The 72,089-nt window shown below is 34.0% G+C and overlaps 1 protein-coding gene across 2 annotated transcripts; it reads right to left on the reverse strand.

Annotated features, from left to right (window-relative positions):
• Nucleotides 1–5,177: 5,177 nt before the first annotated feature.
• On the reverse strand, nucleotides 5,178–57,792 carry LOC148949999 (uncharacterized). 2 transcript variants are annotated; one of them, XM_089091399.1, is made up of 3 exons: nucleotides 57,747–57,792; nucleotides 42,196–42,407; nucleotides 5,178–7,047 (listed from the first exon to the last, which is right to left on the reverse strand). In XM_089091399.1, coding segments are annotated over exons 1-3 (273 nt in total). In that variant the 5' UTR covers nucleotides 57,749–57,792; the 3' UTR covers nucleotides 5,178–6,988. The 2 variants fall into 2 exon arrangements, with proteins under 2 accessions (XP_088947525.1, XP_088947524.1); XM_089091398.1 differs by lacking the exon at nucleotides 57,747–57,792 and adding an exon at nucleotides 55,346–55,484.
• Between the last annotated feature and the right edge of the window lie 14,297 nt (nucleotides 57,793–72,089).

Below are 72,089 nucleotides of genomic sequence, written 5' to 3' on the forward strand. Positions count from 1 at the left end.
AGTTGTCGCAGAAACTTCAGAGAGATTTGAAATTGAAAGTTCTAGTGCCCTTTTAAAGAGCAAAAGTGATTGGAGTCCAGCACTCCTTTTTCGGCCCTTCTCCTAGAGACATCCAACCAATATTTTAAGATTTTGTTCAAAATAGTTAAAAAGTAAAAAAAAAAAAAACACCAAAAAAAAAACACATAGCATCAAACTAAACAAAAATAAAAACATGGTTGATGGTCAAGCAAACAATAAGCTAGAACATATGGCACCTAGCAGCATAAAACGGCATTGTACTCCTTTGAAAGTGTAAATGTCTTTCGAAATTAACAGATTAATAATGTTTGAGTTTCTACAGAGGAAAAGCATAATTAAACAAATCTGATTAATTTTATTTGTTGTTTTCACTGTTTAACGTGGCAACATCGACGAGAATGTGATGCTGCCCTGATAACTTCATAAAATGAAACAATCAAAAGAAAAAAAACCGTAGAAAAGCGTGGTTTTTCAGGATGAATAGAGCTAAGATGGCTCTAGGGGGCGAAGTTTTTTGTCTATTTTAATGTCTTCAGAGAAATAAGGTTTAGACATTATTTCACAGACCTCTTTAATAAGTGATGGATTGGTGACTTGAAGGATTCCATGCATCCTTCAAGGATGGATAGCCACTTCGTCAAGCGAAAATTACTGTTGTACTGGCTAAAATACGCGGCAAAGGAACTTCATGAAATTGCAAGCCTGTTAATTGTGAGGTCTTTATTTTATTACTAAACCAAATATGACATACCAAGACAGCTGGTCTATCTACCCAAAATTCTTTTGTTAATCCACATTTTTATCAAAAAGTTCGTGGTAACAAACTCTGAGTAAGAAGCAACTCGTGTTAATGGAAACCATAACTAAAAAAAGGAATCTCTAAAACAATATATACATCAGACGAATTTGCTTTTTGTAATGGTTCCAAATATTAAAATTCGTAGCATTCATAGTTACGACAATGAAATACTTTGTTTTTTTTCAGAAAGGAGTAAAACTCCCTCAAAAAGGGGACTGATCTTGGTAAATATTGCGCCCCTAAATTTCTCATATCAGAGAGCCCTACTACAGAGGTTTCAAACCCCTATACAAAAGTACAATTTTCTCCTGAAAGGGATGATCAAAGTCTGCTTAGTCACTTAGGAAAGACTTTAGAGAGTTGTATTTAGTCGCGGGAAAGGGCTCATTCAAATGGAAAGTTCTAGTGCCCTTATTAAGTAAAATAAAATATTGTACCACACAAAGTTGCGTTTTCCGTCATTTTGTGGCGTAAACCAACGATTTTGGCCAATAGAAGACACAAGATCCTATTCGTAAAAAATTATGAGACGGTCCATCTACTTAGCATTATCCATAAATTGTGTATTAAGGGCGTTCGATACCTTAGAGAATCGCCCTATCTTGTTTATTACAAACTTTTTTAGTATGTGTGGCCAAAGTATTCAGAATTGATTAGACGTTCTTGCCATAATTTGTATAGCTTAGATATGAGATCCAGATAAAAGACAGAAAACTGAAATCGAACGCCTACTTTCCCAGAAATCTTAGAAAAACCATTTAACTTCTCCAGTTTTGTGCCAGATATAGAGATGTTCAGAATTAATAAACTTACATCATTAGAAAGCGAAAATTTTGTTTTTTGGTTGAATGGAGCAGAATCTTCTTTTCAGAGTTCAGGAAAGGGCAGTTCCTGAAAATATTCAAGCATATTTGCTTGAATAACATTAAAAATCAACTCAAAAGAAGTCTCATTGAATAATTTGACAGCTTTTGAAGTTTCCCGTTGTGCTAACTGCCTTGATTGAAATCTTTGCGGACACAGGATACACATTATATATGCTGTATGTACATTGATTAGACAGCGTTTCGCTTAACAATTAGTCGGAGATTATAGGTTTCCTTGATTTTAACCTAGTCTTTCGTTAGCTCTCCGAAGTGTTGACAATCCCCTATCAATTTATACTAAAATGGCTTCGGAAGTTTCCCGTGGCGTTGAAAAAATTTGCTAAGGGGGCCCTTGTCTTTGAGACTGTCAGCCAACGCTGGGACTCTCAAAATGAAATATTTGGTATCGAACGTCCTTAAGCTTACCAGTTTCAGAGGTCCTAACACCGTTTGGTGTCACGTTCGTCACTAAAAGCGCAAACAGTCCGTATAAAATATAAGGTTGATATACACAAATATCTAAAACCTTCTTTTTTACAGGGGTGGATGAGGAAGCCTTCCAAATAGTCCACTTGGCAAAAACACACCGCAAACATATAAATAGTGGCCAAAACAAAATCTCTCCTTCAATTAGCCGACAGGATAAACTTACTATAGAAATGAGCAATAAAGAAACCCTGGAAAGTACCAACATCGCTCACTTGTTTCCAAGCCGTACAGAACACAAACCTCTGGTGTGTGATTAAATAAAAAAACAAGTTTTTTAAACTGAAAGTAAGGAGCGACATTAAAACGAACAGAAATTATTCCGCATATGAAAGGGGCTGTCCCCTCCTCAACGCCTCGCTCTTTACGCTAAAGTTTTTTATTGTTTTAAAAAATAAAGTTGTGAGACAGAGTCAAACTTTAGCGTAAAGAGCGAGGGGTTGAGGCGGGGACAGCCCCTGTCATATACGGAATATTTTCTGTTCATTTTAAGTTTTAATGTCGTTCCTTACTTTCAGTTTAAAAAATTTGTATTTTTTATTTAATTTCTGATCGTTTTTTAGTTAATGCAGCTTTTATTTTGGCTCACCGTCATTGAATAAGTAAACAAAATTTGCATAAAAATTTTACTTTTCTTTTGCTAAATGGATGTCTCTAAATTTGGCTCAGACGTAATTTACAAATTAACTTACGTAACGAACTACTATATTCGTATATTTTTCTTCTGGCAAAAAATACAAAGTTGCAGATTTTTGCAGATATGAGCTTGAAACCTATGTAATAGGGTTTTTTGATACGCAGAATCTGACGATGTGATTTTCATTAAAATTCTTTCACTTGTAGGGGATGTTTTTCCCCTCTTTAAAAAATCAGGTAAATTTTCTCAGGCTCGTAGCCTTTGATGAGTAATACTAAACATAAAGGCTGTTTAATTAGAATAGATAGCTCTTTTGAAAGCACTAAAAAAAACTGTAACGTAAAGAGTGAGGTATTGACTTGGGGGAGAACCCCCTCATATACGTAATAATTTCTGTTCGTTTTAAGTTCTAATGTTGCTTCTTACTTTCAGTTGAAAAAACTTATTTTTTTTAATTTAATTTCTGATCGTTTATTAAATAATGCTTGGAAATCTGGCACCCCCTTCATAGAAATGTCCCTTACCCCAAAGAAACATCCTCCACGGAAAGATTCTCCCGAGTAGCCCGCTCCTCCAGCCCCCCCCCCTCCCCACCAGAAAAAAATCCTTCCTGAAAATGTCTGTATACTTCCCAATAACCAATACAATATGTAAGCAATGGGCATAACTTGCAGCCCTTCCCCTGGGAACTGTGGGGGATTACGTCATCCTAAGACTTATTTATTAGATTTTCGACTATGCTGAACAAAATGGCTATCTCGAAATTTCAATGGGTTGACTTTGAGAAAAAAATGAGCGTGGGAGGGGGCCTAGTTGCCCTCCATTTTTTTTTTCACTTAAAAACGGCACTAGAACTTTTAATTTCCGTTCCAATGAGCCCTTCTACGATATTCTAGGACCACTGGGTCAATACGATTACCCCTGGAAAAAAAACAACAAATAAACACGCATCCGTGATCTTTCTTCTGGTAAAAAGTGGAAAAAAAAAATTCCCCATTTTTGTAGGCAGGAGCTTGACACCTCTTCATTAGGGTGCTCTGTTACGATGTATATGATGATGTGATTTTCATTAAGATGCTATAACTTTTAGGGGGTCTTTCTCCCTTTTTTCGAAAATCAGCTAAATTTTCTAAGGCGCGTTACTTTTGATGGGTAAGATTAAACTTGATGAAAGTTATATATTTGAAATCAGAATTAAAATCTGATTCTTTTGATGTATCTATTGGTATCAAAGTTCCGTTTTTTAGAGTTTCGGTTACCATTGAGCCGGGTCGCTCCTTACTTTACAGTTCGTTACCACGAATTGTTTGATGCATCGAAACAGAAAATGAATCTCCTCAAGATGTTACGATGCAACTTCACGATAACATATCCTAACTGGGATCTTTAGACATTCTTGCCGAAGATCCCATAAATAAAAAAAATTGTGGGCTTAACCGTACAAAATAGCTACCTTGCTTTGGAGAGGAGCTTTATATTTGGCCAGCCAAAGGCATATAAACACTACAAAAAGATGTTCCGGTGCGTTTTTGTTTCAAACTTGGCCACTCTTCCAAGTTCTTCATGGAAAAAGTGGAACAGTACAAAATATGCCTCTTGGAAGGCGAGAGCGAAACAACCTGCACACCAGAAATCAACTCTGCCAATTGCCAAGGAAACCCTGGATCAGAGGATAAAATACCGTGCCCAAAGTACAAGCAGCGAGCATGGGTAGCTTTGGGGATTTTCAATGAATATCCTAACCTCTAACAAAAGCCAACCGAACAGGCTGTCCAGATCAAAAACAATAAGCCACTAGGCCAACGTCCAAGCTTTTCCAGTATACCAGTAAAACCAATAGCTATCAGTTATCATGACACACCAACGCCGAACAGCCCCCTCCCCCCCTCACACAAGAAAAGACACACTGTTCACACCACTTAAGGCGTTAAGATCAACACGATTACTCAGAATCAAACCAGCCAGGGCTTTTTTGGCATAAGTTTGTCATGATACTGGCTTGCCTTGGGTTTATTTGGTGTACTGGAGACGCCTGGGTGTCGGCCTCAGGGCTTATTGTAGTTAAAAAATAAACGATCTAGAAAATGTCTAACTTATAGAGCGACTTTTCAACAAGAAAAATCAGGATTTCCCAGAACTTCTGGGCTTCTGCCAAACTGAATTTTATGCGGTTGATACCCAATAAAAATGTTAATATGTCGGAAAAGCGGGACGGAACAAAACAACAGACGCCAGACTTTTTGCCAAGCTGACTTTCGTACAACGGGCGTATGACAGAAAATGGGCTGTTTGGCTTGTGCCAAACCAAAATGAAAGAAACTGACTTTTTTCAGACTGACAGATCTGAACACCCAGCAAAAGTTTTATGTTCCAGATATAAATACGTTTATTAAGCAAATCCTATATCATATCACAAATAATACAAAATATCATCAAATAGGCACCATGGCATCAAGTAAATACTTCCTTTTACTGAAGGGGAAAATTAAGCAGACCACCAAGTCCGGATCTAGGGAATGATCAATGTCGAACAATATGGGACTAATTTTTGTGCAAGACAAGCATAGAAAAAAACTCAATCAAAATTCAGTCTTGGCTCCTAAGCTTTTTTTAAACAGGAGTCAAATTAAATAAAACTTTCTACTTTGGTGTTGTTTCAGCAAAGAACATATTTCTAAACCATAGATAAACTTATTTCTTTAAGCCGAGCGACAGAAACATACGACATTTTCCAGGTATTTCATTTAATTTTATTTCCTGTACAGTATAGGTCAGTATTAGCTTATCAAAGGTAAGCAGAATGCAAAATCCGAATTTCGAAAAACAAAACTGTAAAAACTGTATTGGTGTTCTTTGTCTCGATGCCATAATGAGCCTAGCAATGAGGTTAAAACAGTTTGATGCTTTTTGATGTTTGATATTTTTAACCGTTTGACGTTTTTGACGATGTTTGACATTTTTCACGTTTTCAGAGATAAAACCAAATCTTACATATATTATCAAGCAAGTTGATTAGTTTCAGAACTAATAACCCTCAACTAAATTAGATTTCTGTCACTAAAATCTGATTTCAAGTTTAAAAAACTTGGAATAGATAGAAATTAAAAAATTTCGATCCTTTACTATTTTATCATTCTACATTCACCATTTTTGTAATAAAATAGATGCGTTTTTGTTATAGGTAGGATTTACTACTAAAACAGAAAAGATCTAAAAATAACTTATGAGACATAGCCTCTCAGGGTAACCAAATAGTCTTGACTGATTAATAGGTATTTATATTTAGATAAGTCAAAATATCATTATGACAATAGCCTAATGATATAATCATTATGACAGTTTTACGGTAGAAATTAGAAAAAAAATATATCAAAATCAGATTTGCTTTGCAGCTACTCTGAAAGGAAAAGCAGTATTTTTGAAGCTCATCAGGAACTCCTGAAATATTTTAGTCGATTTATGAATTAGAGATTACATCTTGAATGCACTGAAAAATTATAAATATCAGTTACTTTAGGATGTCTGCGGAAGAATATAGTGATTCAACTTATAAGTGACCTAGTGATAAAGTGATCATTTTAGGATATAGTGATATAGATCACACAAGGATATAGTGATCAACTTTAACACTGAGCCTACTTCCAACATATACAGCATGCTTTCAATATATTCTTACTATAAATAATGCCTGAGAGTTTAAATTCTAATGAAATCCGTTTTTAAGAATATATATCTTTTTAAGCTTATTAAAAAAAAGATCAAAATTTCCTTACGGTCTATATATGATTTATCAATATATTCGAATAAATTTCAAATTAAAAAGCAACAAAAGAATTTTAGAGGCAAAATTTCAGGCGCAAAAATGGGAATCATTTAAGTGCAAAAGAGACAAGTGATCACTGGTAGAAAGGGCAGTTGTAAAATTTTTACCTTCTTTCAAGTTAAAAAAGAAGGGATTTCTTGAAAATGCATTTGAGTTGATTACAATTCAAACTGACAATTATCATTTCCAATATATTATTATGTTCTATCTATGATTTATCAATATATCCTAGTAAGTTTAAAAATTAGAAAATATCAACAGAACTTTGGAGCTAAGACTTAAGGCACGAACAAAAAAAAAAGCGAAACAAATAAGGTTGTTTCACTTTGTAATTCGTTTCACTGTTTCAATTTGTTTCACTGTAAAAGAGACACGTCATCACTTGTAATCTTGGCAGCTGCATTTTCTTCATTTTCTGTAAGAAAATATTATATAATATTATTTTTATTTCATACATTAACCTATTATTCTTGAACTATGTCAACCTATCTCTTCAAAGCCCCCCGTCAACCGTTTGGTTTTGGGGGAATCATATTGATTTTGTATTTAAATTTTTGTTAAAGTTATTTAATTAAATATTATTAAATTAAACAAAAAAAAAATAAAAAAGCATAAAGCAAAAGCACCTAATTTTTTTTTTTTTTTTGATGGTAAGTACACTAAATGCGCAAAACCACAAATCATTTATACACTACTATTACTACAAAGAAAAACATCTTGTTACAGCCTTAGAGTACCAGAGGTTGACAAACAGTCAAGGAGATTGACTTTCTCGACCATTCCCAGTTCTCAATTATGAGTATTTTAAGGAGCTACTTACCTTTTATTATTGTTTGGTCTTGAGGTGCTTGGTAAAGGGGAAAAAATAATAATAAATCATGCCCTTCTATTATTACTACCACAAACAGGGGCGTAGCTCCAGCATTTTTATTGAGGGGGCAAAAAAGTTCCACATCCAGAGAGTCAAGGGGCATGGGCTATATAATAGCTTTTTTCCAATTTATTGTGGGGGCAATTGGCCCCCCTGGACACCCCCAAACGACGCCACTGACCACAAAGTATCTCATTACAGCTTTTGAACGCCTGATTTTGACACAATGGTTGCCTTATTATTTTGGTTTCCTCATCTCTTACTAAATCACCAAAGACCTTAGTTTTTTGTATTTACTGACTTTTGTCCATTTTTTGACCATTCTCAGTGCTTCATTAGGGGCATTTTAGGGAATCCCTTACTTTTTTTAGGGGGAAGGGGGTGATGCTGCAGAGTTACCATAAAAAGGACTTAAAAATTAGATTCTATTATTACTGCTACCACAAAATATCTGGCTACAGCATTAAGGTACCAGAAACTGACATAGGGTCAAGAATATGGGGTTTCTTGATCCTTCTCAGTTATTTAAAATAAAAATTTCCAGGAACTGTTTACTTTTTATATTTCCTTGATTTTTGAGTTCTTAGTTCATTAATCACGAAAGCAAGAGTAAACTACTTTTACTATCAACACAATTTATCATGCATTTAGGCACCAGATTTTGGCATACACTGACTTGTTTAAACATTTCACTTTGGTCGCCTCCTCCCAAATAGACCTTCAGCTTTTTTATATTAAATTTATGACATTTTGACATTTTCTTGACCATTCTCACCACTTCAAAAGATGAATTTCAGGAAACTATTTAATTTTCTTTAGTTTTTTTTTTATTTTAGCGTCTTTTGCACGGCAATCACAAAAGCACAAATAAACTACACTCTACTAAATACAACGCCACAAGATATCTTGTCACACCATTAAGATATTAGCGGGTGAGATCTGCTCAAGAATATGCGCTTTCATACGTCTTTTCAGGTGAAAAAACGTAGGAAGAGGCATCTCGAAATTTAGCACCACATTCTGCTGACTTCAAAAGTTTTTACCCCCCCCCCCTCCCCCTACTCACCGATCCATATTCCTCCCCAAATGTCATCTGCTGAATTTATGATGGTACCTCAATAACTCAAAAATGGACAATAAGAAGGAACTGACTGATCTTCTACGAATTTAATTAAATCAATTATGCCTAGTATAGTAAATTTTCTTGCGCATATAATTGATCTTTGTTTCAAGAATGGTGTCATCCCTTCTAGCATGAAGTCCACCCGTGTCATTGCACTGCATAAAGGGGGAGATGTGAGTGACCCGTCTACCTATAGGCCTATGTCTATACTATCTGCTTTTGGAAAGATTATTGAACGTTGTTTTTATGTAAGAATTGTTTATTTCCTTGAAGAGAAGTTTTTTTAGTATGCCCCAATTCGGGTTTCGCAATTCCATTCCACATAAAATGCTATTTTGGCAGTAACCCCGTTTATACATGCTGCCTTGGATAAGGATGAAATTCCAGCTACTATATTTGTGGACATTCGGAAAGCGTTTGATACTATAAGCCATTTTATTTTAAATTAAAGATTGTGGCATACGAGGTCAGGCTAATGTGTTAGTAATATCAAATTTGAAAGATAGAGTTCAGTGTATTGACGGGGTCGATGTTAAATCATTGTCTTCAAACGAGTCAAATAATTTTGGGGTACCTCAGGGTTCAATTCCTGGCCCTCCGTTGTTTCTAATTTATGTTAATGATACTAGTCATTAAAATGCAGACCTGGGGTTGACCGCACAATTCGCTGATGACACAGCCTGTACTGTTTCTGGAGTTGATGAAGATAGTGTAAAACATAATTTAACTCTTGCATTTGATAGACTAGTAGCATAGTTTACGGCAAATAGGCTAGCTTTGAATATATCAAAACTAAATTTATAGTATATTCACGTATATCACAAGCCCTTCCAGGTCTTAAGCTGATTAAGTCTTCAGTGTCAAGTAGAGAGATATCGCGTGTTGATATTTTTTATTACCTAAGTATGCTAGTTGACTTGAACTCAAATTAAAAGTTACATATTAATAATTTAAGATTCAACCATGAAAGGAAAATAGGTAATGCGCATTCTCTGAAATTCCTTTTGCTTCTAGAAAATAAGCGTTCTATTTATTTTGCTCTTCTTCATTCTTAACTAAATTACTATCCACTTGTTTACTTGAATACTTTCAGATCCCGTTTTATTCCACTAAAAAAAAAAAAAAAATAAGACGCTTCGTATTTTAAAAGGTTTTCTTCCTTCCCCAGCGTCTCTTCCAAACAAGTCCTCTAAGAGTTTATATTCTCTATTGAATATTCTTTCAGATGAACTGACAGTTCCTTTTCATTCGTTATTATACAAAGTTAAGCATAATCTCCTGACAGGTTTTGCGTCTCGAAGATATGCGTTGTATTTATTTTGCTCTTGTTCATTCTTACCTAAATTACTGTCCACTTATTTACTTGAATACTTTCAGATCCCATTTTATCAAACAGTTCGTGGTAACGAACTGTAAGTAAGGAGCGACCCGGCTCAATGGTAACCGAAACTCTAAAAACCGGAATTTTGGTACCAATAGATACATCAAAAGAATCAGATTTTAATTTTGATTTCAAATATATAAGTTTCATCAAGTTTAATCTTACCCATCAAAAGTTACGCGCCTGAGAAAATTTGGCTGAGTTATGAAAAAAGGGGGAAAGACCCCTTAAAAAATATAGAACCTTAATGAAATTCACACCATCATATTCAGCGTATCAGAGAACCCTACTGTAGAGATTTCAAGCTCCTATCTACAAAAATGTGGAATTTTGCATTTTTTGCCAGAAGAAAGATCACGGGTGCGTGTTTATTTGTTTGTTTACTTGTTTGTTTTTTTCCCCCAAGGGTAATCGTATTGACCCAGTGGTTCTAGAACATCGTAAGAGGGCTCATTGGAACGGAAATTAAAAGTTCTAATGCTCTTTTTAAGTGACCAAAAAAAATGGAGGGCAACTAGGCCCCTTCCCACGCTCATGTTTTTCTCAAAGTCACCCAATTAAAATTTTGAGATAGCCATTTTGTTTAGCATAGTCGAAAATCTGATAAATATGTCTTTTACGATGACTTAATCCCCCAAAGTTCCCAGGGGAAGGGCTGCAAGTTATGAACTTTGCCCATTGCTTGCATATTGTATTGGTTATTGGGAAGTATACAGACATTTTCAGAAAGAATTTTTTTTTGTGGGGGGGAGGGGGCTTGAGGAGGGGGTTACTCGGAATAATCTTTCCGTGGAAGATGTTTCTTTGGGGTAAGGGACATTTCTATGAAGGGGGCGCCGGATTTCCAAGAATTATTTAAAAAACGATCAGAAATTAAATTTAAAAAAACAAGTTTTTTCAACTGAAAGTAAGAAGCAACATTAGAACTTAAAATGAACAGAAATTATTACGTATATGAGGGGTTTCTCCCCCAAGTTAATACCTCGCTCTTTACGCAACAGTTTTTTTTAGTGCTTTCAAAAGAGCTATCTATTCTAATTAAACTGCCTTTGTGATTCAGGGGTGTGTGAATTAAAATTTTTTATTAATTTTAACGTAAAGAGCGTGGTATTGAATAAGGGGAGAACCCCAGCATATACGTAATAAAATATAAGTAATAAAAAAAAAAACAATAAAAAAAACAAGCGATACGGCTCAATAGTAAGCGAAACTTTTAAAAACGGAACTTTGATGTCAATAAATGTATCAAAAGAATGGGCTTATAATGCTGATTCTAAATATACAAATTTTGTTAAGTTTAGTATTACTCATCAAAGGCTACGAGCCTGAGAAAACTTACCTGATTTTTTAAAGAGGGGGGAAACATCCCCTAAATGTGAAAAATTTTTAATGAAAATCACTGTCAGATTCAGCGTATCAGAAAACCCTATAACATAGGTTTCAAGCTCATATCTGCAAAAATCTACATCTTTGTATTTTTTTTCCAGAAGAAAAATATACAACTATAGAAGTTCGTTACGTAAGTTAATTTGTAAATTACGTCAGAACCAAATTTAGAGACAGCCATTTAGCAAAAGAAAAGGAAAATTTTTATGCAAATTTTGTTTACTTATTCAATGACGGCGAGCCAAAATAAAAGCTGCATTAACTAAAAAACGATCAGAAATTAAATTAAAAAAACAAGTTTTTTCAACTAAAAGTAAGGAGTGACATTAAAACTTAAAACGAACAGAAATTATTCCGTATATGAAAGGAGCTTTCCCCTCCTCAACGTCTCGCTCTTTACGCTAAAGTTTGACTCTGTCTCACAACTTTATTTTTTAAAACAATAAAAAACTTTAGCGTAAAGAGCGAGGCGTTGAGGAGGGGACAGCCCCTTTCATATACGGAATAATTTCTGTTCGTTTTAAGTTTTAATGTCGCTCCTTACTTTCAGTTTAAAAAACTTGTTTTTTTTATTTAATTCCAATAAAAAAAAAAAAAAATAAGACGCTTCGTATTTTAAAAGGCTTTCTTCCTTCCCCAGCGTCTCTTCCAAACAAGTCCTCAACAAAGAGTTTATATTCTCTATTGAATATTCTTTTAGATGAACTGACAGTTACTTTTCATTCGTTATTATACAAAGTTAAGCATAATCTGCAGACAGGTTTTGCCTCTGGAAAATAAGCGTTGTATTTATTTTGTTCTTGTTCATTCTTACCTAAATTACTGTCCACTTATTTACTTGAATACTTTCAGATCCCATTTTATTCCACTCCAAAGAAAAAAAAATAAGGCGCTTCGTATTCTAAAAGATCTTCTTCCTTCCCCAGCGTCTCTTCCAAACAAGTCCTCTAAGAGTTTATTATTGTCTATTGAATATTCTTTCAGATCAACTGGCAGTTACTTTTCATCCGTTATTATACAAAGTTAAGCATAATCTGCTGACACTGCCTATCTATTTCTTTTCTTTTGATCTGTTCCCAATGGCTGTTCCATCTTTGAACCTAACTCGCAATACACGCAAACTACGCCAGCCATTGATAATTCCAGAGAAGTGCCGTTTTACTCTAAGAAATAATCTGGTTGCTGCATGGAACCAATACAAGTCTGCTTTTGATTTGTAGTTAGGGATTTAAAAAAACAATTTGAACAAGTTGAAGTCCCTCTTCTTGAATATTCAATAGTTATTCTACTTCTATATTTATTATTATTATTATTAATTCGATATTTTGTGTCCTTTTCTCGGGTCTTCATTTTCCTCTTGTTGTCCCATTGCTGGTTGAAAAAATTGATATTTTTTTTTGTTTATCGTCGGGTGGGATGTCTGCTGTGGTGTAGTGAGTAATTAATATTATGTCTATTTTTTTCTCTTTCTTCTTACTTTGATTAATAATTTCTTAGACCACACTGCTTTTCCATTTACGAAAAATTAAGCAAGAAAAACGGGTTTAATTTACGTTTATTAAAAAAAACACTATTAAATAAATTAAATAACACATATTAAATAAACACTTCCATGCACTGGCGTATAAACAAAATCAAATGTCTATAATGATTCAACTCGCCTCCTCACAGTATATAAATGGAAATATATTAAATAAACCCTTCCATGCACTGGCGTATAAACAAAATCGAATGTCTATAATGATTCAACTCACCTCTTCACAGTATATAAATCGAAATATATTAAATAAACACTTCCATGCACTGGCGTATAAACAAAATCGAATGTCTATAATCTATATATTATATTATTTAATATATTTCCATTTATATACTGTGAGGAGGCGAGTTGAATCATTATAGAGATTCAATTTTTTTTTATTACGCCAGTGCATGGAAGTGTTTATTTAATATGTGAGTTTTGATTCCTATTTATTTATATTTTTTGTCTTTTGTTTTTCCTTTCTCTTTATGTGTTTAGTATGTTTTATTTTGTCTTTTTTTTTAGTTGAGAAAGGCTCCCGGACATGGGGCTGAAACATTCGGAGTGTGTTTGTTTAATTAAGTGTTTATTTTTTTGTATTCACTGCTTTATAAAAATTAAAACCCTTTTTTCTTGCTTAATTTTTCGTACTTTGATTAATCGTTCATAGGTTTCGTTATTTGTTGCTTTAGTTGTTTTATCTGTGGAAAACGAGCTTGTCTCTCTGCCAGATATTGATATACTTAGTATGTTATGTATATACAATTCGAAAATAAATGAACCTTAACTTGAACATAACCATTCTCAGAACTCCACAAGGAAAATTTCAGGACCCTACTTTTATTTTCGTTTGGTTTTATGGTGCTTAGTCATACCAACGCAAATAATTTCGGTACAGCATTAGGGCACCGGAGGTTGTCAAATGGAGATAAATATTGACTTTATTTTTCCTTCTAAGCCCTCTGTAAGGAACGCTTCGGGGAACTACTTACTTTTTATTTCTATTTGGTTTGGGGCACTTAGGATAAAGGCTTGAAAAAGACTATAACTAACTAAAAACTAATTAACTAACAAAATCTCACCGCAGCACCAAGTCACCTGAGACTAATACAGCTACGCAGGCTTCTCCTCCATTCCAATCTATTCAAAACCTCCCTCTTACACCCTCCCACAAAGTTCCCATTTCATTTAAATCTTTCTTTATGACGCCCTCCCACCCCAAACGAGGACGACAGTATATACCAAGGTACCATTTTGCGCAGACCTCCGTACCAAACAGTTTTTTCTGGTAGGTAAACAGGTCATTACACTCGGTCATTACACTCTTTGTCAACGGGTAATTAAAGAATGAGATGCTTGCATCATCAATACAAAGAATAAGCTCAGATACTTAATAGATTTGACCTTTACAAGAGACATTCCTAGAAAGTATTCAATAGCTTATTTGAAAAGTAACGATAGAATGACATTGTGACTTGACCTAGCTTTACCTCGCCGATGTGATCTGTATAATACATAAGTAACGATTGAAAAATATTGTCAATTTAAAAAGAAAGGGCTGAAACGTGTTTTGCAGGGGCGGGGGTGCAGAGCGGGGGGCCGGGCACGCGGGGTCTGGGACCGAGGAGCCAGGGACCCGGAGGGTTGTAACTAGCCACGGTGACAGGTACAAGTAGAGGCAGGGTCACGGAGGTTATCCCTTTTTTTCGAAAATCGGGCTCCCTGTTTTCAAAATTCCTTTTTCTTCTGTGGCTTGGAGCATTTGTGTCAACAATACAAAGAATAAGCTCAGATACTTAATAGATTTGACGTTTACAAGAGACATTGCTAGAGAATATTCAATAGCTTAATTGAAAAGTAACGATAGAATGACATTGTGACTTGACCTAGCTTTACCTCGCCGATGTGATCTGTATAATACATAAGTAACGATTGAAAAATATTGAAAATTTAAAAATAAATTGCTTAAAATTTTTTTTAGGGTTTGTTTGCGCTGTGAGGGTTGTCTTTAACGAGGTTTGTGTTAAATGGTATACAGTTGCACGGGGGTTTTCGGTTATACACGGGTTCAGTTACAAGGGGATTCAGTTGCACGGGGGGTATCCCTTTTTTTCGAAAATCGGGCTCCCTGTTTTCAAAATCCCTTTTTCTTCTGAGGCTTGGAGCATTTGGTGGCTAGATACTAAACGTAATGAAATTTAGCACGGAGGTTCAGTTGTACAGGGTTTCAGTTATACAGGGGTTCAGTTGCATGGGGGTTCTTTGTGTTAAAAAAGTAGTTTTTGTATCTTTTAAAAGAACTTTACGGGGATTGAGAGACTCAGTTGCCTAATTCCGTGTGATTTTTCCTTACTTGATGGTCATTAAAAATGAAATTTTTGTGTTAAATAAGTAGTTTTTGTATCTTTTAAAAGAGCTTTACGGGGATTGAGAGACTCAACTGCCTAATTCAGTGTGTTTTTTATTTACTTGTTGGTCATTAAAAACGAAATTTTTGTGTTAAATAAGTAGTTTTTGTATCTTTTACAAGAGCTTTACGGGGATGGAGAGACTCAGTTGCCTAATTCCGTGTGATTTTTCTTTACTTGGTAGTCATTAAAAACGAAATTTTTGTGTTAAATAAATAGTGTTTGTATCTGTTAAAAGAGCTTTACGGGGATTGAGAGACTCAGGTGCCTAATTCCGTGTGATTTTTCTTTACTTGGTGGTCTGTAAAAACAAAATTTTAGTGTTAAATAAGTAGTTTTTCTATCTTTTAAAAGAGCTTTACGGGGATTGAGAGACTCAGTTGCCTAATTCCGTGTGATTTTTCTTTACTTGCTGGTCATTAAAAACGAAATTTTTGTGTTAAATAAGTAGTTTTTGTATCTTTTAAAAGAGCTTTACAGGGTTTGAGAGACTCAGTTGCCTAATTCCTTGGGTTTTTTCTTTACTTGTTGGTCATTAAAAAAGAAATTTTTGTGTTAAATAAGTAGTTTTTGTATCTTTTAAAAGAGCTTTACGGGGATTGAGAGACTCAGTTGCCTAATTCCTTGTGATTTTTCATTACTTGTTGGTCATTAAAAACGAAATTGTTGTGTTAAATAAGTAGTTTTTTTATCTTTTAAAAGAGCTTTACGGGGATTGAGAGACTCAACTGCCTAATTCCGTGTGATTTTTCTTTACTTGGTGGTCATTAAAAACTAAATTTTTGTGTTAAATAAGTAATTTTTTTATCTTTTAAAAGAGCTGTACTGGGATGGAGAGACTTAGTTGCCTAATTCCGTGTGATTTTTCTTTACTTGGTGGTCTTTAAAAACGAAATTTTTGTGTTAAATAAGTAGTTTTTGTATCTTTTAAAAGAGCTTTACGGGGATTGAGAGACTCAGTTGCATAATTATGTGTGATTTTTCTTTAATTGATGGTCATTAAAAAAGAAATTTTTGTGTTAAATAAGTAGTTTTTTTATCTTTTAAAAGAGCTTTACTGGGATTGAGAGACTCAGTTGCCTAATTCCGTGTGATTTTTCTTTACTTGGTGGTCATTAAAAACGAAATTTTGGTGTTAAATAAGTAGTTTTTGTATCTTTTCAAAGAGCTTTTCGGGGAGGGAGAGACTCAGGTGCCAAAGTGCGTGTTTTTTTTGTTTACTGGGTGTTAATCAAAAACTATAATATTGTGTTAAATAGTTTGTTTTTGTATCTTTTAAAAGAGCTTTACGGGGATGGAGAGACTCAGTTGCCTCATTTCGTGTGATTTTTCTTGACTTGCTCGTAATTAAAAATGAAAGTATTTTCTTAAATAAGTAGTTTTTGTATCTTTTAAAAGAGCTTTACGGGGATTGAGAGACTCAGTTGCCGGATTCCGTGTGATTTTTCTTCTTTTCAGTAAAGACATTCGATATCCTAAAAGTGTTTAATTCAAAATTTTTAAAACTTCGAAATTTTTCAACTTTATTTATTTTTTTTCTTTTTGTACATAACTTAAAATGTCAAAATATGCTTACAGTTCTAACAATTGCGCTCTGTGATTGGTCAGAGACACGATGTGAATTTCCCACTAGTATTCTATGATCGGTTATTGACACTACCTAATCTATTGCATGTATTAAATCAGTATTTTTTACGCAGTGGAACGATAAACACATAAGTCATATCTATAAAAAAAAAGTGAAGATGGAGCATTTTAATAAAGTGTGTTTACATAAAAATTTTATTGTATCATTTAATGCTGACAAATATAAGTATTTAAACTTTTAATCAATTAAATGTGGTATCACTATTGGAAATGTATGCATGAAGTTTCATGACAGTAAGTAATTAAATTTCTTTGGAATACCGAAAAAAATTCAACTCTTATGTTGGTGGTTATGCGAGATTGAGATCTCCAGAGATGATTGCACTCAAAGAGAATGCCAACATAAAAATAATCATTGATGATAGAGGATGACTCCTTGCTACTTTTGCAGGTAACACATTACCTACTGATATATCCAATAGTCACCTTTCGGGTATTAGCATTCAACGGAAGATCAATAAAAGAAAGGCATACTCTTCTACTAATATCGTAAACCATATCTTTTCTACGTGCCGAAACTGTTACCTGTGTAAAAATAATGTGATAATAGACAGTGAAACTGCCAGAAAAATAAAAAGGGCATTGTCAGAAAATATCACGATGGAATATAAAGATGAATCGATGAAAAACAAAGCACCAGCAAACGTTACTGTCATTGATCAAACAGTCATTGAACCAAATAATACCAAAGACGAAAAGTATATTGAGCCTGTTGATGAGACACCAGTAAAAATTCTCTATGACTCAAAATGGAATAATGATTATTCAACTGATTACGAACTAAGAGAAGACAATAGCTATAATATCAAGAGAGAACATGGTGAACTATTTTATGGAGCAGATTCAAAATGTCCAAAGTTAATCCTTGATATTAATAATGTATCATAATATATTTTTGTATTAATATTCTACATAGCAATATTTCATTAAAAATATATTATGCATTACATTGTTATGTGTTCATTATTTTTAGAGTAAGCTAGCATATCAAACGTTTAGAATGTCTAATAAAACGTCGGAGATGTAAGAAAAGGAATTTGTATACATCTATTGTCAGACACATGGGAACAAATTCTTTCTTTAATTCGCCTCCTGGATAAATAAAAAAGACATTTCATTCAAGAAATTATGACGAAACTCTAAGTAAGCAACAAACTCTTTCTTGAAGTTACCTCATGGATACACAATGCAGAAATTTCATTTAAGGAATTATCAAAAATTGTAAGTAAGTAGCAAATTCTTTCAAAAATATGTTAATACGTTTAAGCAATAAATATCTTTAAGCTTAATCCGTAATTATTCTTTAGAATAGTTTTATTTATTTCATTGAATTATGAAGAAATTGTAAGTAAGTAACAATATCTTTCTTGAATTCACTTCCTAGACACAAGACAGATATTACATTAAATAAATCATAATTAAATCACAATTAATTACTACGGTATTTATTTATTTCACCTATTGGATACACAATACTGAAATTTCATTCAAGAAATTATGATGGAATTGTAAATAGGTAGCGAAACAATTGTAAATACATGATACACAATGCAGATGAATCAGTTAGTTACTTAACAAAAATATTAAGTATGCACAACAGTAACTTGAATACAAAATATGGTAATTTCATTCAAGAAATTATGAAAATATTTTTAAGTAAGCAACAAATTCTTTGTTAATTTTACACCCTTGATATACAATACAGATACTTCATTCAAGAAATTATGAAAAAATCGCAAGTAAGTAACTTTTTTTTCTCTTTATGACAAACAATTTTCACTTAGCTAAATGATGTAGAAATTTAATTCAAGAAATTATTGAAAAAATTCTCAGTAAGCAATAATTTCTTTCTTGAAGTAAGGTATTGTATACGTTATATGTAAATTTCATTCAAGAATATATGAAAAAAATTGTAACTAAGTAGCAAATTCTTTCTTTAATTTACATGTTGAATAAACAAAAAAAAAACATATCGCTAACTACATTACGAGAAAATTAAAAGTAAGTAACAAACTCTTTATTGTTTTCACAAGTTAGATATACGACGTAGAAATTAAATTCAAGAAATTATGAAAAAATTCTCAGTCTAAGTAGCAAATTCTTTCTTGAATTCACCTGTTGGATAAACAAAAAAAAAACATTTCGTTCAAGAAATTATGAGAAAATTCTAAGTAATTAAAAAAATTTATTTTTTTTAAGATTTATATATACTACTTTGAAATTAAATTAAATAATTAATGAAAAATTATCATTATAAGTAGCAAATTCATTCTTTAATTCACCTTTTGTATAAACAAAAAAAAAACAAAAAAGACATTTCTTTCAAGAAATTATGACAAAATTCTTAGTAAGTAACAAACTTTATTTTTTTCAAGAGTTAGATATACGATGTAGAAATTAAATTCATGAAATTATGAAAAAATTCTCAGTAAGTAACCATTTCTTTCTTGAAGTCAACTCTTGGATACACAATACGGAAATTTCATTCAAGAAATTATGAAAATATTTGTATGTAAGTAACAAACTCTTTATTAGTTTCACCTCTTGGATATGCAGTACAGATACTTCATTCAAGAAATTATGAAAAAATCGCAAGTAAGTAGCTTTTTTTTCTCTTTATCACAAACAATTTTCACTTAGCTACGCGATATATAAATTTAATTCAAGAAATTCTGAAAAAATTCTCAGTAAGTAACCATTTCTTTCTTGAAGTCAACTCATGGATACACACAATAAGGAAATTTCATTCAAGAAATTAAAAAAAATATTTGTAAGTAAGTAACAAGCTCTTTATTGATTTCACCTCTTGAATATACAGTACAGATACTTCATTCAAGAAACGTGATTAAACACGTTTTGAAACTGCATGCTATTTGTATGCCTTTCCTGGCACCTTTCCAAACGAGCGGGGATTCCCCACTGGTTCCTACACATTGCAAAAAGTGAGCAGTACGAAAACTCCACGTTTTCAACCAGACTGGTTTTTAGGGACCAATCGGGAGAGATATGCAAAGTCGACATAGCTTTATTTCATTTTTTTAAGGTTCATTTAGACGTGGTTCCGTGGGCGCACGTGACCTCGGGGAACTGAACCGGAAAAAAATGAAAGAAAGCACTGTCGAAGTTACATATCTCTCATGATTGGTACCTAAAAAACCAGTCTGGTTGAAAAAGTGGAGTTTTCGTTCTGCTCACTTTTTACAATGTGTAGGAACCAGTGGGGAATCCCCGCTCGTTTGGAAAGGTGCCAAGGAAAGGCATACAAATAGCATGCAGTTTCAAAACGTGTTTAATCACGTTTCTTGAATGAAGTATCTGTACTGTATATCCAAGAGGTGAAACTAATAAATCAATAAAGAGCTTGTTACTTACTTACAAATATTTTTTATAATTTCTTGAATGAAATTTCATTATTGTGTGTATCCATGAGTTGACTTCAAGAAAGAAATTGTTACTTACTGAGAATTTTTTCATAATTTCTTGAATTAAATTTCTATATCGCGTAGATAAGTGAAAATAGTTTGTGATAAAGAGAAAAAAAGCTACTTACTTGCGATTTTTTCATAATTTCTTGAATGAAGTATCTGTACTGCATATCCAAGAGGTGAAACTAATAAAGAGTTTGCTACTTACATACAAATATTTTCATAATTTCTTGAATGAAATTTCCGTATTGTGTATCCAAGAGTTGACTTCAAGAAAGAAATGGTTACTTACTGAGAATTTTTTCATAATTTCATTAATTTAATTTCTAAATCGTATATATAACTCGTGAAAACAATAAATTTTTTTACTTACTAAGAATTTTGTCATAATTTCTTGAAAGAAATGTCTTTTTTGTTTTTTTTTGTTTATCCAACAGGTGAATTAAATAAGGAATTTGCTACTTAGAATGAGAATTTTTCATAATTTAATTAATTTAATTTCTACGTCTTATATCTAACTCGTGAAAACAATAAAGTTATTTAATTACTTAGAATTTTCTCATAATTTCTTGCACTAAATTTTTTTTTTTTGTTTATCCAACAGGTGAATTCAATAAAGAATTTGTTAATTATATTGATAATTTTTTCATAATTTCTTGAATTTAATTTCTACGTCGTATATCTAACTTGTGAAAACAATAAAGAGTTTGTTACTTACTTAGAATTTTGTCATAATTTCTTGAACGAAATGTCTTTTTTGTTTGTCCAACAGGTAAATTCAAGAAAGAATTTGCTACTTAGTTACAATTTTTTTCATAATTTCTTGAATGAAATTTCCGTATTGCGTATCCAAGAGTTGACTTCAAGAAAGAAATTGTTACTTACTGAGAATTTTTTCAATAATTTCTTGAATTAAATTTCTACATCATTTAGCTAAGTTAAAATTGTTTGTGATAAAGAGAAAAAAAAGTTACTTACTTGCAATTTTTTCATAATTTCTTGAATGAAGTATCTGTATTGTATATCCAAGAGGTGAAATCAATAAAGAGTTTGTTGCTTACTTACAAATATTTTCATAATTTCTTGAATGAAATTTCCATATTTTGTATCCAAGAGAATTTGCTACTTACTTAAAATTTTTGAAAATTCCTTAAATGAAATTTCTGCATTGTGTGTCCATGAGGTAACATGAGTGTGTTACCTATTTACAATTCCATCATAATTTCTTGAATGAAATTTCAATATTGTGTATCCAATAGGTGAAAACAATAAAGACTTTATTACTTACTTGCGATTTTATTATGATGTCTTGAATTAAATATCTGTATTGTGTCCAGGAAGCGAAGTCAAGAAAGCTATTGTTACTTACTTACAATTTCTTCATAATTTAATGAAATTAATAAAACAATTATGAAGAATAAAAACGGGTTAAGCATAAAGATATTTATTGCTTAAACGTATTAACATATTTTTGAAAGAATTTGCTACTTACTTACAATTTTTGATAATTCCTTAAATGAAATTTCTGCATTTTGTATCAACGAGGTAACTTCAAGAAAGAGTTTGTTGATTACTTAGAGTTTCGTCATAAATTTATTGAATGAAATGTCTTTTTTTATTTATCCAGGAGGCGAATTCAAGAAAGAATTTGTTCCCATGTGTCTGACAATAGATGTATACAAATTCCTTTTCTTACATCTCTGACGTTTGATTAGACATTCTAAGCGTTTGATATGCTAGCTTACTCTAAAAATAATGAACACATAACAATGTAATGCATAATATATTTTTAATGAAATATTGCTATGTAGAATATTAATACAAAAATATATTATGATACATTATTAATATCAATGATTAACTTTGGACATTTTGAATCTGCTCCATAAAAGAGTTCACCATGTTCTCTCTTGATATTATAGCTATTGTTTTATCTTAGTTCGTAATCAGTAGAATAATCATTATTCCATTTTGAGTCATAGACAATTTTTACTGGTGTCTCATCAACAGGCTGAATATACTTTTCGTCTTTGGTATTATTTGGTTCAATGACTGTTTGAGCAATGGCAGTAACGTTTGCTGATGCTTTGTTTTTCATCGATTCTTCTTTATATTATATCGTGATATTTTTTGACAATACCCTTTTTATTTTTCTGGCAGTTTCACTGTCTATTATCACCTTATTTTTACACAGGTAATAGTTTCGGCACTCAGACACGATATGGTTTACGATATTAGTAGAAGAGTAGGCCTTTCTTTTATTGATATTCCGTTGAATGCTAATACCCGAAAGGTGACGATTGGATGTATCAGTAGGTAATGTGTTACCTGCAACGGTAGCAAGGAGTTGTCCTCTATCATCAATGATTATTTTTATGTTGGCATTCTCTTTGAGTGCAATCATCTCTGGAGATCTCAATCTCGCATAACCACCAACATAAGAGTTAAATTTTTCGGTATTCCAAAGAAATTTAATTCCTTACTGTCATGACAATGCATGCATACATTTCCAATAGTGCTACCACCTGTACTTGTTTCAAAGTTTAAATACTTCTCTTTGTCAGCATTCAATGCTACAATAAGCTTGTTATGTAAACACACTTTATTAAAATGCTCCATCTTCACTTTTTTTTTTATAGATATGACTTATGTGTTTATCGTTCCACTGCGTAAAAAATACTGATTTAATACATGCAATAGATTAGGTAGTGTTAATAACCGATCATAGAATACCAGTGGGAAAGTTACATCCTGTCTCTGACCAATCAAAGAGTGCAATTGTTAGAACTGTAAGCATATTTCTACATTTTAAGTTATCTACAAAAAGAAAAAAAATAAATAAAGTTGAAAAATTTCGAAGTTTTAAAAAAGTTTAAATTAAAAAATTTTAGTATATAGAATGTCTTTACTTAAAAGAATAAAAATCACACGGAATAAGGCAACTGAGTCTCTCAATCCCCGTAAAGCTCTTTTAAAAGATAAAAAAACTACTTATTTAACACAAAAATTTCGTTTTTAATTACGAGCAATTAAAGAAAAATCACACGGAATTAGGCAACTGAGTCTCTCAATCCCCGTAAAGCTCTTTTAAAAGATACAAAAACTACCTATTTAACACAAAAATTTAGTTTTTAATGAGCACCACGTCAAGAAATAACACACATAATTAGGCAACTGAGTCTCTCAATGCCCGTAAAGCTCTTTTAAAAGATACAAAAACTACTTATTTAACACAAAAAATTAGTTTTAATGACCATCAAGTAAAGAAAAATCACACGGAATTAGTCAACTGAGTCTCTCCATCCCCGTAAAGCTCTTTTAAAAGATACAAAAACTACTTATTTAACACAAAAATTTCGTTTTTAATGACAATCAAGTAAAGAAAAATCACACGGAATTAGGCAACTGAGTCTCTCAATCCCCGTAAAGCTCTTTTAAAAGATACAAAAACTACTTAATAAACACAAAAATTTCGTTTTTAATGACTACCAAGTAAAGAAAAATCACACGGAATTAGGCAACTGAGTCTCTCCATCCCCGTAAAGCTCTTTTAAAAGATAAAAAAACTACTTATTTAACACAAAAATTACGTTTTTAATTACCACCAAGTAAAGAAAAATCACACGGAATTAGGCAGTTGAGTCTCTCAATCCCCGTAAATCTATTTTAAAATATACAAAATCTAATTATTTAACAAAAAAATTTCTTTTTTTATTACAAACAAGTAAGGAAAAACAAAACTGAATTAGTCAACTGAGTCTCACAATCACCGTAAATCTCTATTAAAATATAAAAAAACTACTTATTTAAAACAAAAATTTCGTTTTTAATGACCATCAATTAAAGAAAAAACCCATGGAATTAGGCAACTGAGTCCCTCAAACGCCGTACATCTCTATTTTTAGATACAAAAACTAAATTTTTTGTACGCATTATTCGTTTTTAACTACTCTCAACTAACCAAAAATCATACAGAATTAGACAACTGAGTCTCTCAATCCAAGGACGGCTCTTTAAAAATATACAAAAACAAATTCATAAAAACAAAAATTTATTTGTTAATGAACAACAAGTAAAGAAAAATCACACGGAATTAGGCAAGTGAGTCTCTCAATCCCCGTAAAGCTATTTTAAAATATACACAAACGTCTGTTATAAAAATTAAATTTCTAGTTTTATGAATCAAATGTTTAGAAAAAATCAAACGTAATTATTACACAGAGTATCTAAATACACGTTAATAAATTTTAAAATATACAAAAAACTACTTATTAAACACCAAAATAACGTTTGAATTGAACACACCGTCCAGTACAATAACTAGGCCTAATGCAGTAGTTACTAAAACCCTACGTCATAATAATTTAATATATACTAAGACTAATTAAGAAAAACAAACAGTTAGTTTTTAATGACCACCAAGTAAAGAAAAATCACACTGAATTAGGCGACTGAGTCTCTCAATCCCCGTAAAGCTCTTTTAAAAGATACAAAAACTACTTTTTTAACACAAAGAACCCCCATGCAACTGAACCCCTGTATAACTGAAACCCTGTACAACTGAACCTCCGTGCTAAATTTCATTACGTTTAATATCTAGCCACCAAATGCTCCAAGCCTCAGAAGACAAAGTGATTTTGAAAACAGGGAGCCCGATTTTCGAAAAAAAGGGATACCACCCGGGCAACTGACTCCCCGTTTAAATGACCCCGTTGCTAACCAACACCCCCCGGGCCACTGTCTCCCCTTTAACTGAACACTAGTGAAATTCACACATATATTAAAACCAACAACCTAAATAAACTGTTCAGACATTTCTATTTAAATTTACAATATTTTTAAATCGTTACTTATGTATTATACAGATCACATCGGCGAGGTAAAGCTAGGTCAAGTCACAATGTCATTCTATCGTTACTTTTCAATTAAGCTATTGAATACTCTCTAGCAATGTCTCTTGTAAACGTCAAATCTATTAAGTATCTGAGCTTATTCTTTGTATTGTTGACACAAATGCTCCAAGCCTCAGAAGAAAAAGGGATTTTGAAAACAGGGAGCCCGATTTTCGAAAAAAGGGATACCCCCGTGCAACTGAATCCCCTTGTAACTGAACCCGTGTATAACCGAAACCCCCGTGCAACTGTATCCCCTTTAACTGAACCCTCGTGCAAGTCACCCCTCTATGCAACCCATCCCCCTCAAAACACTTGTCAGCCGTTTCTTTTTAAATTGACAATATTTTTCAAACGTTACTTATGTATTATACAGATCACATCGGCGAGGTAAAGCTAGGTTAAGTCACAATGTCATTCTATCGTTACTTTTCAATTAAGCTATTGAATACTTTCTAGCAATGTCTCTTGTAAACGTCAAATCTATTAAGTATCTGAGATTATTCTTTGTATTGTTGATGCAAGCATCTCATTCTTTAATTACCCGTTGACAAAGAGTGTAATGACCGAGTGTAATGACCTGTTTACCTACCAGAAAAAACTGTTTGGTACGGAGGTCTGCGCAAAATGGTACCTTGGTATATACTGACGACCTGCTTTAAGTTAAACCCTAGACGGTTAGACGAAAAAGAACAATCTTCGGCAATCTGTCATTCTTCATCCACACAACATGCCCTAGCCACATCAACCTTTCTTTCATTATCAAACAGTTCGTGGTAACGAACTGTAAGTAAGGAGCGCCCCGGCTCAATGGTAACCAGAACTCTAAAAAACGGAATTTTGATACCAATAGATATATCAAAAGAATCAGATTTTAATTTTGATTTCAAATATATAAGTTTCATCAAGTTTAATTTTATCTATCAAAAGTTACGCGCCTGAGAAAATTTGGCTGATTTTCGAAAAAAAGGAGGAAAGACCCCCTAAAACTTATAGAACCTTAATGAAAATCACACCATCATATTCAGCATATCAGAGAACCCTACTGTAGAGGTTTCAAGCTCCTATCTACAAAAATGTGGAATTTTCCATTTTTTGCCAGAAGAAAGTTCACGGATGCGTGTTCATTTGTTGTTGTTATTTCCAGGGGTGATCGTATCGACCCAGTGGTCCTAGAATATCGTGGAAGGGCTCATTGGAACGGAAATTACAAGTTCTAGTGCCCTTTTTAAGTGACCAAAAAAATGGAGGGCAACTAGGTCCACTCCCACGCTCATTTTTTTCCCAAAGTCACCCGATCAAAATTTTGAGATAGCCATTTTGTTCAGCATGGTAAAATATTATAACTATGTCTTTTAGGATGACTTAATCCCTCGAAGCCCCCAGAAGGAGGGCTGAAAGCTATGAACTTTACCCAATGTTAACATATAGTATTGGTTATTGGGACCCGGCTCAATGGTAACCGAAACTCTAGAAAACGGTATTTTGATACAAATAGATACATTAAAAGAATCGGATTTTAATGCTGATTTCAAATATATAAGTTTCATCAAGGTTAATCCTACCCATCAAAAGTTACGCACCTGAGAAAATTTGGCTGATTTTCGAAAAAAGGAGGAAAGACCCCCTAAAAGTTATAGAACCTAAATGAAAATCACACCATCATATTCCGCGTATCAGAAAACCCTTCTTTAGAGGTTTCAAGCTCCTATCTACAAAAATGTGGAATTTTGCATTTATTGTCAGAAGAAAGATCACGGGTGCGTGTTTATTTGTTTTTTTTTTTTTTTTTCCCCAGGGGTGATCGTATCGACCCAGTGGTCCTATAATATCGTGGGAGGGCTCATTGGAACGGAAATTAAAAGTTCTAGTGCCATTTTTAAGTGACCAAAAAAATGGAGGGCAATTAGGCCCCCTCCCAAAAAAAAGCTGTGACTTTCTCACAGCTCTATTTTTTTTAAACAATATAAAACATTGGCGTAAAGAGCGAGGCGTTGAGGAGGGGACAGCTCCTTTCATGTACGGAATAATTTCTGTTCGCTTTAAGTTTTAATGTCGCTCCTTACTTTCAGTTAAAAAAACTTGTTTTTTTTATTTAATAGCTCTATAGAGCGGTATTTAACCACATTTTTCGTACAGGCTATTGTTTGAAATACGGTCATTCAGCCGGGTACCTAGAAAAATCCTTCATCAATTTCTCTGGAAAACATCTAGCAAATCTTCATCCGCTTTTCGAAGCGCCCATGCTTCATAGCCATATTTGATAATATGGCTTCATAGCCATATTTGATAATATGGCTTCATAGCCATATTTGAAAGATATGATGTATAACTATTGTTGCATACTACTACTACTAACAACTCACCGCAGCACCAAGCCGTCTGAGGGCAACACAGCTACGCACGCTCCTCCGCCATCCCAATCTATTCAAAGCCTCCCTTTTTACACCCTCCCACAAAGTTCCCATATCATTTAAATCTTTCTTTATGACGCCCTCCCACCCCATACGAGGACGACCTGCTTTAAGTTAAACCCTAGACAGTTAGCCGAAAAAGAACAATCTTCGACAATCTGTCATCCTTCATCCGCACAACGTTCCCTGGCCACATCAACCTTTCTTTCATTATAGCTCTATAGAGCGGTATTTAACCACATTTTTCGTACAGGCTATTGTTTGAAATACGGTCATTCAGCCGGGTACCTAGAAAAATCCTTCATCAATTTCTCTGGAAAACATCTAGCAAATCTTCATCCGCTTTTCGAAGCGCCCATGCTTCATAGCCATATTTGACTACTGTCATCAATGTAGCTTCTAATATTCTAATCTTGGTTTGCAGACTTATCTTCCCATTCTTCCAAACTTTTTTAACTGTGAAAAAACACCCTGAGCCTTGGCTATTCTACTTTTGACATCTTTACTGCTCCCACCATCCTTACTAATAATACTACCAATGTAAGTGAAGCTGCCCATTTGATCAGTCTTTTCATTACCCAACGTCACCTTTTCATCTTCACTTATTCCTAGCCTTACTGACTTAAGTGATTTTTCTTAACAATAATTTTCAAACCTATTCTAGCACTCTGAACTCGCAAAACCTCTAAAAGTTCATTCATTTTGCTCACACTTTCCTCTAGGATGCTTAAATCATCAGCATAATGTAAGTCCAGGAGACTTTTTCCTCCCCATTTGATTCCGTGGTCTCCCATTGCCTTTCCTGTGCTCCTTAAGACAAAGTCCATCAAAAAACCCAAATAAAGAGGGATAGAACACAACTCCTGATTTAATACAAAACCAGCTGCTAACCACATTTCCTACCTTAACCGCAGCAGTGTTATTCTCGTACATAGCACTAATAACTTTAATGTATTTGTCTGGTATACCATACAAGGATAAAACCTTAACCAAAGCTTTTCTATCAACAGAATCGAACCCTTGCTCATAATCTATAAAACTGAGGACCAAAGGTGTTTGACAACTCAGGCATTACCTAAATTATCTTAATTATTAACCTAAGAGTAAAAATTTGGTCGACGCATCCTCTACCTTTTTTAAAACCGCACTGTTCTTCTCTTTAAACTTTGTCTACGGCATCTCTCAGTCTGAAAAGTATCATATTACTAAGTAATTTGATATCTACAGAGACCAGACTAATGTCTCGATCATTACCACCCTCACTTTTATCACATTTCCCACTAGTTCACAAAAGTGGATTATTTAAGGTTTTCCTAAAATCGTTAGGTACTTCCCCCTTTTCAAAAATCATATTCATAATTTTCAGTGACTTATTTCTAACCTCAGAGCCACCATATTTAAGAAACTCATTTACCACCCTATCAGCACCTGGAGCCTTATTATTTCCTAATCCTTTTAGTACTGTCGCTAATTCTTCCTCAAAAAAAAAAAAATATTCCTTCACATCCAAGGTATCACACACTTTTTCATTTTCCTCTATATCTTTTCCTGCAACTCTATCTCGGTTTAGCAAATTCTCAAAATGTTCTGCTCCTTAATGTCACTTCTTACTTTCAATTAAAAAAAAACTTGTTTTTTATTTAATTTTTGAACGTCTTTGAATTAATGCAGCTTTTGATTTTGGCCCACAGTACATGAAAAATTAAAACAAAATTTTCATATTAGTTTTACTTTTATTTGGTTAAATGGCTTTCTCGAAAATTGTTTAATTTTATTTACGAACGTTTTTATTAGTAATAAATATACGCAACTTACGACTTAACTTACGTAACGAACTTCTATATTCATTTATTTTTAACAAGTATATTAGGGAGTTCGACCCCTATTCAATACCTCGCTCTTTACGCTAAAGTTCAAATTGTTTTCTAATTCTTTAAAAATGACCCCTTAGTCACAAAGGCCGTTAATTAGAATAAATAGCTCTTATGAAAGTACTAAAAAAACTTTGGCTTAAAGAGCTAGGTATTGACTAGGGGGCATACCCAATCATATACTTAATAATTTTTGTTCGTTTTAGGTTTTGATGTTGCTCCTTTGTTTCAGTTGAAAAACTCGTTTCTTTTAAAATCAATTTCTGATCGTTTTCTTAAATAATGCTGGTAAATCTGGCACCCCCTTCATAGTAATGTCCCTTCCCCCATGAAAAGATCCTCCCACATAACCCCACGCCCCCCGCCCCTACCAGAAGAAATCCACCCTGAAAACCTCAGCAAACTTCCCAATAACCAATACAATATGTGAACATTGGGCAAAGTTAATAACTTTCAGCCCTCTTCCCGGGGACTTTGGGGGATTAAGTCATCCTAAAAGACATATTTATTATATTTTCAACCATGCTGAACAAAATGGCTATCTCAAGATTATGACTTTGGGAAAAAAATGAGCGTGGGACGGGGCTTAGTTGCCCTCCATTTTTTTTTTGTCACTTAAAAAGAGCACTAGAACTTTAAATTTCCGTTCGAATGAGCCCTCTCACGATATTCTAGGACCACTGGGTCAATATGATCACCCCTGGGAAAGCAAACAACAAAAAACAACAAAAACAAATAAAGACACGCATCCGTGACCTTTCTTCTGGCAAAAAAAAAATACGAAATTCCACATTTTTTCAAGTACGAGCTTGAAACCTCTAGAGAAAGGTTCTCTGTACGCTAAACCTGATGGTTTGATTTTCATTAAGGTTCTATAACTTTTAGTGAGTGTTTTTCCTTTTTTTCGAAAATCAGGCAAATTTTCTCAGGTGCGTAACTTTTGATGGGTACGACTAAACTTGATGAAATTTATATATTTGAAATCAGCATTGAAGTCTGATCAAGGAGGCACACTTGTGCCTCTATAAAGAGGCGACCCACCACAATGTTAAGCGATTTCCGGTCCTAGTGGTCGCAGAGAGACAGCGGTAATCGCATTTTGTAGCCCAAGCTCAAACTAAGAAACGTGCAAAATTTCACTTCCCTCCGACTTTATCTTCATTGGTAAAAGTGGGCCGGAAGTTTCGACCCTCCGACCACAGCCCCCCTTTAACGTTGTCCGATCGGATTGAAATTTAGAAGTTAAGCTTTCCTAGGGCCCGGGAGTTTATCCTCGAAATTTCAGCTCAATCCGATCACTCCTTCCCTGTTTTCCAATAACCAAATATAGCCACTTAAAGTTCATTTCTCTTTTTTTTTTTTTTTTATCCACGCCTACAGGCCACAGTTGGCAACTGATCCGGGTGAATGAGGACTCATTCGAAGCAGAATTCGCCCTGTTAGGGCCTTTTGATATTTTCAGACCGAAAAGATTATACCCCGAATTTACATTTACGAAAAACCTCGTTTTCCTATAAGCGCCCATGTTAATTTTTCCCACCACAGCCCCCCTTTAACGTTGTTTGATCGGGCTGAAATTTAGAGGATAAGCTTTCCTGGGGCCTGGGAGCTTATCCTCGAAATTTCAGCTCAATCTGATCACTCCTTCCCTGTTTTCCAAAAACCAAATATCAAGTTTTGTGGGGATTTGCTTGCGTCAAAAATAGATTCCACTTACTATAAAACCATTACAATTGCGTCTCTTTAGTAAAGCGGTCGATACTCCTGACTGTCAGGCGGAAGACCCTGGTTCGATTCACCATCAGAAGAAATTTTTTATATACTGAATTTAAAGTTTAAAAAAGAAACTCAGTTTCTTTTTTAAATTATTTGAAAAAAATTACGTTTTCTAAAGAGTTAAAGACGCTGAGTTACAAGGTCGACCCTTAAAACACCCTGTCGAGAAAGAAAAGAATAATACACAATCATCTAACAGTTAGTCAAGCAATAATAAGTAATAAACTGTACATAAACGTGCAGAAATTATTTGAAAAAAAACTACGTTTTCTGAAGAGTTAAAAAGGCTGAGTCACAAGTTCGAACCTTAAAACGTACAGGGATTAGAAGGTACAGTTGGGGGGCTGCCGCCTCCCAAACCTCCTCCCTGTCGCAGCCTTTAAATAAAAAAAAAATTAAAGGCTGCGAAAGCGGGGGGTTTGGGGGTCGGCACGTTTTAAGGTTCGAACTTGTGACTCAGCCTCTTTAACTCTTTAGAAAACGTAGTTTTTTTCAAATAATTCTTTTATTGTATCTATTGGTATCAAAATTCTGTTTTTTTAGAGTTTCGGTTACTATTGAGCCGGGTCTCTCCTTACTTACAGTTCGTTACCACGAACTGTTTGATATTGTTCATACATCCTTTTGGCAGCCTGAATGTACATAGTGTGCCTAATTTGAAGTTTCACCTTAACTTGAGTAGAAGTAGTAGTCATAGCATTCGCAGTAGTAGTAACGGTGGTAAAACGCACATAGTGTCTTCTGGTTAGTTCAACATCACCCTCCACATGCCCTTGGTCAATTAATCATTCCCCTCATAATTCTCTTAAAGTTTCACCTTAATATCCTTAGTCATTCCTGAGTTTTCCCCTGTTGACAACCTGTATACACATACTATGATTTGATTTAGCTCAAAACTCTCCTCAACATTCTCTGGAAGGTTTACTCGAATGCACTTGATCTTTTTGAACGCCAAAAGTCAAACATGCTCTAGCCCTCTAATCACTTTTGCCTCTTAAAAAGGGCACTAAAACTTTTAATTTTCAATTGAATGAGCTCCTTTAAAAGTTTCTATGATATTGCTATCTATGATAGCAATGTGCTTCCTATTATATTACTTATATGCCCCTTTGAAAACCTTTATGGTTACATGTTTTTTTTCGCTTGATTGAAATTCCTCCAAAATTCCACCTTAAGACCATTAGCCTATGTAAATTGAAAAGCTGTGTGTTCTAAGAAATTATTTAGTTCAAAATCCCCCCCAACATACCCTGAAAGTTCCAACTAAATAATGTAAGCCGTTCCTGAGATATTGATGTTAAATCATTTTGTCAATCTACATGCTCATAGTTCGTTTAGATTGAGTTCAACATCCTCCTAAGCATTCCTTGAAAACTTCACCTTGATACCCTTAGCTTGCGCAGTAGCAATAGTTGTAGCAGCATTAGTAGAAGTATGCACATAGCACCTTTGGTTTCTTCAACAACCACCACAACACAAGCTGAAAGTTTCAACTTAATACCATAAAACGTTACTAAAGCATTGCTGACATGTCCTCTTGACAACCTCTAAGCACATAGTGTGTTTTGATTTAGTTCAGCAGTATTTCAATATTCACCAAAATTTTCATCTCAATACCCTTAGCTTTAGTAGCAGTAGGAATAGTACCACAAGAAATATTAACAGCTGTAGAATTAGTAGTAGTAATCTTAGCTTTAGTAGCAGTAGTAGTAGCAGTAGTAATAGAAATAGTAGAAACAGGATGCCAATACTGCCTTTTGGTTAGTTCAGCATCCGCCATAACCAGTGGCGTATTCAGAGGGGGCTCAGCCCCCCCATAAATTCCCAAAGAATTTTTTAAGTTTAATGTCTTGCTCTCAGCAGTCCCTTTTTGATTTTTTTTTTTTTTTTTTTTATACTCGGATGGAAGTTCTGCACAGCAATAAAATTTCTCTCCCTTACACATCTTTTATACATCTGTCTAGGTCTAGATCCTACATTTTTAAGATCTTTCTCATGTCCTTAGCCGAAAAATTGTCACTCCCTCAGTCATTCCATCCCTTTGCTTGAGTCTCCAGTAAGTCTTATTTTATACTAATTGTAATTACGTCTGATCGGGTTGAAAGCTGCGTAAGCTTCGTTGCTAGTATTTGACTCGACGTGACTCAGTGATATTTAAAAAGAGCGCAATATATATGGTCAGGTATTTTAATGGCAAAACAAAACTGTCTACAATCTCTTTATCATTTTTTCTAAAATATCGCGTGTAGTTGATGCAGAGATCGCGTGAGGTTGAAGGTACTTATGCAATCTCATTCCTGGAAAAACCATTCCAGTCAAAGGGATAATTAATGAATGACCTTTTTTTATTCAAGCTTTATACAAAATTTTCCTTATTTCATGTATTTAAATGCCGGGGAATATTATTGAATATTAGGAATGAAACAGATTAGCCCTATAAGAGCATTTTTATTTGACGCTAATTCTCAAGATCAGTTTTCTATAGGGTGTAGATCTACAATTATTGTCAACTATGTTTGCCAACATGAAAACCTAGACAACGGTTTAAATACCTTATTTAACTTCAGATTCTAATAGAATAGTTTACAAGTAAATCCTATCCGTAGCAATACAGTAACAATCTTTAATATCTCAGAAAAGTTACAAAATTCTTAAAACTTTTTGTGGCTTTAAGGTTCCTTTACACTGAGTTTTTGTGTTCCGTTCTCCCCAATTTCTGATCTCATAGCTCAAACCAAAAAAAGCGATTGTTGCTCATTTTAAACAGCAATATGTGTTATAAAATCCTTTAAAGAGAAGAGGATTGTTGGGTTTTTTGTCCCATATCTTCTGAGGCTTTGGTTCATTTTCCCATTTTTTTAACCAAGCCCTTTCTCCCAAGGGCTGCAAAGAAAGGAGAACAGCGACTCTGTGGTAGGTTCTCCTATCTCCTCTTGGAATTAGCGTAAGCCTCTAATAAAATATGAAACACGGCTGACCATTATGTAGCCATGAAGGTTACAAGAATTGAAAACCCATTTTGGAATTTAAGGTTATAAAATACAGTTAAATTTCAATAAAACGTAAGAATATAAATTAGGTTTTTTGTGTTTCAGTCTAAAAAAAATATTTAAATGCTTCAGTTTAAAAATTTGATGATTAAACCAACTTTTCGAGTTAATTTCCCCAAGACACCCCAGAATTGCACCAAGAATCACCTTGCTTGACATTGGTTTGGAGACCTTTGACAAACATGATCAGATTTCTTACTCTCAAAAGTTGGACTTACTGTGTAGGCACTGGAAACCATGAAAGGACCAAGATTTTTCTAAAATAATTAACTAGAATATCAAGAGTATAGTGACAAAAATTCATCGTTTTCAAAGTACATGGCTCAAAAAGTATTCACGGTTGGTTTTCAGCCCTTCAAAAAATGTGCATAATACAAACACTGCTTCCTATTTGCCAAATCAGACACGCATTGCCGAATAAGAATCGGAAGGCTCACATCAGACGCTTGGATGCTTAGTTTCGAAGCCATGTAATGACCCTAAAGATGATCTCGCTGACTTCAATTATCATGAGGAAATACGGTATCATGTTACTGTAGACAGGAAATCTTTGATTTTTATCAAAATACAAGAAGAAAAATGCATTCCAATTAACCAGCAATTGAGTTTGCAAGATCACAAGGAAATTATTAAAAACCAAGAATTGCTAAGACCAATTGTCCAGGCTTTTCTTTTTGTGGTTTTCATGAACTAGCCCTGTGAGCTTTTCGGGAAAAAAGTGATCTTACAAAAATTGTTGAAAATTATGGGGTATTCAGATGGTTGTTGTGATTGATGATATATTGCGGAATCACAAGTTGGCGGAGCATTTCGAATCATCCGCTAGTAGCACAAAATATGCATCTTCTCAAGTGCAGAATGACATAATTGATAGTGTAGGCAATGTCACTCGGAAAGCAATTTCGAATAGAACTCAAATTGCGAAGCGTTTTTTGATATTGGCAGATGAGATGAGTGATGTAAATTCAAAAGAACAGCTTGTTCTTGTTGTCTGTTTCTATGACGATCATCAAATAAGACGAATGTTTTGTGTTTTTCGACACTGCAAATGACTTGACTCACGTAGGTCTTGCAAAGTGGATTATAAGACTCTGCTTAGAGTTTGGATTAGACAACAACAAGTTAGTTGGAATTGGTTTTGATGGAGGTAGTAGCATGTCCAGTTTATACAGGAGCACTCAAGCAGAGGCACGAAAGCAGTATTCACTTGCCATTTACACGCATTGTGCTTCGAATTGTTTAAACCTTGCCCTGGTGAAGGCCTCCAGACCGGAGATGATTCTAATGCCGTATGAATACTTTAAGAAGTCGTTGCTTTCTCCTTTTCCTGAAAAATAATTGAGCCAATTACTTCTTCGCTGCCGTATACAAAAAAAAAACAAAGGAAAAGCTCCTTCGCTTTTATAGATATGGGGGGTTGAAAGTCAGGATAGTATTGCCACTTTTCTGGAGCATTTCCCTAATATTGTTGGAGCACTGGAGAGATTCGTGACAACCAGTCCGATTTGGGTCTAATGGCGAAAGCCAAATCCTTAGTAGCAGTCATTACCTAGTCAAGCTTCATTTTCCGTCTGATTCTTGTGAAAAAGTAAGTTCGATTCTGCTTTCAACTTCCGTTTTCCTGCAGAAGGAAAATTTAGATCTAATTATTTAACGTGAAAATGTCAAACAATGCAAGTCTGTATTGCAAGAGCTAGCGGAAGCAGATTTTCCTTCTTTTCATAAAAAGTAGTCCAGACAGCTAAAAGCCTTGGTACACCCGGCTCAATACCAAAACGGCACAGTTGTTGATCCTCCTCGTCAGACACTTCTCTTTTTTACAAAGACTTTGTCTTTTCCTCATACTTCAAGCAACTATGTGAAGAGCTCGATATGAGATTGCTTAACCACCTAGCTACAGCATTTCAAATAAAACTTCTCTCCCCTCGTTTTATTGTTGATGCTGTGTTAGCCGAGATTGTGACAAAGCTGCAAAAATATAAGCAGTTCTGTTTCTCTGAGACTAGTCTCCTTGCCGAGCTAACTGTCTGGCAAGCCAAATCGAGTTCTAAAGGCGAGTCTCATCATCCAAATAAGGCTTTTGAAACTCTTGGTACGGGCAACAGCTGTTTTTTTCCAACCGTGCATTCATTCTTGATTGTATTTTCTCTGTTATCACGACTTCTGCAGATCAATCATTTATCATGCTAAAGTAGCTTAAAACATACCTCCGAAATAAGACAGGAGAGGGTAAGATGAAGGGTGTTGCACACATATCTATCAATTGCAATGCCAAGGTGGGTACTGACGCTGTTTTAAGAGACTTTGGAGGGAAATCAAGACGGATTAAAATATAAGAAGTATTTACAGTGTTTAAGTTGTTTTGTATCTGACTCAAGAGTTACCAAGATTAGAGCTTTTCAGTTTGGTAACTAAACTCATTATTCTATCTTATTGTAGTAGCATAGTAATAAATAAGCCCAAAAAGGGGATTATGACAGTTATATACTGAGTAAGTTTCTGGACTTCTGGTAGCTTTTAGCTGGTGATCCCCCCCCCCCCCGAATGGCAATCCTAAATGCGCCACAACACACAATAAGCCCTGTAAGTTTCAACTTCACACACCAGGCCGTTCCTAAGATATTGCTAATACACCATTTTGACAACCTGCATGCAGACGACGTGCTGCTATTCATTTCAACTTACCCCGTCAATTTTCCCTGAAATTTTCAGCTTCATAACCTTAGGCATAGTTGTAATAGTAGTCATAGTATAAGTAGTAGGATTACTAATGGTAGTACTAGCAGTATTAACAGTAATAGCACTAGTACTAGTAGCAGCAGTAGTATTAACATATTGTCTTTTGGTCAGTTGAACATCCCCCTCACCAAGCCCTGGAAGTTTCAACGATATATAATAAAACGTTGCTATGACATTACCACTATGGCCTTTTGACAATCTGTATATGCATAGCTTTAATTTAGTTCAACTATCCCCTAATAACTTCCTGAAATTTCCATCTTAATACTCCTGACCTTTTTAGTAGTTGCAATGGAAGTAGTAGTTGGACTAGTAGTAGTAGTAGTAGCAGTAGTAGTAGTATTAGTATTAGGGTGCACATATTGCCCTTTTGTCAATTGATTTTACCCTTTAAGCATTCCTTGAAAGTTCCAACCTAATACCCTAATTCATTCCTGAGATACAACTTTTTGAAAATCTGCATGCACATAGTGTGTTTTGATTAGTTAAAATTTCCCCTTAATATTGTCTCATAATTTCAACCCTCATACCCTTAGCCTTAAAATTTCTAGTACCACAAAAGTAGGAGCAGTAGTAGTACACACATGTTGCCTTTTGGTCAGTTGGACACTCTCCCCATGATACCCCCTAATGACGCAATAGGCTTTATACTTTAAAGTTAGGGAAGAAGGCAGTAGCAATATTCTTTTTTTTAGTGATTTTTTGTAGTTCATTTAAAGTTTGATTTGCATATTCAATTTAAGGTTTACTCGTTTGAAGATTTATTTATTCATTTATATTAGTATATGTTGTATGTTTGTTTCCTATGATTGTTTAATTGATTTCTGTTCGTTTGGGTTTTATTTGTTCTTTAATAGCAAATTTTTTTTCGTTTAAGTTTGGTTTGCATATTCAATTTAACTTTCAGCCTTTTTAAAATTTATTTATTCATTTATACGGTAACTGTTGTATGTTTGTTTGCTATGATTGTTTATTTAATTTCTGTTCATTTTGGGGTTCGTCTATTCTTTAATATTAATTTCTGATCCTTTTGAGTTTGAACAATTCTAGATTTTCATTTCTGATGATCTTAAGTTTAATGAGGCCTTTACTTCTCTTTAAAAATGTCTTTTTTGGCATTAAAAAAAATGTTTTGTTCGTTTTTTATTGCCAAACTTTTTTCAGTTCCCTATCAAGTTTTTCAAAGTTCCCTATTTCAAAATAATTTTTTTCCCAACATCAAAGTTTCATCAAATTGTCAAAACTAGTATCAAAGCAACAACATCAAAGTAACAAAGCATCAAAGTAAATAAAGTATCAGAGAAAACAAAGTATCGAATTAAATAGCATAACAAAGTAACAATAAGCAACTTGCATAACTTACAGCCCTTGCCCTGTAAATCAAAGTTGCCCTGCAAATCCGTAAATCCAAGTCTCAAAGTAAACAAAGTATCAAAATAACAACAAGCAAGTTGCATAGCTCACAGCCCTTTCTCCGGAGACTGTGAGGGCGGTTCAACCCCGGAAGTCTAGTTATTTGGCCTTTGGAGTATTTTGAACAAATTGCTATCTTAAAATTTCGACCGGATATCTTTGAAGAAAATGGGGTGGGGTGGGCTGGTTGCCTTTCGACAATGAGAATCAATAGATAAAAGCTGTTTACATAGCTGTTTACCCCAGCTATTGACACTCATACGACAGTTATTGTCTCTAAAGTGCCTTCAGATCTGTCTGATCCGATTGAATGCAAATCTGTTCTCGATCAAATAGCTGGGCATGAATTAGTTTGTAGTGTGAAACCTGTTAAAGACAGATAGTATGTCAATATCGATAAATCTGCAACTGAAGATTTTTGTACATCGGTTCAGAACTTTATTACCGGGGCAACAATTAATATACGATCCGAGCGCTTTTTTGGGATTCTCAGAGGTTTCCCAGTTGATGTCGACCTTTCAGTTAAAAGTGCAAATCGACTGGGCCAGACTATGTCAGTCAAGCTTGAATTTGAAGATTCCTTCACTCAGTCTGCTTATTTCAAAGAAGGAATTAAAGTTGGATATGAATTTTTTCGAATTCACAAATTTAAGGAAATACCTAAATGCTGCTTCAAATGACGGTCATACGATCACTTTCAAAGTGCTTGCACCAGCAATGTCTCGAAATGTGCCATATGTGCAGGGCCACATCTTTCTACTAAGGATAGTCATTGTAGTGCTGCTCCCAAGTGTGCTAACTGTGGTAAAAATCATGCTTCTTATAGCTTGTCCTGCCCTGTATCTAAGGAACTAATGTCTCGCTCCCACTTTTTGCGATGACTTTGGAGTTTTCAATAATATTGTTTAATATTAATGTTACAAAGGATAAGAATTTCGTTATTGATGAGCTCTACAATGATTTTGATTTGGTCTGTTTACAGGAGCATCTTCTTACAGACTTTAGCATTAACGATTTGCGTCGGAGCCTTCATAAAGATGAGTTTTTACTACAGCCAGAGCCACTAGAGGCCGGCCATCCGGTGGGCTAGCTAGTGTTTTTAAGCACAATCCTAATTTGGTTTCGCCGGTGATTTTTTACTCAGATGAGTTTTTTTGGCTGTTCGTATGGGCACTATAGTTTTCATTAATTCTTACCTGCCTTATGATGACCGTTCATCCAGATCAATGGCTAGATATGCTAAAGCCTGTAACATGTTGAAGTTTTTAATGGAAAAAATTTCTTTCTATTTCTTTATATCATATGATCATTGGTGACTTCAATACGGATATAAATAACTCATCAGTGAGAAGTGATTTGTTGTTAGATTGCCTTCCATCTTATCATATTATACCCAAAACTCATCTGTATTCTTATATTCACCATTCAGGCAGTAACAGCAATATTGATCACATTATTTGCTCACCTAGTATTACTACATCAATAGTGTTTGTAAACGCTGAAGAAGAAGACTTGGACCATCTCCCTATCTCACTTACTCTTACGCTGAATTTAAACCCTGCAAGTATTTGTAAAGTACCCTTGTCTTCAAAATGGTTTGAAAAAAATAATTGGAAGAAAGCTGATGTTCCTCTCTATGCGTTTACACTAGCAAGCCTGCTGTCTGCTATACGAGTTCCCTATCATCTGCTTCAGAGCTCTATACAAGTGAATTGCAAAAAGGACCTGGATTGCTATTATAATCAAATAATTAAATGTCTAAAAGATGCCGAGGCAGTTGCAGTGTCACTACAACGTGTTAGATGTGGTACGCTAAAACCTATTTGGTCTTTAGATCCTAATTTAAAAACTTTGAAAAATAAAGCTAAATTTTGGTTAAAAGTCTGGAATGAATGTGATAGACCGCCTTGTGGAATTGTATCTGACCTTAAGCGTAAGACGCGCAGTGAATATAAAAAAAATCTTAAGTCAATGCGTTATCGTGGTATGGATTTTCCAGTGTCAAAGAGAGAATGGCGAAAGGTTGTTAGTTCTGAGTCGATTAGAAGTGATGTGCCAAGTAGTGATTGTCTTCCTGCATCTGCTTGGAATGGCCATTACTCGTCTATTTTTGTAACGTTAATTACCGTGTGCATTCTTTGTATACTCATTCTCTTTCTGCTATTTTTAGTACCCCTCTATCTCAGCGTCTTTGTGTTCCCATTTCTCTTTCAGCGTTGGCCAAGCTCTACTCAACTTTTTGTGACCATTCAATTCCTTTTGCTGCTGGAATTTTTCTCCTTCTTAAGAAAAATGAGTTAAAAAGAATTCGGATTAATTACTTTAGATTTTTTAAATTTTAGTTGTTTCTTCCACCTTGGACGAAAAACCGGGTAATTATTAATAAATTTCTTGTTCCTAATATTACTGAAAAAATGAAAGCACTACACAGAAAACTTTCAAATACTGCTTGTATCCGTTTTTCTCCACACCATCACCTTATCAGGTTTTTTCAGTCGTATTTTTTTTTTCTTTTATTTGTTTAGTTGTTTTTCTCTGTTTGGTCTCTCTACATTTTTTAGTATTGTAAAGAGTGAGTAAAAATCAAATAATGATAATAATAATGACAGCTTGTGTCCATATCTCTGCATATTACTGCTTATTAGATTCTGCAAGTGGTGAGTTGTTTTTTTTTCGCTCTTCTTCTTTTCCCCCTCCTTTCACGTTATTTCTTTTATTTTCTTTTAAATTTTTATATGTTACTCTGTAACTGGTAATCTTTGATTTCTATATTGATTTGGGATGTATTTTATGTGTTTTTCCTTGTGATACATCCACGTATTGTACCTCTGTACAGTGTGGGTTAGAAATAAATAATAATAATAGCCGTTCCGGGGACTGGTGGCTTTGCCACTGTTCTCCCGGTAATATATGTATATAAATTAAATATATATTTAAATACAGCATAAAATATAAATATATATTCAAGAAATTACCGTATTAGTACAAATGTCCAAAGACAGTTGATTGTCAACATGCTGAATTAAACATAGAAATTTGCTTTTTGACAGCAATAATAGAATCAACAATGTTAAGCTTCTTTACAAGACAAGAATTGTGGGTCAATTTAGAAAAATCTAGAAGATATTTTGTACAACAAAAGAATAGATATGATTTAACAATGTTTAACTTGCACACCTTTATGTTATTCTTTCGTAATCCCTCATATTCTGTCATTATCTCACGTTGGTTCATCCTGTACAACGAGGATATAAGATGTCTCCATTCTTATTATTATAATCATTGTAAGTTCCTGCCTAACCTCTCACGTTAAGCCAAAAATCCTGAGGTAACAGTAACAGCAAAATATGGAGTAACTAATCATCTGACCCTCTCAAAGAAAGGCAGAATAATTTCACAAGTTTACATGATTTTACTTGCAAATTTCCTAATATGTAATATATTTTCAGTCAATATAATGAATTTAATAATGCTATGTTTCCTTTTTTCCTCTCTTGTCTTTATTTATCAATATTCTGTTAACGTGCTCTTCAAATACAGAAATAATCTTAGTTCGTTCATCCATGATTAAGCATCACTAAGTTTCAGTTTTCTTTTTTTGTATAATTGCATTATTATAATTATAAAACAATATATTTACTTTACCTAAATGGGCAGAAAGAGTTGGACTGCTGCTGCCTTGCGGTTGCTCTCCGTCAAGCTGTAAATACTGAAGAGTATGTGATAACTTTCGATTTCTGATGAAGAAAAAAGCATTGCTTGCAATTAAAAAGATTATCATCAAACCAAGGATAACTGAAATGTACTTTATATCCTCAATGTACTTTGAGCATTTGCATTTGTCGAATTGTTCCACCCTATGAAAAACAATAAAAATTAATAAAACAATGAATAAAATAGAAATAAATCAGAAAAAAATATATGACTATATGATATCAATATATATGATATATAATATGTATGATAAAAATATGAGAATATATATGACATATAGGATAAAATATATACATGACAATATATATATATATATATATATATATGACATATATATGACAATATATATGATAAAAATATATGATATCAACATAAAAATTAACAGGTCTAAATGTTCTTTTATTGGGCATGTAAATTCACTTATATATTAAATGTACGTTTCTTCATTTACATCCGAAACATATTACTCCTGTTGCTATTTCTATGGGACTTAATCATTTACACCTTCATGAGTATTAGAGCAGTAATTAAAATTTCATTTGGTTTGACAAAACGATGAATACCAGCCTGATAGCATAGTTAAGCTTGTAAATTCACACTTCAACATAAATTGTCATAATCTCATTTCAATATATTTATTTAAAATAATGGACCATTACTAACAGGCACCCATTTTACTAGCCAGTATCATATCAGCGTTCAATTTGCTGCTGGCAAGCTATGTACCTTTTAAAAGTACTTTTCAAATTTACTTTTCTTTCAAAAATTACTAATTTACGTTTCAAGGTGTAATTTACTTCTTTTTTTAAAAATGGGCGGTATTTTCAAATGGCGTTGATAATAAAAACAGTCCTTAAAATCAAAGGTGGTAATATTCAAATTTAGTTTGGAAACAACCGATAAATAGTTAAAATTCTATATTAGTTTATTGCAATGTTTTGCAGACTTTTGACAGTTTTTGTTTTTTTAGGTGGTAGCTGTTTAGCGCATTGAAGATTTATGGACTTACTTTGCGGCAATAAAATTACATTATAGCATTGTTTATATAAAAGTGGAATTAAGACCACTAACCTAAGTACTTACATAATGTTTGGTCTATTTATTGAGGACTGCACCAAATATATTTACACATAAGGACATACCAAGATCAAAACTTTGACTACTTTTAAACCAAGTCCCCCCCGACATTTATACACTTCTCCCGTTGTTGTTCTAAATTGTGTATACCTCTGGCATCAAATTCTTTGGCTTGATCTCGAAGCCACTTTTGCCCAAAATTTTTAACTTCATCATTGGATTGAAAACGTTTTCCGTGTAGACCCTCTTTAAGGAGACTAAACAAATGAATGCCTTCCCTTCCCCAATTGAACCGCAGTATGTGCATCCGATTGGCAAAAAATGTATCTGCCATACCTCAGGAGCAACCGTGAGTATTAAACAAATATACAGAAGTTTATTGAGTTTAAACACCTTTTTAAAAGAACAGAGTCCAATAAATTTATTTCAGAAACCATTTTGTTTCTATTAATGTTCTAACTTCTTACAACTGGTAGAAGCCGACAATTTACAATTAACTGAACATGGACACTGTAGAAGAAGCTATTATTGGAAGCATTTAGGATTTCTACTACATATTTTAGGTAAGATTAAATTCTATGTGCCAGGCTCTATATTATCTGACCCGAATCTGATCTGACTCTTATCTGGAAGCTGTTATGTCAAGCTGTCAAAATTCTAATTATGGTGCTAAACTTTACACTTTCAAAGAGCTGAACATGTTTTACAAAGCTTTTCAAATCTGCTGAACAAAGATGTTTGCCAAAAAGCAGAAAAATTCCAATACTGCTGAGCATATATTTATGTTTTATATGCCAACAATCATAGTCCTCAGTCTGGTTAAGGTCCAACTTGAAGTTTATATACATTGGGTTTTGTTTTGGGCACCAAGTGTGCAGTTTGGGGTGCTGGTTGTATATTTCTTTACTATTAAGAATATTTTGTTTTCAAATCTTGATTTAATTTATTGATTTTTTGTCTAGATGATATAAGTATATGTTAAATCTATGAAAAACGTTACTTTATGGCTTTTAGGTCTATGGGTAAATGCTTCAGCTCATTACTGAGGTTTTTTTTACTCCTACTGATGGAAAATATTTCAAGATTTTTTCCTTTTATTCATAAGTAATAAATGCAAGGCTGATTCCCGTCCTGCGCTGGAATCCGGAATCATTGCTTTTTCTGAGGCCAAAATAATTTCAATGATTGAAAGGACATGAAAATTGGAACTTAGAATGTTACGACGTTAAAAAATTACTATCGTATCGACATTTTGACTTACGAATTCAGACTATTCAAACTGGACTTATTAGGAGTTTCAGACATGGGCGCCCATAAGGGGGGCGGGGGCAGAAGGGGGCGTCAGCCCCCTTCTGGCTGAATGATGCTGCCTTGTTTTTTTATATTTTTGTTTTGAGATTTCTATTATATAGCATTAAAAGTACCAATTGGACCAAGTAAGCCCCACTGGAATTCAGCCTATGGGCGCTCATGGAATTTATTTACTTAGGCAGGAAGGATGCGGTACATAGACAGAGAGTAGGGCTCATGATGAACAAGGAAGCTGCTAAGTTTTGTTTAGGCTGGCAAGGTATTAATAATAGAATACTAATTGCTCATTTTATGACTAAAACGTTCAGGGTATCAGTTATAGTGCTATATGCCCCTGTAGAACCAACTGACGGAGATACTAGTGAATCAGATGAATTTTACTTACAGTTACAGAAGCTAATAGACAAGGTCCCTGGCAGAAATATGGTGTTTCTACTAGGATATTTTAACGCCCAGGTCGGTAGAAATAGGGATAGATGGTATCCTAGCCTAGGTAAATTTGATGTAGGAAAAGAAAACAGTAATGGCTAAAGACTTTTGCAATTTTGTAGGTATAACAATCTAGTTATAACCAACATGGTGTTTGGTCATAAAATGGATCATAAGTCAACATGGTATTCACGTGATGGTTAGACAGCAAACCTTATTGATTATGTTATAGTAAACCGAAAACGGGCAGGATCAATACAAGATACTAGGGTATATAGGGGTTCTGTTATTGATGTTAAAATTAAAGATCACCATCTAGTAGCGTCTAGGGTTAAAATTAAAGCTGAAATTTTGCAAGGGTAACTAACTTCCGGGAAGTTATGATGTTGGTGGACTCCAGGATGATAATTTGAGAGAAACTTTCCAGGAACAGTTGAATACTAAACTTAAGAGTTTAAAATTTGAATATGTGGAATATGGTTGGAATAATTTTAGAAAAATAATTTGTGAAGTTGCTGAAGGTGTCTTGGGGAAGAAAGCTAGGACTGCAGCTAAGAATATTAGTGAAAAGGCTTTAGGTTTAATAGAAAGGAGAAAGGACTTGCACAAGGATTATCTGAGTGATAGATCATACGAAAACAAAAGGAATGAAAAGAAAGTGGAGAAAGCATTAAAATATGAACTAATGAGGTGTGAAATAAGGCCATGGATAAAATTGCTGAGGATCTGGAATATGCAGCTAGACGGCATAATAGTAAAATATTGTACTGGTATGTTAATAAATTGAGAGGGAGTAGCCAAATTGGACTTGGCCCAGTTAAAGATAGGAACGGGGCCATAATTAGCGATAAGGAAAGAATTAAAGAGAGATGAGCAGAAGCAGGATGAGCTTAGTTGCAGGAAAAGATATAGAGGAAAATGATTTAAGCATTCTAGATGAAAAAGTGAGCAAAATGAATGAACTTTTAGAGGTTTAGCGAGTTTAGGGTGCTAGAATAGGTTTGAAAATTAATGTTAAGAAGACTAAGTCACTAGGGATAGGAATAAGTGAAGATGAAAAGGCGACGTTAGGCAATGAAAAGATTGATCAGGTGGGCAGCTTCACTTACCTTTGTAGTATTAATAGTAAAGATGGTGGGAAAAGTGAAGATGTTAAAAGTAGAATAGCTAAGGCTCAGGGTGTGTTTTCACAGTTCAAAAAAAGTTTGGAAGAATAGGAAGATAAGTCTGCAAACCAAGATTTAGTCAAATATGGCTCTGAAGCATGGGCACTTTGAAAAGCGGATGAAGATTAACTAGATGTTTTCCAGAGAAATTGCTTACGGATTGTTCTGGGTACCCGTCTGACTGACCGTATTTCAAACAGTATGCTGTACAAAAATTGAGGTTCAATACCGCTCTCTAGGGCTATAATGAAAGAAAGCTTGAGGTGGCTAGGGCATGTTGTGTGGATGAAGGATGACAGATTACCGTGGGTTCTTCTTTTCGGCCAACCGTCTAGGGCTAAACGGAAAGCAGGTTGTCCTCGTCTAGGGTGGGAGGACGTCAAAAAGAAAGATTTAAAGGAACTGGGAACTTCGTGGGAGGGTGTAAAAAGGGAGGCTTTGAATAGATTGGGATGGAGGAGGAGCGTGAGTAGCTGTGTTGGCCTCAGATGGCTTGGTGCTGCAGTGAGTTGTTAGTAGTAGTAGTATGCAACAATAATTATACACCATATTTTTACATTTCACATTCTAAATATTTTGCTTTTTTACTTTTATGGCTTTCAAAAACCTAGGCATGAACTTTCTCTGGTGTGTGTCTACATTTATCTTATGTGAGGGATCTACTCGGAAACTTTTGTTTTGATATCAAATTACATATGCATTGAAGAATTAGTCTAAATACATGTGTAAATTAGCACTTTCTATATACATGTATAAATTGGCTGAAACGAGCTAGAGTAACAAATGATGTGTTTATTTGACAAAAATCAAACTATATAACTTAAAAGCAAATGCCTGTGAAAGTGGAAAATTTTATGATCTTTTGTTTTTTAAGGGAAAACCAAGAAAGTTTTTCCTATGGTCAAAGTATGATGGATAATTAGGAAGAATCCTTACCCTCTATTTAACTTAAATGAAGTACAAAATTTTTAATACAAGACAAAAAAAAACTTGTAAAAGAAATCTTTTAATTTTACTATTTCTTGAGAGGAGACTGATTTTATACAACAAAATTTGTCAAGAGCAAAAAAGAAAAAAGTCTTTGCGCTGTGACTGCAATTATATGGCCAGAGAGCCAGTATTATTGACTTTAAAGCATCATTTTTATGATCTCAGCTCTATTCTTTCAAGCCTCAGTCTAGGTCAAAAAGCAGTCCTAGGCATTTGTGTCTAACATGATCTGTACAGGAAGCAAGACTTTTTCCTGGAAACAGCTCTGTTAGTCTAGAAAGTCCCCCATAGATATCAGTGGGTTTTGGTGAGCTAGCTCCAGCAAAGTGGAGTTGTTCTGCATTGCATGATCCAGACCATTTAAAATAATGATTCTATGGATACCCTAGACTTTGGTAAATTGGAATAAATTTCAGCAATTCAACAAGTTGACTTTACACGAAGGAAATGTTGCTGAAAATTTTTGTTTAATTCTTCAAAATTCTTAACAATTCCGCTCATCATCTTCCAGTTTTGCAGTCCAATTTTCGTCCAAGCAATCAAGTTCCTAATCTATATCTACATCATATGTCTATGAATCTAACCTTACTGAACCATTTTGTGTTTGATGTTGTTATTGCCAAATGGTGTAATCTTAGTAGCAGAAAGAGTGGATGACCACATAACCATGAATTTATTTTAATTGAGAAATCTTTTCTAGTAGGGGGAAAATTCAGAAAAACACAGAAAAAAATGTTGTATATCAAATATTTAAAAATATAGGAACAATCCTGTGATATGGGATAGCTTTATTAGCCTATGTGAAATTGTGCATGTTAAATAGACCGCCTTTTCACTTGTCAATAGGCAATGAGCAATTTTCTTATATACCTTATCTTCCTTATGATTGGAAAAGACTGTGAATCAGTTTTATTAAAAATTTATGCAGCAATTGAGTTGGATTCAATCTGTTTAGTTGCAATCCAATCTAGGTCTTGTTTCTCTTCATGGAAAGTGGCATTGTGATGGGAACCATAGGACTTACGAATTATACCTCTGCATACCAATACTTTACTTTTACTCCATGGGTTCATAGTCCATAGACTTATCCTGTGTATGTTCTGCAGTTAATTGGTTCATTAGTACTTAAATTAATAATTAAACTGATCCCTGATGTAATACAAGCCAGCTGTTCCCTAACCAATTGCCACCGTGAAATAGTTGCAACCTTATGTTTATGAAATTATCTGCTGTTTTGGACTGGCTTAACTGCTGTAATTACTGAACATTATCAAGGTAGCTGTATGTTTTCATGAGCATTATAAACTATTTCATTTATTGTATGATTTTATTCATCTTTGTATCTAATATCTGTTGTGTATATTTACAGAAATGTAGGGGAAAGGGAACAAATTTTTTAAATCTGAAGGGAGGGTTAACGTTTTTTTAAATGAAAATTACAAAAAAACTTCAATAAATACCAGACAAGGGCATTTTTAAAATCTCTGGAGTGGGGGATGCTCCCACCCCCTGATTGATGGCCCTGTGCCTAATGTAGAAATTTCGTTTGTAAAATTATGCATATTTTGTCAGGCCAAAATTTCAATGGTTGTAATGACTGTGTATTCATCTTTTTTCAATTTGTTTTGTTAAATTTATTTATTGGCAGATGAGAGGCTTATTGCTATCTTACACAACAATTGAGTTAGGTGAACAAAAGTTTCAGGAATTAATCTAAAACCTAGTTATGCCCTAAGAAGATTTTTTTTAGTATCTAATTCAACTACCTTCATTCTTAAGGGCATTAACCTTCAATAAGCTTTGATAAGGTTTTTAAACAGTTCATGGTAACAAACTGTAAGTAAGGAGCAATGTAGCTCAACAGTAATCAAAACTCTAAAAAACTAAATTTTGATATCAATAGATATATGTAAAAATTGGCCTATTATACTGATTCCAAATATATAAGATCCATTAAGTTTAGCATTACCCATCAAATGTTTCGAGCCTGAGAAAAATGTGCCAGATTTTGAAAAGAGGGGGAGGACACCCCCTAAAAGTCAAGGAATCTTAATGAAATGACATGATCAGATACGGCGTATCAGAGAACCCTTCTGTAGTGGTTTTAAGCTCCTTTCTGCAAAAATGTGGAATTTTGTATTTTTTTCCCAAAGAAATATGCATGTTTATTTGTTATTTTTTCTATGTTTTTTCCCATGGGTGATTGTATCAAACTAATGGTCCTAGAACATTGGGAGAGGGCTCATTCAAATGGAAATGAAAAGTTCTAGTGACTTTTTTCAGTGACCAAACAGAAAGAAGGGCAAATAACCTCCTTCCCATGCCCCTTTTTTCTCTAATATTGTCTGATCAAAATTTTGAGACAGCCATTTTGTTCAAAATGTTTGAAAGGTCTAAAAACATGCCTTTGGAGATAGCGTGAACCTCTAAAGCCCCTGGGGATAAGTCTTTAAATTATAAAATATGTCCATTGTTATGGTATTATTTATGCATATAGGCCTAGTATTTGTTATTGGGAAGTATACAGACATTTTTTTTTTAGGGGGGGGGGGGTTGCTTGGCAATGGGGAGAATTTTCTGTGGGAACAGAAATTTCCAGGGGTGAACTTTCCAGGGAAAATTTTACACTAGGTGATTTGACAGAATTCCTAAACAAAATGTTTTTATTTGTCTTACTTCCTATTTGCCAACTCATATAGAGATGCTCTGGGGGAATTGTCCAGGGAAAGTTTTCAGTGGCTTTGGACTTCCAGAAAAAAATTCCACAGAGGGGAGGAGTTCTGTACTAATCAAAAAACCATTAGAAAGCAAGGTCTTTTTCAAATGATTGATTAAAAAAACCTTTTCCACAAAATAAGTTTTTCAAAGAAAAGTAAAGAACTCCATTAAACAACAAATGAGCAAAAATAAAATCAAATAATCTACCAAGCATGTATTTAAGGTTTTTTATGGGGGCATATAAGGTATTTTGATTGGATGTGTTTGGGGGAATGATGGTCGTGAGGGGGGGGGGGCTAGTTGTCTTCCAATCACTTTTGACTATTAAAAAGGGCACTAGCCACTCCAATCAAATGAGCCCTTTCGAAGTTTCTATAACAACTCCTTTGATACAAAGTGCCTGGGTACAGAGAAAAAAACAACACATTATGCCCACATTGTTCTTTACTTAGGCAGTGCTAGCACACTGCCTATGAAAGTATGCTAGGGAGAACTTTTCTGGCTGAATATTCTGCAAGAAATTTTATGCATAGGGGGGGGGGGGATTTTCAGCAAAGATGGAATTGCCTAGAGGGAATATTATGGGGGGGGGAGGGATATTTGCGTGGGAGGAACTTTCCACAGAGGATTTACAACAATTTTTTCAACTAAAAGTAAGGAGTAACATTAAAACTGAAGATGAACAGAAATTATCTGTATATGAAGGGGCTTCCCCCTCATCAATACCTTGCTCTTTACTACTGTTGTTAAATTACCATAAAATAAAAACTCAGTGATTAAAATTGGTAAGATAAGGTAAAATTAGTAAAATTGGTGATTTAGAGTTGCCCAGTGGCTACTAAAACTACTATTGAACTACACTGAAAGAATATAAGTGCATTCAGTTTTTCAAAATGGCTTATCTGGGATACTTCAAGAATGACTAAAAGTTATTAAGTTAATAATTTCAAAGAATGCCAAAGGACATGTTGATCTTAATCATAAGAAACTGTATGTATCCTGGTTATCCAAAAGGCGTATTTGTAATATCTCAGGAATGGCAAATAACATTAAGCTTAAACTGTTGGAAAATGTCAATTTGAATGTTGAGCTGGACCAAAGGACAACATGTTCCTGCAGGTTCTAAAAAGGCACATCTGAAAAATCTCAGAAACTACTAAGGGTATTTGTTGAAACTCTTAGGGAGGAAGGAGGTTACTAAAACAAAAGATACTATGTGCATCCAGGTTGTCAAGATGGTGTGTGCAATATCTCAAGGTTGGCTAGTAATGTTGAACCAAATCAAGACACTATGTACATATAGGTTGTTCTGATGTCAAAATGGTGTGTTTGAAATATTTCAAGAATGGCCAGGGCATTAAATTTTAAAGTGGAAAATGAACATGATAAACATGTTTATTTTCTTTTTCCATTTTCATTCATATGCAATCTTATGAACAATCTCTCAGGAGCCTTCATTCAAGTATATTATCTATAAGAATTACAGTTTATTCAAAATTTTAGTTTGAGAGTCATTGAAAATCTTGATTTCAAGTTGAATAAAATTTATGACATTACTTTTATTCTTTATTTGTAAGTGCTGATAAATCCTTTTATACAAAGATCACTTTATACAAATACAAATTTCAATCAGAATCCATTTTTTAACTCTTAAGTCAAAAAGCTGAAAAACCAGAGAAATGTTCATAATATTAATCAACGATAAGACTTCGGCAGTCAAACACAAACAGAAATTAACTTTTAAAACCTACCTAAAAGAGGAATTCAAAAAAAAAAATAATTTAAGAGCCATATTAAAACTTAAGACAAGCAGAAATGAAGTCCCATAATAATCCAAACTAAAACCAACCAGAAATTAATATTAAAGAGCAACTGAAACCAAGACAAATAGAAATTAAAATGAATAACTACATCAAGCATAAAGATAGCATATACTAATATAAATGAATAACTAAATCCTAAAATGAGTTGAAGATAAAACAAACTCTGAAGTCAAACTTCAAATGAGCTTATAAGGTTTATGGCTATGGGGAGGGGGGAGTAGCCAAAGTCCTGTTTATTGTAATTTTTGTTTGTTTAATTTTTTTTTAGTCATTGTAATTTTAAACGCTATAAATAAAAAGCACCTTGGGCCATGACTATTCAATCTTCACTGCATCCACAATCTTTACTAATAATACTACCCATAAAAGCAAAGATATCCACCTGCTTGGTCTTCTTGTTACCCACCATCACCATTGGTTATTAATAGTCTAAGTGACTTAACCTTAACACCTTGAGCCATGACTATTCAATATTCACTGCATCCACAACATTTGCCATTAGTAATACCCATATAAGTAAAGCTATCCACCTGCTTGGTCTTCTTGTTACCCATCACAACTTTTATTTGTTAATAGTCTAAGTGACTTAATCTTATCAGCATTAATTTTTGGACTTATTCCTGTACCCTAAACTCTTAGAACCCACTAAAATTCATTCCTTTTGCTATTATTTTTATCAAGTACACTGAAATCATCTGTATAATCAATGCCAAGGAGAGTTTTACCTTCCTATTTGATTATATGCTCTCTTATTGCCTTTACAATGTTCCATAAGATGGGTTTGGGGATATAACACAACTCTGCTTAACTCCTGTTTTAATATTATTCTTGTGCATTGCACTGGTCACTTTATTGTATGTATATAATGTATGTCTGATATTTAAGTTCCATGTTTGTCACTAATTAATGTTTGTAAAAATAGATTGCAATTCATTTATACAAATAGCATCATTTTCTTAATCTGATAAAAGAGTTTGTTGTTAAGTCAACTGAAATTTATTTAAAAAATCTAAGAACATGTGCAAAAATAAAAAATAACATGACAATGTGTTTAATTAAAACTTGCTTCATATCAAAAAATAAAAATTTCATAAGTAGGCTTAGTGTTTTCTTTAGTTTTGTATAATTCTAGGGCTATATCTAGAAGAATTAGGGGTGAGAATGGGGTATATTGTTGGATAAACAACTATAAACATCACAGAAGAGCTTAAGATAAGGAACCAGATGGTACTACTCTTTTTTTAGTGTTTCCTCTAGAAAAGCCTTATGAAAAAGTCTGTCCTTCAGAAAAACTCTATGGTGTTAGTTTTATTTTTACTGTTGCATTAGCTGGTAGCCACACAAGAAGTCAAGTTTGGTTTATACTAATGAAACAAAACAAAATAGGATGAAAATATAATAGTTTAGAATCAAATTTGGGCTATATATTTGCACATTAGGGATGGTGGTGGTAAAGCATAGTATATATTAAATACATAACCTAATCAACCTAGGTACCTTTCCATTCCCACCTAAACCCCAAAAAACAATAGTTTAAATATTGTAAATGCAATGGCAAACCCTGGTTTGCAATCCAATTCTCTATTGACAGATACCTTTTTGACTAGTTTCCTATAGCATCTCTGTATACAATATATTGTGTGGGTACCAGCTAATGCAACAGTACTGTTTTATTTTATTAACATGTTTCCTTCTGGGAAATTTCTAGTATCCCATTACAGCTTATTTATTTGTTGTTGTTTTCCTCGAATTGGAATTAGTCTAGGAATATGAATAAGTTGTTAATTAGCAGTAATTTAATAAGCTTAATACAAACAAACAAAAATCAATAAACTATGTTAAATAGCCTAGGGTTAAGCTCTATCCAGGTATTAAGGGAGAGAGTCTAACACACATTTATGACAATAGTGAATATTAGGATATACACCCTGTGCTACCAGACATCCTTTTTCTGGAGGACATGCCTTATTTTTAACTTCTATCCTATCTACTTTTAAAAATTGGATTTGTCCTTCTTTTTTGTTTAACCAGTACAAAATACTAACACAGCCATGATTCCCCAACAGAATGCTAATAAGAGGTAAGATATTTTAATGAGATATATAATATTTTTGTCATCAGAACAGCACTTTTTCACTGTGGGATATTTAGAAACAATATCTATGGAGACCAGGGTTATACTGCACTCAAGTCCTGCAATGGTAACACTGAACTAAATCAACAGAATATATTTTCAGTGTCATCTTGAACAAATAGGCTAAGTCTTTGGTAAATATAGAGCAGTTCAAATTTCTGACCTACAAATAAAGTTAAAATACCACTTGATGTCTTTTTTATGGTCTTTTTAAATACACTAATTGCTTTTATGGTAAACTTCTAGTTTAACTGCTCTTTGCTATCTTGGAAAGGAGTTAGGTTAGGAAAATGAAACTTTCAGCAATGAATCCAGGGCCAAACACATACTCTGGGAAGGTATTCCTAAGATTCCATGTTAACCCTCTTCTGATTTCTATGTCTTAGAAATTTCTCTACTTGACAAGTCTATATCTGTTGAAATTTAGACAAAAAAATCCTTTTACATTAATTTTCAGTTATCAGTTCCTTTTTCTCTGCTTTTAGTTCTGAAAATGCAATTCCTGTTATTTGAGTATAATTTTAAGCTTTATCAGTGTTTTTTCTTGAATTTAGGAAATGTATTAGAGTATTTTTGAAATCACATAAATTGGGAATGACCAAAGTTGTGAGGCTGAAAAAAGTTTTCTTTGGCTTTATCTAAGCAGAAGATCTGTTTAGAGGTTTCTCTTTCATAACACAAAGATTATAAAAGGTTGTCAAAGGTCACTGGCCTCTAGAGGGAGAGGGAGTGGAGATAGGTACTTCAAAATACCTTCCCAGGACATACTTTAGTCCATAGACCCATCCTTTAAGTTTCATTTTCCTAGCCCAACCCCTTTCTAAGATAGTGGAAAGTAGCTAAGCCAGAATTTTACTACTTTTGTTTGCTAATTCAATTTTATGCCCTTATTGGACCCTTGAAATGATAATTTCTTTCTATAGTTTTGGTATAAAAAGGGTTAAAACACTGGCTTCAAACTTACTATATTATTATAAAATCCATTTTGTTAAAGTTATATAATCTGTGAGCATTAGTTTGTCACAGTTAAGTTGAATAAAAAAATTCAAATAATTTTTACATTTTTCAGTCATCATGTTTTTTCTCTTGGCTTTGATATTTTTTGACATTCAGTTAAAATGGCAGTATTTAAGCAGCCTAATAGATATGAAGAAAGGACTTAGTAGGAAATTTTTTATTCAACATAATCATGACAAATCAATGGTTGTGAATTATTTAACTTTTATAAAATGGATTTGCAATGAAATAGGAAGTTTGAACCCATGTTTTAACCCTTTTTCAAAACAAAAGAAAATACTATCATGGTAATTCAAAAAAATGATCATTTTCAAGGGTCCAAAAAGGGCTTAAAATTGAATTTATAACAAATCAATTGGGTATTTATTTAGCCTTGGCCCCCTCATAAGGAGACATGTTAAGAAAACAATTCTTACTTTAAAATATGTATAATGATTCTAGTTCTTATATTATCCAAGGGGAGAACCTTTATCATCAAGTCTTTCCTCTAAAAATCCTCAAAAGTGAAAAAGTTTCCAAATATCACCACGTTTTTAATTAAATGCTTAAGTCTTTTGAAATTGCAGCTGTAAACTGCTGCCAAATAAGTTGTTTTATAGATAGTGCTTAGCACGTGTTTAACATATGTGTCAAAAAACGTGTTTAAAGAAAAAGTAGTAGTATATAGTGATCATAGAAATTTTTAATTTTTTTATAAATCATTCCATTAACGAAAAATTTATGTTTTTTATGTGACAATAAAATTATGTCTTTTAGACTAAACCATCAAGGTGAAGGTGCTGTACAGCAATTATTTATAAATCATAACATTTTGCCAACTACCATGTTTTGCCCTGATTGTGAAAATGAATGCTATTTTGATGAATTACGAAATAGATTCCGATGTAATAGAACAAGATCGGAGCGGCGTGGACATAAAATTATTAAAAAAAAGTGCAGTTTTAGTCAAAGTATTAATAAAGGGACTTGGTGCAAACAAGCAAACATATCATATCAACAAATAGCAGAGATTATGGTGATTTTTTGCAATTTAGATAGAGGAGCTCATATTCAGCAATTTCTGGTTGATGAAATTGGCATATCATCAGCAACTGCTGTTGATTGGCAAAGTTTTTGTTGTGAAATATGCATTGACTTTATTGACAAACACAGTTCTAAATTGGGTGGTCCTGAAAAAATGGTGAAAATAGATGAAGCAAAGATAGGGAAGAGAAAATACAATAGGGGACGCTATATTGAAGGACAGTGGGTGTTTGGAGGTATTGAGAGAGACACTAGAATTTTTTTTATTGTTCCCGTTCCTGACCAAACTGCCAACACTCTATTAGAAATTATAAAAGAGTGGATACATCCAGGTACAACTATAATTTCTGATTGCTGGAGCTCATATAATATATTAGGCATGCAAGGTTTTTAACACTTAACTGTCAACCATTCATTGAATTTTGTGGACCCTGTGACCAGGGCCCACACACAAAATATTGAACATCTATGGCGTTCAATGCAAGAAGTGATTCCCAAGTACGGGAGATCGGACAAACATATGCTTGGATATCTTGCCGAGTTTTATTGGAAAACCTTTTTTCCCAATAAAAGGGCCAGGCTGCATTATCTATTGCTACAGGCTGCTGAACTATACAAACCAGATACTCATCATCCAAATCAAAGTTTACCTGACACTAGTCAAGGCACCACCCAATAAAAATCAAATTTTCTCATCACAAGTGTCTCTATTTAATCATTTGTCAAATCAAGTGTCAAATTATAATTTAATCATCTGTATCATGTGATCATTATAAATTAATCACCTCTTCAATTCCCTCTGATTGTGAAACTGCTAGATCATCCTAGAATCAAAAAAGGTAATTTTTATATTATTTCATTTCTTTTCATAACCTAACCAAACCTAACCTAGCCACTGCTATTAACATTTTTTATTTACGCCACTGCTATTCTCCCTTTACCACTATTATTCGCCTTTTGCCACAGCTATTAATATTTTGTATTTACGCCACTGCTATTCGCCCTTTGCCACTGCTATTCGCCCTTCGCCACTGCTATTTAAAAAAAAATAAAATAAAAAGTCCAGCCTGAATACTATCTATAAAAGAACTTATTAGACGGCAATTTAAAGACTTAAACATTGAATTCAAAATGTGGTTATATTTGGAAACTTTTTCTCTTTTGAAGATTTTTAGAGGAAAGACTTGATGATAAAGGTTCTCCCCTTGGATAATATAAGAACTAGGATCATTATACATATTTTAAAGTAAGAATTGTTTTCTTAACATGTCTCCTTATGAGGGGGCCAAGGCTAAATAAATACAATCAATTGTCATATTCAAAAAGAGCATAAAAAACAATTAAGTGGTATGTTCATTTCTTTATAGGTCAGAAATGTGGACTGTTCTATGTTTACCAATTTTTTGTCAGGTTTATCTTTACTGGCATTTCTGCAAGAATAAAGGACACAGTCAAAGCTGGTTTATATGTGCACTGAAGGCACTTTCTGTGAATTTTATTTTGATAGTAGGCTAGGCTATGAGTTAGCTGGCAAACCATCAAGGCACTTATTAAAGGTATGTTAATGTATAACAGTACCTTTTATCCAAGGTCAATTATAAAAATTGACAGTCTAGGATTTCAAAAAATTAACCCATCAGAAATACTAATTATCCTCTTTCTTAGCCAAAAGAGCAAATGTCCTCCTTTGGGGTATTTTCAAATTGACCTTTGTTCGAATCGAACATATTTTTTCTCAAGGTAAATTGCTTTAAACTAGGTAAATCATAGTCTGTTTCTCTAAAGTAGACCCACATTCTTTGTGCCTATATTTTGCCTCGTGAATTTAATTTCGAATTTAACAAACAGGCCTTTATTACAGCACTGCCAAACAAAAAAGGCATGGAAGTAGAATGGCAAATAATAACAAAACCAAAGAGCAAATTTAAACTTATTTAACTTGTTATATCTTTACAAAGAAATGCAAGATAGTTAAAAATAAGTTTGTGAAATAACCATAATTTTTTTGATTATTTACCAGTGGAAATTAAACAGGCCCATTATCACAAATAATTCACTCTCTATATTTTCCTATTTTGCCTATTCCTATGTTTTGTCATAATTTGCTCATTCCTTTTTAGCTATAGCCGCTCCTAAATAAACTATAGAAAATCAAAGATGGAATTGAAATGAGACTTTCTTAGTAAAACATGCATATAGCTTCGACGAACGCTTACAACCCAATTCAATTGCATTGCAGAATAAACCAGTTAGTCAAAGGATTGTTACAAATGTTACGGTCAAAGCCCTTATTGGAGGTTTTTAACTATACATTCTGATCATTTGGAACAAAAGTGGATGTTTTATAGTTCTGACCAATGTTAGAGGAGTTCTTTAAAAGGAAAAGGAAACTAATACCTTCAGCTGCTCCTCAGGTATTCCTTATTCTGATTCAGATAGGTTTTAATGATACATTACACTTAAATTACATTCACTTACAAATACTTTTTTAAAATAAATTCTGGTCTATAGTCCATATTAATTTGGCCCTCCGGGACAATCCTCTTGGGCAAACATTAAATTGCACTGTTAATTACATCACACAGTGGTGGTCCTCCATTTGCCGGCCAGCAATGAACTCAACTTGCCGCCCAACGTTTCACTTAAAAACACAAAAACATAAGTTAAATCTCAATCACAATGGTAAAAGAAACGACCCGGTAGTAGTCCATTCCGTGACCCAACTGTCGTGGTCTGAGAGTAGCAACATAGCCATCAATATCGGGACAGGCAAAATGATTTCTATTAGCTAGTTCACTGGATGGGTTGAAAATTATATGTAATCACAGCCAAACCTTTTGTTATTGCTAGAGGATCACCCAATTCACTTCTTAATGTTAGCAGACAAAGCTCCAAATAAGACAGAGCTCCACCCAACGTTTCACTTAAAAACACTAAAACATAAGTTAAATCTCAATCACAATGGGAAAAGAAACAGATCTGATATAGCTGTCAGTTTTGATGTTGTACTAAAATAGTTAATTTTTATCCATTTCTTTTAATTTTATTCAATCTCAAATCAATTTACTTAGTATTGCTTAACGTTTGTTAACCATATGTGTTTTTTAGATTTATTTTCAATGATGCAAGACTTGGTTTACTTCTAATTGCCTCGAATAGGCAATTCTAAATTCGTGAACATAAAATCTCTACTGAAAAATTAAACCTAACACATGGCGTATGCGAAACAATCAACAGGCTTCTATCGCATAATCTTCCCTGGCATGTTTCAGTCTCAGAAAAAAATACTGAAAATTATTTTGTTAGTAGAAAATGAAAGTTTTTGTGATCAAAAACTGAGAAATTAAAAACTCCCAAACTATCTAAAGAAAATAAAGATTCTATTTCACTAATTAGGTTTAATGCTTTTTAATTTATTTTGTTAATCATATTTGTATGGAATTTAAATGTTGCCGTCCAAACAAGAAAGCAGTATAGGATATGGGACTGTATCAGGGAAAATAAAGAAGATGAAGGATCTTAACAGGAAAATAGTGCATAAGTTTTTTTAATATTCGCAGGTTTAGAAAAACTTTTAGGCCCACCGCTTTAGAATGTTGGTTGAAAGAAAAATTTTCATCAATGCACATACCCAGACACCTCACAAGTCCGTTTTCTGGTCTTTTTATCACGCTTCTGATCGTTTGGAGACCTGTGAAAGAAAAATGGAGCTTTCCTACTCGTGACAATAGCAAAATATGGGATTTCTTAAAAATTTACAGTTATCTTGTTAGCATGTATCCACAAGTAAACACACTCCACCGTGTGTTGCGGTCGATAAAACAGTACCTCAAAACCACCATTAGCACATCCAACGACTGTGTCATCTGTAAAGTCCTGTAATATCTCGTCAGAACTCAATTCTGAACTTAAATCGGACAGTTACGTCTGAGGGCACAAATTAAAGTAACATATATTTGGATATATTTACTCACTCATATAAGATCATCTATTATTTTACTGTCTTTTTAATTTGATTTGATAATCTGATTATAATTCAGTTTTGCTAATAAGCGAGCAGAAGAGGGGAGTTTCTTGTCGCAAGGGCCGTTGTACCTGCCGGGAGTGTTACTCCCTTAAATTGTGGGGATCGGGTAGCAGGAAACTACGCTTCCTTTGCTTATTGGTCTCTGGTTCTTATGATATGTATAGTGAATAATGGACTTGTTTTTTCGCCGGTTTTAAATTTTTTGCAATTTAACCGTGATAATGGAGAAAACGAAATACTGAAATTTGGAAAGGACTTTTTTCTGGACTTGCCGAGTGTAATCGAAGCTAAAAAAAACTCCTCTACGATGTGGCTGTACCTGCGACTGCGCTTCCGAGAAGACAGGGGCCGAAGGCTTTGGAAAGCCACCTGAAGGATATGTTAAGTATATTCGAGAATTGTGACGATGAAGACATAGACCCACCTATGTTTGTAATTCGTTCTCCTAATGATGAACCTGTCATCCCTGCTTTGGTTTATTCGAGTTTGAACGCGAAATTAAATAGAATGGAACACTTCCTAAAGACTGTTTCAAGTAAGTTTGATTCGTATGATAATCACTTTCCACCACTGCCTGCCCGTGCGACGCCGTCAACTGACTCTCACACCACTGTTGTTGTCTCTAAAGTGCCGCAAACACTAAATTACCCGATAAAACGCAAAGAAGTACTCGATAAACTGAGCTGTCATGATGAGTTACCAAGCTGAGTTTGCGATGAGACAAACAGCTAATCAATGTTAAAAACTCTGCTGCTGAAGAATGCAAAAACTCTATTTCAGTGATTTTAGCAGAATCTCAATCCAAGGTGATCACTAAATAGTTTTTCAGGATAGTCAGAGGAATATCGAAGGAATTAGATCTCTCATTCTTTCAAGGATATCCAGGTGTGGTGGAAACTATGCGGCTCGGTGACACTGGCACGGTTAAGCTTGAATTTTGTGACTCAATGTCAAAAGCAAAGTCTATGCTAAATGGTGCTAAACTTGGATATGAATATTTATATGTGAAAGAATATCTGTCGGCACCTCGGTGCTGTCTAAAATGCCGTTCGTCAGACTAAGAGTAGCTGATTGTGCAAGTTTGGTTGCGAGGTGTGTACGCTGTGCGGGCCCTCATATTTCCACCAAGGATTCTCCCTGCCAGCTTGATGCAAGATGTGCCAATTGTGGTGAAAATCATGCCTCCTTTCGTCTTAGATGCAAAGTGTTGAGAGATATCATTGCCAAGAAGAAATGATTGTGCCTGTTTCGATTGTTTCGCTAAATTTAAATGGTACTCGTTTAAAGGAGCATATGATTAATGAAATGTGTGACCAATTTGAAATAGTATGCCTTCAAGAACACCTCCTGACTTCTGCTAGTATTAACGTGTTAAAAAGAAGTCGTAATCATTCCGTTTTTACAACTAATGCTGAGGTCACTTTTGGTAGACCATCTGGAGGCCTCGCATGCATTGTTAAGAATAACCTGAGTGCTCTCTCCAGTGTGTTTTCACAGTGATAAATTCATCTTTGCGGTTCGGTTCGGTAATACTGTGCTGATAAATGTGTATCTCCCGTGTAACAAAGAAACTATTTCCGCTTTAAACGCGTATATGAAAACCTCGGCAAATCTTAAGGCTATTCTTGCGTCTGTTGTATCGACTGGTTATGATTTCATAGTGGTTGGTGACTTCAACACAGATATTACAAGTCAGCCAGTTCGATTCGATATAGTTTTTGATGCTTTTTCTGCTTATAAAATAGTCGAGAAAAGTGTTGATCATTCGTATATTCACCAATCTGGAAGTTTGTCTAATATTGACCATGTAGTTTCCTCGCCAAATATTAATGTATCGACTGTTCTTTTTCATGAAGACTATCGTGATATTGACCACCTTCTGATTTCGTTCTCTGCTTCAATAGTCGCTTCCCGTTCTACTAGACCATTTACACAAAGTTGTAAGTGGATTTACAGGAATAACTGGAATAGAGCTAATTTTGCACTTTATATTACTACGTTGTCCGCGTTATTGGGTTCTATAAAAGTTCCTTACCATTTGTTTCAAGTTACTGACCGTTTCTCAAATGATAAGCAGTCTCTAAATGAATATTATGATAAAATAATTTGGTGCTTAAAACAAGCAGAGGCGACTGCTGTTCCTCCAGAAAAGATTAAAGTTAAAACTAGAAAACCAGAATGGGTTTTGGACCCAGAATTAAAAGTTGTAAAGAATAAAGCTAAGTTTTGGCTACGAATATGGGTGTCTTGTGGTCGGCCAAATCGAGGAGTTGTCTTCGATCTGAAGCAATGTACCAAGCGTGCTTATTAAAAAACGTTTACGGCAGTCTAGGGTATCTGGTTTTGATTTTCCTGCGTTGAGAAAGGAGTGGTCTCATGTTCTGAATTCGGATAAGCTTAGTAGTGATTTTTCTGAAAGTCCTATAGCAGTTCATACTTGAGTGTCGTACTATAATAATATTTTCGGCAAGGTGAACCGGAACATTGAAAAGCTTTTTAGTAACCATCTTGAGTCGTGTTTGCCGAATCGTATTTCTCAGAGTAATGTATTACTAGTTTCTACTGTTGATATTGGTCAAGCTATTAAGAACATGCAATTTGGCTCTGTTGATCAAGACGGAATTTCGTCTTATCATCTAAAAGTAGTTTGCCCAACTTTGATAGATCACCTTCAGCTACTGTTTCAGATGTGTTTATCTACTTCTATGGTTCCCGACAGTTTTCTCTGTGGCACAGTCACCTCAGTTTTGAAGTGTGTAAAAAAAAACTTGGTCAGAGTGTAGTTCTTATCGACCAATTACTGTTTCGTGCACTCTTAGCAAAATTTTGAATATATTCTTCTCCCTTTCATTTCAGAAAATGTTAATTTTGGTAAAAACCAATTTGGCTTTCAAAAAAGACTGGGATGTCAGCACGCCCATTGTGTTCTAGCTTCCCTCCTGTTGCAATCTGTTAATGATAAATCTCCCCTTCATATCTGTGCTCTTGATCTTTCAAAATCTTTCGATAGTATAGTCCACTCACATGCACTCTGTTCCCTTTTTTCTAATAATATTAAGCTTTCTATTGTTGTTTTGTTACGGTACTGGTGTTCTAACTCTTTTATTCGGGTAAAATGTAATGGAGTAGTTTCTGATTCAAAGGTGTTTCTTCAGCGTGGGGTCCGTCAAGGTGGTGTGCTTTCTCCAACTATTTTTAAGTTATGTATTGCTCCTATCCTTTCATCCTTCCCTTCGACTTTCATTTCTGATGGAATTGATGTCTCGTATCTTACTTATGCGGACGATGTTCTCCTTGTCAGTCGTTCAAGGACAGGGCTCTCACATTCTGTCAGCTGGATCTCAGACCAGTTCAGATGGATTGGGATTATGTTGGACGTTGATAAGTGCGAATATATTTCATTTAATTCAAGTGCGAGTCTCCCTCTTAACTGTGTTTTTTCTCTATTCCCTGTGTCTCTTCTTTTCGGTGGCTTGGTCTTCACATTACTAATAATCTCAAAACACTTCGGGGTCTGACACTTTCTAATGCAAAAAAAAATTTAGATAGGATATTCAAAAATTGTTGCAAATAGAGGGAAGTACAATAGAACAGCGCTTGGGAAATTATATTCTTCATTTTGCGATCATTCTATTCTTTTTTTATCTGGTTTTCTTCCAATTCTGAAGCCTAAAGATCTGAATTCTATCCGGACTTATTATTTTAAATTTTATCGGTACCTTTTGTGCCCCCCTCTGTGGTTCTGGAACCGGCATCTAATATCGCGATTCGGCCTCCCTAATTTACGGGAAAAAGTAACTGTGCTTGCGGGAAAGCTGTCGTTATCTGCAGGTCTTACTGCGAACCATAATTTACATCGTTTTATGTAAATAATTGTTAAGTATGCGAGTTTGCTTTCTTTCTTTTTTTTTAATTTTTATTTTTTTTTTTGTTCTTGATGTACTCCGCTTCTTTTTTATAGTGGATAGTAAATAAATTATTTTATATATATATATATATATATATATATATATATATATATATATATATATATATATATATATATATATATATATATATATATATATATATATATATATATATATATATATATATATATATATATATATATATATATATATATATATATATATATATATATATATATATATATATATATATATATATATATATATATATATATATATATATATATATATATATATATATACGTAAACAAATTTTTGCTGTATTTTGTATTTCCTCAGAATATGTATGAAAGACACAGTGTAAAAATATGCTTTGAAAGCAAGGGGGTTTTGAAAGTAATTTCTTATTTATTTATTGACAAATGGGGAACTAAAAAATTTGGACATTTGGAGGTTCAACCCTACTCTCCCCTCCAACAAAAAAATCACTGGCCCTCATCAATAATAGCTGTTGCAAAATTATACATGTAAATAAGAACAATAGACACTAATATATACATACACCTAATTTCCTGATTTTGTAAAACAAGGCTACTGAACCTATTTGGCAAAGTTAAGTCTGGTATCTTTGTCCAAATGTAAAGAAAATAAAATCAAAACCTGAAGTTTTTGCAGAGAGTAAAATTTTCTTCATTTATTTGCATAACAAAAACTATCTTGAGCTAGTTAGAAACGAATGATGGGCAATAATTCAAAGAACGGTAACCAGTAAACGGATTCCTTGCCGTTTTTCCTGGCGATATGAGTGATTGAACTGAGCAATTCTTACGTGTAAGACTCAGCCTTATTCTTTTAATTGGAAAATTATATCGTACATTCGTCATGGCAGGATTTTTCTTCATTGATGACAGTTCTTGCTGATCTTTTTAAATGCCTTTCTTCTTGCTAATTTTGTTCTTTTAAGGGGCCAGGATGCGGAAACAGTCCGAAAACACCTCTGTATTAGACGTAATAAAAGGAGGGAAATTGTCAAACATTGTCACTTGTGGTAATCAAATTTAAAACAAAAGTCAATGAGGAAGACTAGGGCCTCCATCGTAATAGATTAGTAATAATAAAAGGATTGTAAGTAATAATATAGATAGTATACAACAATGATATAAATATTGTAAATAGGAATTTAAAATAATACAAAATATAATGTAAATAATATGATGTTTCACAAAAGGTAAAAAAAATGTAAGGAAAATATAGTGATAGAACATCTCTTTCAAGGCGTTCAATCCAAGTTTTATTGGTTTTCAGCTAAATTCCTCGAATTTCGCCTTTTCTGTCATTTTGCAACTATCATTTTCTTTTCACGTCCTTTGTTTTAGTAGTCATATTGGACAGAAAATGATACTTAAAATATCCCTGTGCACTATTGCTGTGACTTTAAATTACAGTTTAATAAATGAAGTTTGTGAAGCTATTTAAACTCTTACTTCCTTTAGGCATCAAATGAATAAAAAAAAAACAAAAAAAAACCGCAAAACTTTCTGTTCAAGAAGTTGTTTAAGAGAAATAGAAGGAATTTTTTTTTCGAAAATTAAATATTACATGGATACATTGACGTTATGCTAAGAAATGATGTTAGAACTTCAAATCGAAAAATTGTCCGCTCCCAGCCGTCTGCTGTACATCTCGGAACGCAACGTGTGCTGAAAACTTCCACCAAGCGTGGCACAGTCCCCGTAACGCTCTGCTTAGTTCAGCTTAGCTTGGCCCACGCCACCTGTTGTACGTGATTCATGAATGCCAGAGATTCATCGCTGCAGATACAAAAAAATCAGAAAGATTTGTGTTTCTCATCAGAATCACAGCTGAAACGAAAATATTTAAATATGTATATATATACATATTTTTTTCTCTTTTCTCTGTTGTAAAATACTTCCGGATATCGAGCTGAAATATTTTGACTCTTGTAACTATTTTTTTTTTATAAAATATCTTCTTTTTGTTTATTTTTCACTGTCTTTTACCCATTTTGATGTATATATTTTTTGTACATCTTCTTTTCTATTGTAAATGTAAAGACAGTGAGGTGTAAAAAATTAATTCATCAGATTCTTTACTTAAGGCTAATTAATAAATGTCCCCTGAGAAATAAGATAAAATACTTTGAAAACCTTTCTAAAGAAAACTAGGCTACTATCATTTCCAACATATTTCTGAATATATTTTTGGGCTAAGGCGCACGCATGCATTTGTTTACTATTACGGAGAGCGGAGGTGAAATTTGGAAAAGAGCTCTCTAGTCTGTATTGTCTGCAGATTTTCATTCCCTTCTGATATCCACTGAAGTGCTGAATTAAACTTGGGACATTTTTCTTTTATAAGCAACTGCCGTTTTAACCACAACAAAAGAAAAGTTGTGTTATAATGTACGGGTTGAATATCAGTGATAATACAACTAGGGATAGTAATACCATTATTGATTGGAATATTGAGAATAATGATGAACCACCAAGTGCAAACATCCAAGAAAATCTTGATTACTCAGCTAGTGCATATCTTAGAAAATACATTGGATTTGGTTTTGGAATTGTGAGGGATTTGGCTAATGTATACAATGGAGGTGATATGCAAGGAGATTTTATTTCAAAGAGTTTTCTGCCTTGACGTCCTGTAAGATTTTTTTATTATTTAAAAGGTTAGAGATGCTAAATATTAGTAACTGTCTGTTCATCATTATCTTGCTTAATGATGTAATTTTACTACTTTCCTTAAAAATTGAAACAAAAACGTCAAATTTTAACTTCATTTTATCAGCATAACTTTATCAAATGGCTTTTAGGTGTCTTTAATTTAATCCAAGTTTTTATTGTGTTTGGCTTGATTATGCAGGATTTTTCCAAATCCTGTTCTGGCCTTATACAAGGCCAGAACATAACTTTCACTTTACTTAAAAAAATACAAATGAATATTTATTTTCAGTTTAATATACATATGCTGATATTTGGTAATCAAAATGTTAATATTATTTGATTTATTAAAGTTATAAAAGTAAAAAAAAAAAATTTTCAGTAAAGTGTAAATTATGTTCTGGCCTTGGGAAGGCATAAGAGTTTTGAGCCCTACTCATGTTAATTTTTGCTCGTTTTGAGTTTGACTCGGTTATTTATTGTAATTTCTGCTCGTTCCGGAATTCATCTATTTATCGATGCTGATTTATCGTAGTTTTACGCCTGGAGGATTTTTTCTCATTTTTGGTTTAATGGTACTCTTTACTTTTCTTTGAAAAACTTATTTTGTGGAAAAAGTCTTTTTTAATCAATATATAGAAAGGGTGATCGTATAAACCTCAGAGGGGACTCATGGCATTCGTAATCATAAGTTCTAGTGCCCTATTTAAGACATGGAGTGATCGAAGGATGGATACCCCCTCCAACACCTCGTATTTTCCCGAAATGCATCTGATAGAAATTTTGAGATGGCTATTTATTGTCTTAGTAACTTCAAAATAGCTCATTTTGGAAAGTGAAAGCGTGAGTGCCCTTTTTAATGGTTGAAAGTGATTAGGGGGCAACTAACCCCCTCCCTCAACCACCTTTTCTCCGAAAACATCCAATCACAGTTTTGAGATAGTCATTTTATTAAACGTAATTGAAAGGACCGGGAATTAACCCTTGGAGGATGACCCTTCCCCACAGCCCTCAGGGCAAGGTTAGTTATACCCTAGAGGCTTATACGGTGTATATAGAAAGGGTGATCATATTAACTTCGGATGGGGCACGTTAAATTGGTAATCAGAAGTTCTAGTGCCCTTTCTAAGATTTAACGTGATCAGAGGGTGTATACCCAACACACCTCGTATTTTCCCAAAATGCATCTGATAGAAATTTGGAGATGGTCATTTGTTGTCGAAGAAAACTGCTCATTCATTTCGAAACTGAAAAAAACAATGTCCTTTTTAACCGTCGAAAGTAATTGGAGGGGAACTAGCCCCTCCCAAGCCCGCCATTTCTCCAAGCAAATCCAGTACGAATTTGAAAATTCTCTTAAACGTACTTAAAAGGTCCTAAAATTATGTCTCCAAGGACAGCCCGCCCCCCCCCCCCATAGCCCTCATGGCAAGAATTGTAAGTTATGCCCTGGGGCATGTAAGGTATATACAGAAAGGGTGATCGTATAAAATTCGGAGGGGCTCATTCAATTCATAATCAGAAGTTCTAGTGCCCTTTTTAAGAGTGATTAGAGAGTGGATAACAACCATCCCACCCCCTCAGTAGTATTGCCACTCGGCTTTTAACAGGAACCCTCCCCCGGAATCCTACGGGAAACCTATCCCATTTCCACGGGAGCCCTGTTTTTAGCGATCGGTTGGCAAGATTTCCACGGGAACTCTTTGACGTCGCGACACACCCTCGGGCTTTAAACGATCAGATAGGAAAATTAACATGGGATTTCCATGACAGCGCTCTTACGTCACGACACACCCTCGTGCTTTAAATAGATCCCTTGAAAAATAGAAGCCCCATATAGCTGTCTATTGATATCCTTGTAAGACAGCCCGGTGTTTCCCCAGCAAGCCCCTATGTAGGACTCTATTGATTTCCCTGGAAGACGGGCAGATGTTTCCCTAACAAGCCTCCATATAGGAGTCTATTGATTATCTTGTAAGATGTTCCCCCTAAATCGATAGTTTTCCCTCGAAAAATAGAAACCCCATATAGGACTCTATTGATTTCCCCTGGAAGACGTCCAGGTGTCTAAAAACCATAGACAACCATTTTGTAAGAAATCATGACTAAACATGTCTGTGACGTCTTAGAAGTTATTTTATTGATTGTGAGTTGGTTTCTGTTTGGAAGTGAGACAGTCAACATCGGAAAATAAGGCTAAAGTTTAAACAAAGAAGGAGTCCTTCACCCAAGCCGCAAAAAATACTGCAAACAGTCCCATCCGTCTTACCTTAAGTGTGGGAAAACAGGCAACGCAATTAGTGAATGCCCTGAGTCAGACCCTTTCAGACCCGTTTTACACATGTTCGTTATGCTTTTACACATTGGGCAGCTGGTCATCCTGTGAGAATTGTACTTTTGCTGATGAGTATAATGAAAAGTGTAAATTATGCAATCCATGTAAATTGCATAAAGGATATGCTTTGCAAATTAAAGACTGTAATTCCTGTCTTGAAGAGATTTGTGACTCTTATAATAGAGGATTCTTATGCTCGAATGGTAACTATGATAAGTGTGACCAATGGGAAAACACTTACCCTGGCATGATTTCAAAAAACGCTAAAGGGGAGTTCATTTATTTTTAAGAGAATGGTATCGTTGTGGTTGTAAATTCTTTTGGGAAGAAGAACCTGGCCTAAGCTTCAATTGCTGGAATAATAAAAGAGGCTTGTTTTTACGACATCACTCTGGAGATACAAGCTACTTTGAATATAAACCTACCATGGGCGTAGGCAGCATATTGTTTAGGGGGAAAGTCGATAGTTTGATGGAGGGCCTTTTATCAACTACTTTTCCAACCATCTGCTTTTTGAGCCATATCTAATGTAAATTTGAAGATCTAGGGGGGAGCTGTCCCTTGCCCCCCCTACGCCCATGAAATCTACAGACTTTTATTTTGGCTGTTACAGAAAGTGATTCTGCATATGAGAATTTTGTATATGACATTGCTTCAAATAAGTAAATTGAAACACTTGAACTTTATAATATGAATCAGAATAGTACTATAGACTTTACAAAGAGATTTAATAAAAATGAAGTTACAATATATTGTAGAAAATATGACCCTGACTTTGCATGTCATGATGAAGACAAGTTAAATCCTGACGGGCTGCTGCCACTTATCGTTTTTGATGAGTAGCTATACACAGAAGAAGAAATCTAATAGATACAGTGTTTTGTATATACAAGTTTTATTAATAAATAAATTCACATACATTTTTAAAGTATTTCACTCTTAGGGCACTGAAATCAATATTATACAGATAGAAAAGAGTATTTCAACTAGAAAGTCGTTCAATCGAGGATTGTCGCCATAAATCTTGAGGAATTGACTGTAAGTATGCACCCGACATCGGAAAATAAAAGATAATAGTGCATGAAAACCACAGATTTTCGTTGATAAATCTTGTACTCGCTTCCAATTTTGAATAATAGATTTTCCAATCTGCTGCAGAAAATTTTGAATCAGGGGTGTGTAGAAAGTATACAGTAGAGCAAGAGGATCAACCAATTCTATATCCTTTCTTGTTTGAAAGATGCATAGCCACTGACCTGTCTTTACAGCTGATGGGCTGGTAGTAACAATAGTAATTGTATTGTCAGCATGTTGAATATGCTCCAGGAAATCCTACAATATGCAATACGATTTGTATTTGGACATGAATGGATCCATATTAAATACATTTATTATTTGATCCGTGTTCAAGGTTCAAAATCTAGTAAAACACTATCATCAGGGGTAAATTCCCAATATGTTTCAAATTGATTTAGCGAGATTAATGCAATATTTTCGTCAAATGGCTCAACAAAGGAACACTCTAAACCTACATTCTCCGTCCGGACAATACTTTTATGTTGAGTACCGAACAAATGGAATACAATAATACAATGAGTTTTTCCAAACATTTCTTGGGTTATACTGTTTTCATATAATTGTGAATCTCGATCTAGGAATTGCATTGTCAATTCATATAGGGTCCTATAGGATTTATCAAAGGACAATTTGTAGAGAGGAATTCCATTTTCTTTACATACGAGCGTTGAGAGTCCATCAATTCAAATTTATGCGGAAAATTTGGCCATGATCAAAAGGCACTAGTACTTTCTACAAAGGCCAATGCCAATTTTGAAGGAATTTCGCCATTGATAAATGACGAATCGGTATAGATACGCGTACCTGTAGCAATATGGCGTTAATTCGTGATTGTATGAGGAATGAGCTCTTTGATATTATTTCCAGAGGCTTTAAATTTTTCAATTACCAAGGCAACAGAACTCGTAACTTGCTGTTTTCGTACACGAAATATTTCCGACGTGAGAGAGACTGTAACATCGGGTGCAGTGCCCAATTCTTCTCGGAAAATCAAATTGAACGGTGCGAGTTGTAGCTTTATATCAATCTTAATATTGGGAGGCAACCATTGAGGTAGATTAAATATCTAATGATTTAGTTTAGCAATTAAATGCAAATCTTTAGTTGTCGCATCTCTAAGTATATTTGTAGTGTCAGTGTCTATTTTATATTCATATCCAATGCCATACCTCTCAGAAGCCTGTAAGACATTAGAGTCATCAACATGAACTGTATACAACTTGCATAATTTAAAAGATTATTGCTCAACTCACCAATGTATCATTTATTTAGACACTTATTTGTCTAAGTAAATTGTGCAGTACACAATTTTCATAGGATAATCCCTCAGCCGCAATTGGTTTTTAATTGTTATATTTTTTAATAATGACATGTTCAAAACAAAAGTGTAAAAGTTCAAAACAAATCTATGAAATAATCTTCATTGGAATAAATTTTAGAATGCAAGTTTTCAGAGAGCGGCCGCTGCGGATAAAATTGATTATAGTATCTATGTTTTACACTGACATCTACATTTGCTTCATTGAAAGACTTAGAGATGAGTTGACCGAAGGATTAGATTCTTTATGTGGTAGATATTTCATTTTCTAGGAAAAATAAATTCTTTTTCGATATTTTTAATTTTTTTGGATGTTTTAAGCTTCCAGGCTGAGTTGAGACTGATGAGTGATAAGGTCTTTCGCACCCTTTTTAAACCTTTCCGCTTTGTCGTAATTTCAATCGTTCGCCAAGGGATCGCGCGCTGGACCTGAGATTTTGTGAAACACATTCTTTAAAATCCTTCCCAGAGCCTCAATCATGTAGTCTAGACGATGCAAAACCTGTGAGAACCATTGCAATGTATTTTTTATCCAGGGGTAGTGCAAAGCAAAACAGATTAGCAAATCAATTGCCGAGACCATAACTGAACATTGACGAACGACCCCTGCAATAGTCTATTCCATGATCCAACTGTCGTGGTCTAAGAGTAGCAACATAGCCATCAATATCGGGACAGGCAAAATGATTTCTATTAGCTAGTTCACTGGATGGGTTGAAAATTATATGTAATCACAGCCAAACCTTTTGTTATTGCTAGAGGATCACCCAATTCACTTCTTAATGTTA

The sequence above is a fragment of the Artemia sp. Qi Xiang Cuo genome, chromosome 7 (assembly GCF_049724085.1).
Source record: "Artemia sp. Qi Xiang Cuo chromosome 7, ASM4972408v1, whole genome shotgun sequence".
Taxonomy (NCBI): domain Eukaryota; kingdom Metazoa; phylum Arthropoda; class Branchiopoda; order Anostraca; family Artemiidae; genus Artemia; species Artemia sp. Qi Xiang Cuo.

Excerpts from the sequence above, each read along its gene's own strand:
- LOC148949999 (XM_089091398.1), bottom strand. The coding sequence starts at position 55,404 with ATGATAAAGGTTCTCCCCTTGGATAATATAAGAACTAGAATCATTATA. Across the intron at positions 42,408-55,345 it reads ATCATTATACATATTTTAAA|GGTGGAACAATTCGACAAAT; the intron begins GTAAGAATTGTT and ends TGTTTTTCATAG. Across the intron at positions 7,048-42,195 it reads AACTCTTTCTGCCCATTTAG|AAAATGAAGAAAATGCAGCT; the intron begins GTAAAGTAAATA and ends ATTTTCTTACAG.